General features: G+C 41.2%; 2 protein-coding genes across 2 annotated transcripts; both read left to right on the top strand.

The window, feature by feature from the left end:
- The first annotated feature begins 1,281 nt into the window (after positions 1-1,281).
- arglu1a (arginine and glutamate rich 1a) lies at positions 1,282-9,664 on the top strand. The gene is made up of 4 exons (XM_023298374.3): positions 1,282-1,835; positions 3,806-4,031; positions 7,286-7,369; positions 8,059-9,664. Exons 1-4 carry the CDS (start codon positions 1,504-1,506, stop codon positions 8,221-8,223), a joined length of 807 nt encoding a protein of 268 aa, XP_023154142.1. The 5' UTR covers positions 1,282-1,503; the 3' UTR covers positions 8,224-9,664.
- A 4,434-nt stretch (positions 9,665-14,098) lies between these two features.
- On the top strand, positions 14,099-39,635 carry efnb2a (ephrin-B2a). Its single transcript, XM_023298362.3, has 5 exons — positions 14,099-14,961; positions 23,549-23,832; positions 32,568-32,660; positions 33,754-33,864; positions 35,639-39,635. The coding sequence occupies exons 1-5, from the start codon at positions 14,849-14,851 to the stop codon at positions 36,046-36,048; spliced, it is 1,011 nt and encodes a 336-aa protein (XP_023154130.1). The 5' UTR covers positions 14,099-14,848; the 3' UTR covers positions 36,049-39,635.
- The last annotated feature ends 32,454 nt before the right edge of the window (positions 39,636-72,089 follow it).

Genomic DNA, 72,089 nt, shown 5'->3' with positions numbered 1-72,089 from the left:
TAGATACACTGATACACTACACACATGGACACATGAAGACACAAAGGGGCACTGGTTGCAGTAAAAAGCCCTCCTATCCTGAAACAAACTGCCCTGACTTAAACAGACACATACACTACTGTTCAAAAGTTTGGGATCACCCAAGTAATTTCATGTTTTCCATGAAAACTCATACTTTTATTCATGTGTTAACATAGTTGCACAAGGGTTTTATAATCATCAATTAGCCTTCCATCACAATTAGGTAGCACAATGTACCATTAGAACACAGGAGTGATGGTTGCTGGAAATGGGCCTCTATAACCCTATGTAGATATAATTAAAAATCAGCTGTTCGCAGCTAGAATAATCATCTACCACAAAAATGTCTAGACTATATTTCTACTGAATTTAATGTTAAAAAAACTGCCTTTCTTTCAAAAATAAGGTAATTTCTAAGTGACCCCGAAACAATAGTGCACATCGCAATTTGAGCCCTTTGGTGTTCCCTTTATTTCTTTGTAGTAGGTTTGGATCTGTCTTTACTCTTGTGATGAACCTTGGAGTGATCTCCAACATCTCCTTCAAACTTGACATATGGATCAGCTCTGAGGTCAAAATCAGCTTTTTTTCATTTAGGACTTGACACCATGTTGGAGACCAGTCTCTACCCCAAAGACTTTGATAGTTAGCCATGCCTTTATCTCCATTCAGTAGCTGTCTCTTCAGCAGCTGCAGCCAGTACAAAATGTAGCTGCTCATCTTCTAAGAGGATAAAGACAGAGGTGATCACATAACAGCTGTACTGGCCTCTATCCACCAGCTTCCTGTCCATTTCAGGCTTGATTTGAAAATGTTTTGTTTGTTTTAAGATTTTAAATGAGTGGACACCACCTTATTTAGCAGATCTCTTGCATCATCACCTCCCAGTTCACGCCCTGAGGCAAACCAACCTGACAAATGTTCTGGGATGTTCCAGATCGATATAAAGAGAGGTGATTGAGTCTTCACAGGGCCTGCTCATAATCTCCCAAACAGTTTACCTTTTTGTGTAAGAATTTTTATATCCCTGAAGTAAAGCTTGACATCCTGACTTCATCTTTCATTGTGTTGTAACGCTTTATTTGTATTATTTTGTTGTCTTCTTTTAGTCAGAGTATGCATTTTAGTCATTATGTCTTTTGGGACTACACATATAATTCATACAGCTTCTGCAACTGCCGTACAGGCACTTGATTGCGTAGGCAATCCCGAACACCGACGGAAAATGTCGAAAGCCGCGGTGCTTGTTGGGAAACTACAAACTCGACAAACCGCCATCTTTCCATATAGCGAGTTAGTTAGGCAAAATAACAAGCACTTTCGAATGATTTTTTTTTCTCCAAAACAGAACCGCTGAAGCAATTCCACTTGATCGGTTATTGTAAATAACAAGTTTAAAGAGGATCGGGCGCGGCGGAGTTCCTGATATCGTACACATATCAGCCATAAGACACAGCAGCTCGACTAGCGGAGGAGGTTACCATGGGCCGCTCTCGGAGCCGCAGCTCGTCCCGGTCTAAACACTCCAAAAGCAGCAAGCACAGTAAGAAACGGAGCCGGTCTCGATCACGGTCTAGAGACAGGGAGAGGTCCAAAAAACGGTCCAAGTCCAGAGAAGCGAAAAGAAGTCGGCGCCGAGATTCTCGCTCCCGGTCCCGGTCAACCACAGCCTCGTCCCGGAGAGACAGAGCAGCCTCGCCGCCGGAGCGTATCGACATCTTTGGCAGGACGCTGAGCAAGAGAAATGCCCTGGACGAGAAGCAAAGGAAGGAGGAGGAGGAAAGAAAGGCTGAGATGGAAAGACAAAGGAAAATGTGGGTATAATTAATGAAAGAGTGGACGCAAACAAAATTACATAACGTCGGCACTATTAAACTGCAAGATGTGCTAAGCTAAATGCTAGGCTAGCTGCGTTCAAACGCATAGAAAGCGTTAGCTCTTTGCACTAGCAGGCTAATGCTATGTAGCTACAAAGCATGCTAACGTCAGCTGGTTAGGCTGTACAGGCCCCTGACTGCACAGGAACGTTGTTGTCCTGTCAGGGATCAGCTCACCTTCTTAGCTGCGCTGCTCCTCAAGTTTAGCTTTCATTTAGAGGCAATTTGAGATTTAGGATAGAGAACATTTTACAAATTATAGAACTGGTCTAGTGTTTTCAACTTTAAAAGGGCATAGAAGCCATAAAAGAAACTGTTTTTCCTGCATTTTTATCCCATTATTCTAAACTCCATGCAATCTTTGTATTGTCAGCCAAACAGTGGTCAGTGTCAAGTCATTTATTGAGCACATGTACCACATATTTTTAAGTTACATGCATGGCAAACTTGCAAACTGTCATAACTTTAACTATTATATTTTTATCTGTCCATTTTGTTAAAGAAACAAATGTAAGTTTGTTCTTTAAAGTTATATAGGGAATATTATGGGCAATTTATTTGAAAAATAAAATCAGTCTATATGTAGTAAAGAAAATGGTAGTGGTCTGACATAAAGTAAAACACATTACATCTGTCAAAACCGTTAACCGCTTTGCATACTGTAAGGATGCAGTGGGGCATGATTGTAGTGTGAAAGTCGGTCAGTTAACCTTCTTGCTTTTTACCTGTCTGACATTCACAGATTCAAGCTCAATAGCTCTAACAACTAGTTGGATAACGGTGAAGTAGCTGTTTTAGGAGGTTCTGATAGAAGTAAAGCTCCATCACTACTGTGTGTTTGAAACACAGAAATGGTTTCTATACATAAAGACCGCAGCCCGTTTATTGTCTGCTGGCAGGTTCCATCTTTCAGACAAGGAAGCTGCTATTGTGTAAGTGTTCGTGACGGCTAGAGGCAAAGTGACACCTGAGATGTGAGCTGCTGGCCCACACCTGGTGCCCTGAGTGGCTTTTTAAAAAAATCTACTGCCTAATAGCCACAGGGCCACTTAAACAGGCACAGAAATGTAAATATTAAGACCTATAGACATTTTAGATGATGAACGACCTCTGCCCCAGCTCAGCAAAGTCTTTGGTTTCCCAGTGTGACACAATGAAACCAGATCTAGGGAGGGTAGAGTGTGTGTTTACAGTTGTGCCGGGAGCGATTTGACAACACATCTTCCAACTCTTTCTCAGTTCTTGTTCACAGTGCAGCTGGAGCAAAAAAGCATTTTGAACAGGTAAACAGGATGACAGGTGATCTCCATCTTCACTAACCCTTCAGGCTGCTGCTGGACCGGACGTGCTTATTCACTGCTGCTGTTGGAATACCCTGACAGCCTTAGGGAAAACATCAGTTGTTTGCCATTTATTATAGATATAATGCTTGGTAAAAGGTGCTGTGTACTTGTAACACGTTGGAGGTTAAAACTGTGCCTACTCTGTAATAAACAAGCCATCCTCTGCAGCTCTTCATCTCACCTGGTCAGTGCAGCTACATGAACTTTTAACACTGATTTTTTTTGACAAATTAGCTTTAAATACTGTCATAATGCCATATTTTATACTAAAATACCAAGAAACTGATTTCCATTGCATACTATTTTGCATTTATGAATAGTGAGCATAGTACAGGTTTTCTGTTGTTGTCTTGGCACGCACCAGTGTGTGCATCCCCTTCATTTCATAGGAGTTACACTATTTGCATTTGAGACTCTGCCTGAAATGGCTGATATAGAGTGACACGATGAACTTTTTGCAAATTGTTTTAATGATATATTTGTGTGTTTGGTGTATGCGCATACCGTCTTTTGGATAAATAAGCTCATATCTTATGATATTTTTTCTTCTGCCCCATCATTCAGCCGGCAGCAGGAAATCGAGGAGAAACTAATTGAAGAGGAGACAGCACGGCGAGTGGAGGAGCTAGTGGCCAAGCGGGTAGAAGAGGAGTTGGAGAAGCGAAAGGATGAGATCGAGCGGGAGGTGCTGCGGCGTGTCGAGGAGGCAAAGCGCATCATGGAGCGGCAGCTGCTGGAGGAGCTGGAGAGGCAGCGGCAGGCCGAGCTGGCAGCCCAGAAGGCCAGAGAGGTAACGCTCGGTCGTTTGGAACGCAGCCTCTCTATCCCCTCCACTCCTCTTACGCCCCCGTCCCCATTTCCCCCTAGTCACCCACTCTGACTGGTGCCTGTCTACGGGACATGTCGGGACAAGGGACAGAACCCCCCCCTTTTTTTTTCTTTTTCAGACAGTAACCCAGCCATGGCACAAGTTTCACTGGAGGGAGGGGAGATGCAGAGTCTGGAAGCGGCCGTCTTGCAGAGAAATAATGTGTTTAACCTCCTATGACCTGGCGTCCGCATATGTGGACGTCATTTTATTATCCAAAAGAGCGTATTGTTCATAATAATAATAGCAATCATAATAATATAAAATCAATATACTAATATAATAAATGTAACAATAATATATTAGATATTATCCGATTATGTTTGTTGGTTACTTCTTATCCCAAAAAACTACAATAAATCTAAAATGCAAGCCCAACCAAAGCTTGGGTCTTAGGAGGTTAAAAGTAGAGTTTTTTCTGAATTTGTCAACATATAAAACAAGGTAATGTGCAAGATGAACTATGCCAGTTTGAGAATATGTTAACTAATCAGTCAGTCTATATATGATCATAGTCTATCTCCTAAGCTGTTTCTGTACAAGCTCCAAATGTCCTTGCTAATTAAAAAATTTAACGGCAGTGTAGCTAATTTGCAATATTTGTGGTCATTTCTCACAATTGCAAATATGGGCAATTGGACTGATCAGACATTTAAGTTAAATCATGCAGTGGTCAACTTAACTGTGAATTAATCAGAATAATCTAGCACACATTTCCTGCTCATTAGATTGTGGTAGGAAAATATGTGTACCTTATTTTCTCACAGCCGCTTCCAGGTTTTGCACGGAGAAGCTACTATTTGTGATTATAACAGCAGCGTAATAGATGGAGCTAAAGTGACAATTAAGACTTTAAGCATGGCAATTAAAGGCGGTATACTGACTCTTTGAGGGGGGCTCCTAACTTGCCAGTGAGAGTTTTACCATGGCAGGGCTACCAAAATATATGGACTTAGAACTTTTTCATCGTTATTTTTTCTCTGGCTCGCTTTAATCTTTTAATTTCATGTTTGTAAGCATCTCTGTTGTTATGAAGATTTTTCATTTTTGAAGATGATGCTTCTGTTTTACAGTCACTGTCTTTGTCTGTCACCAGCCAGTTTATTTTTTTTTAGCTTTTATCAAATGCCAAAAGTTATTTTTGAAAATTTATATTTCATACTTTTTTATGCATCAGATTAGGCAGCTTTTAGATCAAGTTGTAAAGGAGCCAGATCTTTTTATGGCCTTTTATTATGCAGTTTTCAAATGAACCTTCCCAGGCTCCCCTGAACTTAGAACTCTGCTTTTTTCATTCTTTTTGGAGATTATAGTGGACAGCTGTCTGACAAACCTTGTTCCCTTCTCCCCAGGCATCATTAAGAAAAAGGGAGTTTGTGTATGCTACAGTAATAATGTATTGTGAATGAGGGGGGCAGGTAAAGCCTAGTGACCCTGACTTGTACTGGGAGCAGCCATTGGCTCGGTACTAATAGGTTGAGAAATGTAGTCTGAGCACGCCTCCTTTACGTAGTTGGATTTATTCAGCCGCTACTCCCCTGCCTTCTGCTCTGTCGCTACTACTCTGCTCTTTCTAGATCTCCCATTCTCAGTCTTAAACAGTGTTTACCCACAGGACTGGTAGAATTAGCAAGACTTTAAAGACCAAAAGGTCAAGGTCTGCCTTGACATGTTTAGCTGGATAAGGGTCAAGCCAAGACACCAGTACAAGCTTCACTCTTCACAGGAGTTTTTGAATCATGAGAGAAGATTTTCTGTCTGTTACTCTCAGACTTAAGTCACATTTGATGTGTAGAAATGTTAATCACATTTGTTTAATTCACAGACAGTCTGTCCTGTACAGGTTTTCTGTACCACCCCCTTACCTGCTCTTTTAACAGTCCTTGTTTTGAGAATCTTTTATTAGATGGCATCTGCTCTGGGATACATAATGATGGACTACTACGTTTCCTGTTTGACAAGGTTAACTACCTCTGGTCTAACCTGTATCTGTTTATCTTTTTTTCTAATATTCATAATTTAATACAATTGAACACCTTTTCTCCATAGACAAACAAATGTGCTGTGTTTTGTTCTCATGACTTGCTTCTTCTATAGGGCTGCTGCTGAGTTTGATATTGTTATTTGTATATACATTTGTGTTGTTTTTATTTTGGAAACACAACTCACCACCTTCCTAACTAGCACTTGACCTGAGCTGGCCTGCAGCCTTTCAGCTCACCCGTGACTTGTGTCCTGTACTGTAAGTGTACCGTGGTCCGGTCCTCCTCGAACACACACAGACACTACTTTGTACTGTACTCTCCTTCTCCCTGCTCAATGAGGACTGAACCTCTAAAGAAAAGGAAAACAAACAAAACAAATGAATGCGAGCTGCAGGCGCAGGCTAAGCAGTACAGAGATCAGAGTTATAAAGAGGAATGCCGTGGGTGTGTATGGCAGAATCCCCCATACCTACCTACCTACCCACCCACCCACCTACCTACCCCAGGAGCGCGTCTCTGTCTCTGCAGGGGCCACACAGTCCGGACGAGACAGTACATATTCAACCGTTAAATGCCGAATGCTTTCACCAGTTGTGTAGGTACACAGGCAAGGAAAATGCGTAGGTATACGTACATTGGTGAGCCAAAATTATTCCCTCATTTATTTGTATCCTTTTTTTTCTCTTGCTTATAATGATGTTAAAAGACTGCATTTCTTCTAGACTGTGTTGTCTGTCATTTATATCTGTCTTCTATTTATGAGTGTGATGAGTGGGTTTCTCATTTTTTGAATTTCTGTCTTAAAATTTTAATGTCAATCACAATAATCCAGTGAGTGCCCTAGGTGTGGCTTAGCTTTTATTTTTCGAGGTGGGTATTACTGATAGTAGAGGGAGGGGAAAAAACATAGCGGGTTCATTTTTCCCCCCTCTGTACCTTTATGCTTTTCGCCTCAGCTATGTTTTTTTAAAACAATTCAGACTGACTGCAAAGAATGCCACAGTGTGGTCATGTGCGAGAGGCTAGACAAACTTCTCTGTGGTGTAATGAGTTACTTGTGTGTGTTTGTGTATGCTTGCTGATGGTGACTGTGTGTCTGTGACAATTAGATGGCAAGTGTGTTGGTGTGTACAAATGCTCTGTGGCCATAGCCTGTGCATGCGCTAACATGCCACTGTGTCACCCATCTAGGAGGAAGAAAAATCTAAGCGGGAGGAGCTGGAAAAAATCCTGGAGGAGAATAACCGCAAGATTGCTGAGGCTCAGGCCAAGCTGGTACGCCCCACCCGAACAGCAGCAATACTGCTTTTTGCTTTTTCGCCTCTTATTAGATACATTTTTCCTATTTCTGTCAGATTTGCAACTCGGTTGAATGCACGCTGCCTTGATTACATACAAAATAACTAGCACTAAACATCCTTTTTTCCACACTACACCGTGATACTGTCAGAAACTTTGAAACCCAGAGATTTTTATACAGCACAGAAGTTGATTTGGACATTATTATTTGTATTCTACACTTTTATTGGAATGTCACTGTTGTGGCAATTTCTCCTCTGCACACATTGGCTCTATGTGCTCCTTTATGTCACTTTTGCATGAATGAAATATCTGTACTAAATAAGACCTTTAGGCTCCCATTACTAAACAACTTAATAGTCCTGTGGCAAGGGACTCTTTCCACTGAGTGGATCTGAATTGATGGTTATCAGCTGTGGTAACAAGCCAGTAGTTGTTTTATATCCTGTTGGCTACATAAGCTTAATTCTGAATAATTTGTATACCAGTATTTATTTGATTCAGGCTTGATTTGTACAAGCTGAGATTGTAGTAAAGAGCTGCACATAGACAAGAGGAGTAAAGCTGGATCAAAGATAAATGCCAGTACTTTGTAGGCTTTAAGGTTTGAAGTACATTGTTTTCTGTCCTTGTCTGACCTTCTTGTTTTTGCTGCTGCCCGGCAGGCCGAGGAGCAGTTGCGTATTGTGGAGGAGCAGAGAAAGATCCATGAGGAGCGCATGAAGCTGGAGCAGGACCGTCAGAGGCAGCAGAAGGAGGAGCAGAAAATGATCCTCGGCAAGGGCAAGTCCAGGCCCAAGCTCTCCTTCTCCCTCAAGGCCACCGAATGACACTGGTCCCTTTTCGTCCACATGTCACACCCTGCCTTCATCCCCATCCAGCTTCTCTTTATCATTCAGCCCCTATCATCCTCCTCTGTGGAATGCTCGCTTCGTTTTGGAAGTGCTGAAGGAAGGCCGAGAAAAGGGGCACAACCCAGTGTGTTAACTTGCTTGTTCCTGTGGAGGCCCATGTTGTCCCTCCCGGTCTTGAAGAGGAGGCAGCTCTTCACCCTCCTGGAACCTGACAGCTCTCTCCATCCTTTGTCATGCCCACTGCACAGATGACTCTTGTTTGTGCTTTATTTTTTGGATTTTATTTTAATTTTTAGGGAACTTGAACTTTTGATGTAGAATGCTCTAACATGTCCTTTGCCCCGTAAGTCTTAACTCTGGTGTAACGGTGAGCAGCTGTGCACCTGTGCTTTTCATATGCGTCTTCACAGCCAGCAAACTACAACAGAAAGCTAGTCCTGATAGAGAAGCATATGTGTGACTTTGTCTAGTTTAGCATAGTGTGAAAACTCATGTGCAGCTTGGGAGTTAGCCTGTGGTTTTCCTGTTATTTATTTTTTTTAAAATCAAGACTCCCAAAGAGGCTGATGCAGTGATAACAAATCACTGTGCAGCCTTTAAAAGCACAGTTAACTTCCCGTCCAGCTGACAACTTTGTGTCTTCCGTATTTCTTTTGCCTGTATGCTGTGTACACCACGTAAATCTACAGCTTCTTTTCTCTCTGCGTCAATTTTGTCTGCCACATGCATAGTTTCCTTTTTAAATGACATTACAGCATGTTGTCCTGAAAGGATACGTAAAGCTCTTGTTAGATTTGAAGTCACTGTAGCGCAGGTGAACTCAGCCCCGATTCCCAAGCTGCCCATGACTGAACCATAAACCTGCAACAGGATACGTGTCGTCTCTGATAAGGGGGCCTATGGGTAAAGGAGGAGAGAGGGCATTTCCTGTATGATGTAATGTTATTAGCCTTGCTGTGATGTGCTGACTTCCACTCTCCCTCCTCTCCCGAGTCAAAATTGTGTTATGACAATGATCTACGATTATAAAACAAAAAGTCACAGTAATAGCAAGCTTTGTTCTATCAGACTCTGTGACTTGTACAAAAACAGCTGATCTCCGGTCCACGTTCTGTCCCTCAGTTATGTCGATGTAAATTAACTGGGTAAGGCACCTCATTTGGCAAGTCTTGATTCGTAGAGGATGCACAAGTTCAGGTAAGACAAGGTTTGAGGTCAGTGTGTGTGTGAGAGAGAGTGTGTGTGTGTGTGTGTGTGTGTGTGTGTGTGTGTGTGTGTGTGTGTGTGTGTGTGTGGTGACTGACGGACTGACCTCAGGTAGGTATGACTTTTTGTTATGTTATGAGATCTTGAATTTGTCATGTAATTTCCCCCAATTGTCAAGGGACTGAACAGATTAATAAATCCATTGAATGCTGTCGTGTGATTCTCCTCATTTACTCACTGCAGTTATTCATCAGCCAGAAGTAATTAAGGATGAAGTGTAGAGTAAACCCACCTGAACTTGGTCTGTCTGGAGTTCACTTCCTGTTTGGCATGGCCTTAATCCAAACTGAAGACACCTCACACAGTCATCTTAAATAAGCAGTGTGACCTGATCAATGACAAATTTTAATGGCATTACTGGCACCGTCTTGAGGGTTGTCAGCAGGTTATTGCACACTGCAACCATTTTCTACCCTTGAGCTGTGCAGGACCAATACATCAATGTCAAGTTAACAAAATCCCTGTAATAACATCGCCTAATTAGTTGGCAGCTCCAGTTTGAGAATTCTGCTGCTGCTGGTTTGTTTCCAGCATGTAAGGCTGATGTGACAAAGACTGAGATCATTACAAACTGACTTGAGGTCAGCAGGCATGGCCTCAATCCAGATTCACCAGATTAAAGAGGATAATAAATCACGTTAAACTTACACCCAGAGTTCAGTACTGTTTGGAAACAGTTTAACAGGTAAAAACCTGACTAATAAATCCAATTTTGAATGTCAAGTACGCCCTACGCCCATGTGCAGGGGTGGAAATGAGACGATGGATGAAAATACTAACATCTGATTAATGTGTTGAATTATTAAACTCCTATCACCACTTTCTGGAACCTACAATAGAGAAACAACACTGGTTCTCTCACAGCCTTTATGTTCTACAAACCCAAATTGAGGTACCTAGGGATGAAAGATGAAACTCCATTCCTACTTTTTGACATGATACCCTACCATGTAAACAACAATGTGCCGTACAAATGTGTAGTTTTTCACATTTAAAATAGCCACTGAACCACAGGGCTTTCCAATAGAGAAATAAGACTGCCATTACAAATTACAAGTCTTGACATATTATGTATGTTTAACTGAGTGACTTAAATGTTTATACAAATACAAATTTATCTGACCAATTTTCAATACTAAGGATGACCCTCGAACATATAGAGCATGTACAACTTTACATTGATGTGTAGGTTAAAAACCTTCAATACTCTCACTAATTACCTGAGTAATTCTTAAATAGGTCAACAAAATTATGCATGGAAAACCAAAGACTCCCAAGATTCCTTATGAGAGGACAGCAGAGAAAAAGCAAACTCCAGCAGAGCCAGGCTGGGGTAGGGTGACCATCTGCCTTGACTGGTTAGAGTGAGGGTTCAGGTGTGAATAGACATTTAAATGACACCATATTTGAACAAAAACTGGAGCTGAACTTCAGCCAGTCACAGCTAGTTACTGTGACCCTTAGCCACAGCAAACATACCCAATGTTTCCTGTTTCTTGTATTTTAACAAATCTATGTTATTGCCCCAACATGGTATTAGCTGAGAATTTTTTTTAGATCACACAAGTAAGGTAGAAGTTAAATTTAAAAATACTGATAATTAGCTAAAACCTGACTAGCCGGCTGTTTTAGCTGCCTTTGCTGAGCTTAGGAGATGCACTTAAATTATACATTTTAATGTTTTTAAATCAGGATAAGTGTATTCAACTTTGGTTATTTTTTTAAATGCAAGACTGCAAGAAAAACATGTTTTATCCGCTTTAAAACTTTGTAAAACTTTAAAAAATATTAACTATTGAGTAAATCTGTTACAACATCTCTGTTGGAAACAAATCCCTGTAGCATTGCCCAGTTAGTTGGCGGTTTAATAATGATAATACATTTCCTACGACACACTGGAAATAGCGAGAATAAAATGAAAGCTATGTTAGAATTTGGCTCAGGCTCTTAAAATGTTTAGTTTCTTCTGGGAAGTCTTTTGAACTTTACAGGGCAGAAATGTATTACTCTAGCTTTTCTCTACAATAAATACTGACTCCACCATCCCCGTCCCCATCCTCTACGGCAGGAACACTGACCGCAGCCCCCGGTGCCCAGCGGCCCGCACCGCTGCGCTCCGCTCCGCTCCGCCCCGGCCTGCCTGCTGCTCTGCGCCGCTCTGACGGCCGCCGTGTCCGGCTCTGCGGGCAGCTGCGGCGCCGTTAGAACATGGAGGACTTCCAGGGAGGGAACCGGCCGACAAGTTCTTTTATGAAGTTGTTTTTTTAATTTTGTTTCTTTCAACGTAAAATAAATGTGGAAACTTGGATAAAAACAATATTCCACTTCTTGAAATTAAATATGGTGAAGGTATGCAAACCCGATGGTACCTATTGAGGCGAGCGGATGGCATGCAGGCGAGTCTCGATGTTTGCACCCTATCTATCCTTTTTAATAATATTGCTTTGAATTTGTCTTTAAGTGATGTTAAACATGAATCGCTCAAACTTTGCAAAGCATTTTGCATTTTCATTTAATCTACTTTATCTTCTGACACTGTAACAATAATTGAAGTCCTGCCCAGACTGTCTTTACAAGTGTGAGACTCACACATTTACAGGTTAAGTGTTTCTCATTTCAGGACGGCTTCAGGAGCTGCCGGAGCCACACAGCAGGACAAGGAATGGGCAGATTTAAAAAGAAAGACAATTTGTTTGCAAGTTTGTCACGCAAACAACATTCTAAATATAAGGACACAACTTAAGTTTAAATAAAATGTTATCTCAGACCCAAAGGATTAGGCTTTTTTTTTTAATAGTTCAGAAAAGACAATAAAAAATCAGTCACTTTCATGCTTTACGTTTTAACAGACCAACGTGAATATATGCGTGAAAATAACGAATGATCGATACAGAAATGGTTTTTTTTCTTTTCCCTAGACAATAAAAAAAATCCATTCAAGGTTTCATAGGGGCCCGAGGTGGCACAGGAAGCCCGTGTTCTTCTAACGCACTACTGGAGCTTTCTATAACACGTCTTCCAATTCAATTAACGGGACTTAACACACGCTGCAATAAACATCCAGCGAGTGGAGGAGCCTCTGTGTTTATTCCGCGCAGGACAGAGGAGCAGCGTCCGGGCTCCTCCGTGATGTGTCCGGGGTTAGACGGTCCATCGGCTCAGCACAGCAGCCTGGAGGGACAATCAGAGAGAGAGAAAACACAGACCTGATCGAATCAAGTCGTAAAACGTGTCAAAACTTCACACGTTACAACCGGAGAGCTGTGACCTACAGCTGTTAGTAAATTAGAGGCTGTACTAGAAGTTTACTTTACTGTGTGCAGAAGGTGTGAATGTGCCCCATTCCAGTTAACTCTCAGATGCGTAAGTGAGGTCGTTTTCTTGCAATATTTTTGTAATCAAAAGTTTTTATCGTGTCTATTCCACAAAAAAACATGTTTTTGATATGATTTCATGTGATTTTAGTTACCTTTTATACTTTTAAAGAAATTGTAACATTTGTATTACTACCTCAAGCTCTTTATCACTGATAATATACAAGAGGTGATGCAGTGCACAGACTTGGAGGGACAGAGCGGCAATAGCTGGAAGAAAAGAGTGGAAACATGTCAATAAAATGGATATTGGCATTCTTCTATTGCTGTTCTGTGTAATATTCTTCTTTTTCAGTTATCAAAATGTTCAAAATCTGTTCCAATGTGAAAAATATACATATTTCAAACATGAATAACACAAGTGATTATTCTTATCCAGAATGACAAAAAAACTGATTCTTCTTTCATTTTTGACCCACTTTTGGAAGAGTGTAGCATCCAATCACTGGAGCATGTAAAGGTTAAGAAAATATTACAGTGAATGAACAATAATCGTACGTTCATCGTTGTAGGGGGAAGAGTGCAGAGCCTTTTTTGAACTCCTGAAACGCGTACATGCCCCCCTGAGCTAGAATACAGTGTGTGTCAAATGTTACAAAGCCCTATTTTGTTTGTTGATCATTACTTCAAACTATTAAGTGACATTTTGAAGTATGATTTTGTGTTAAATAAAGCAGATTTCCTGCTGTTTTTCCGCTAGTGGGCGCTCTTGCCTTTCAGATAAACTTGAGTTGCTGCTGCTGCGCCTCTTCTCGCTGCTCCAGGAGTCTGTAGAAGCTCCTGTCCTCTCCTTGTTTTCATGATGGGACTTGGGCAATTAATGTGATGCTTGTCAATGAGGAATAAATAACTTTACAAGAAGTCTGATCTGCTCAGCTAAGCCTCTACCGACAGAGATTTTCTTTCAAACTGTATCTGGCCGTTCTCATTTTTTTCACTGCTGCATTAATATTGTTTATATAAAATGGTTTTTATTATGTCAAAAACATGACACGGATTGTGTCTGATTTATCCACCTGCCTGTCGATAAAAGTAGGATTCAGCCGTAGCCGTTCTTCCATTAGTCACCCCACTGAACCAGTTGCCCTCCTTGACTGACAGCAGAGCTCTTATTGACTTCCCCATCGGAGGACCAATCAGTGGCCGAGGGGGGCGGGGCCTGGGCAGAACCAGCTCTACCAAATATTCCCAGTCGCAGATCCTTGCAGTTACTTTCCATCCAGGTTTCTGTACAGACGTTGAGGCATCATCCTCCCTGCGTTTGTCTGCGGGCGTTTTTTGCGGGGGAACGGATCTGCAGGATTGAGCTGAGGCACTTGTTTTTGGGGGGAGGACCTCTAGTATGAGAACTTCCATTCCAGCTCTTTTGATTTATTTCATTCTCACATTTGATCATTTTCTTCATTTTGACCATCCGACCTCATTGTTTCGCCCTCATTTTTCTGCTGCTGTCACCCACAGTTTGTTGCTCACCACCACCAGCATCAGCTGAAAGGGGAATATCTCACCATTCCACCACCAGCCATCCTCGTACTTTTCTCTGCCGCTGCTCTGGATTTTGGCGTGCATTGCTGGACAATAACGCAGAGGGATTTATATTTGTATTGATTTCCATCTAAAGCCTGGCGCACAGCGGACACCACCACTTTTTCTCTCTGAGGGATGTATAACAGAGGGTTGAAACCTTGCGCCCTGAACAGGGGAGAATATTAACGCAGAGTGCGTTGAATGAACTACTGCCGTGCGCCTTTGGCTTTCGGAGCAGGTCTCTGACCTGGAGATGCTCTGATCGGGGTTTTTGGTTCGTGCGCATCCCCACTGGATCGGGATATAAGGTGAAGAAATTTCGGTCGGCTCTCTCTGGAGCGCTTGTCTTCTGATTTCTTTTTGAATGGACATACACAGTCGGGGTTTTTTTTGAGACGGATTGTGCACCCAACCCGGAGGCGCGCAGACTAACCATGGGGGACTCGATGTGGAGATATTATTTCGGAGTGTTGTTTATTGCCTTCAAAGTGGACTTGTGCCGGGCGCTCATCCTGGAGTCCATCTACTGGAACACAACAAACACCAAGTAAGTGCAGCGCAAGCCGCGCTCATTACTGACCCTTAGCGCCGCACAAGCTGCCCGTGTGGATTTAATGACAGAAAATCACGCAATTTAATGTTGGTTGCTCATTGTCCGCAGCATACACGCGTAAAATTAGTCGACTCAAAATTCCAACATAACCATTTAATTTAGAATATACACACGAGCAGAACAAAGAGCTCTCAGGGCAGATGTAGATGTAAATGTTTGAATTTATCCACGCACAGTCGTTTTTCCACGGCAATGCGATTGCGTCTGGAAAGTCGGGTTTTGTCCAACTAAAGACAGCCTGGTCCTCACGGTGCTCTCAGAGAAGCTAAATGATACGTGTAAATTCGGAATCAATCCCTGCCCGCTGTGCGGCTTATTTCGCACACTTTTTCCCAACTCAGTCTGTTTTTTTCTAGCTTAACTGACAAGAATCGAGTTTAACCAGGGAGGTCAGTGCGCCCTAGAATGCTAAAGCAATCTCCCCAAAATACAAGTGAAGACAAAGGAAGCTGTATTTAGCTGCTTCACAGATCCATCTATGTGTTGGTTGGTGCCTGGTCTGGTCGCCGTTGGGGAATAGGGAATACGCGCGGTGGTCGGCGGAGGCCCGGTCGGCCGTGCGTTACGGTGGCACTCAGCGTTCCATAAACCTGCCTCAGAGGGTATCAGCTCAGTTTGTTTTATACACATATTTAATGAGTATATTCCTGAGACGTGATGCTCATTATATTTTAGCTGTGGAGTGGGGAGAAAAAAACGAATTTAAAGACAATGTTACGCTTTGCTTGTTTAGGTCAACAATAAATTCGGCCTGTTATATTTATTACATAATTCAAATTCGTAATAGATTTGTAACAAATTAAAACAGTAGAGCTTAGAAGCTACACTCACCTCATGGTATTGCCTCTTTGTTCCCCCACAGTTGTGTTTCCACAAGATCATATATTTAGTGTAATTTTTTTGGTCACTGAGGATAATGATAATAATTCATGGTATAAACTGTAGAGAGATGAATCCTGTTTGTTCCCGACGAGGCGGAGGCTTCGTGGAGCTAGTGGGACGTTGTGCCGGGCCTCTAATGCTGGGTTGCAGTTTTTGTCAGGGTCAAATAATTCAGTGATCTGGATTTTAGAATTATATATACTGGAAACATGATTAGTGGTGTGGAAACTTTTAATATTCCGCCGTGCGCTTCCAAACTGCTGCTCTCCAACCGCGCACAGCCACTTCTGATACCTGGCAGAAGCCGTGTTCTAAAAGCCGTGGAAGTGGTTGCTATTGAATGTATGTTCCATACGACAGTGTGCGTTTTTAACCGTGATCTAGTGGCTGATCATTAATGCGAGCAAACAGGCCACAGAAGAGCATTCTAATGCCTTTTGTTTCCACACCCTCCAATCTAAGGTAATCAAGACCCTACTAAATATTCACCCAGGCCAAGAAAGGCGGTTAAATTCTTTTTTTCTGCTAATAGAAAAGGTGTCTTTCTCCTCCTCTACACCCCTGGTCTCGGCCCGGCGGGGGGCGCCCGTCTTTGTGGCCGTTTGGTCACGGCCAAACTCCCAACTCCTCTCTATCATTCAGATCCAGGCTCCAGTGCAGCCAAAAGGACTTCTCTGCTTCAGTGAAAAACTCACTGTGGGGAAGTTCTGATAGGCTAACAGGTGTCTATTGGAGCAGGCTTCCGTGCAGGCTGCTAACTGCCGGGAATAAAGGTTACCGGCGCAGCGATCGTCGGTCAGTCTGCCGCGTCTTTCAGGAGGATTTGCCGCGTTGTCTGCGGGAGTGTCTGCTTCTTGGCTTTCCAGCCTCTGGACTGCCACGGCTTTCTCTGTCCAGACGCGTTGGTATCCAGACAAAAGAGTTCAGTAGAATAAAGAAAGACAGTTTTAAAGCACATTAAACTTATTATAGCCCACCTATTTTCAGCCCACAGCGCAGCAGTTTGCTTCTCAGTAGAGCCGTGATGTTGTGAGTTTTGAGACTATATATGGTGCCATTTGATGACCACTTGCTTTTGAAGACTGTGTTGATAATAAAAGCCAACAAATTGCCAAGCAGGAGACATTTGCTTGAGTCTTACGCACAGAGAGAACCTAGATAGTTTTCATACAAGCACACACTCACGTTTTGTCTCTTCACTGCTCCCATATCTGTCTTTTTAAAAACACTGGAAAAACTGTAATGTAGTAGCCTAAGTCATTACACTCGGCGTATCACATCCAATTAAAAAAAAAAAGGAGCAAAAAGAATAAAAGTGCGTCCAGCCTTACAAGGATAGGCCTCAGGCTGCCATAAAAATACACCGGGCATTCCGGCGGAATTAGCGCGTGCATGTGTGCGCGTTTCTGCTTTGCTTTTTTGTCTGGGTGAGCAGTTCAGAGGTAGGAGGCCAGAGAGTGATATCATTGTGTGACAGGGCACCATTTTTTGGTGAGTTGTTGGAGAACAATATCTGGAGTTTCACCTAAGCATCACTTGCAACTAAAAATCTAAACAACCAAAAATCTGTTCTACAAGTTTACCTTTTTACAAAGGAAGATGTGGCCAGTTAGTAAAATGTGAACTACCTGTTATTTTCACACTCAGGCTGATAAGAGTATCGGCTGGATACCCAAACTTCAGCGATCCCCTTTTCGCAGCCTGTTCATAGTCCCCATGGCTGCTTCTCTGTAACAGAGAACTGCAGCCTGAATATCGTTATTCAGCAGGTCAGCAATATGTTCAGCAGACCCAGTTGTCTCTGTCGCTGTGTCTCTCTTTTAGTTTGTGTTAGTCCTTCTCTTTGACTATTCAAGGAAGGATGAATGTTGGAAACGTGGAGTCTCCGGGCCAGTTTAATGCCTTTGTGTGCCTGTGTGTATGTAGGCTGGGGGAGAGGATAAAGAAACAGCCAGCTCTCTCTCCCTCTCACTCTCTCAGTGTGTGTGCATCTATCAGTAAAAAAAAAGGATCCTTCAGAGGGCCCACGGCTGTGTCGATTAAACCTCTTTGTTGTTTGTGCTTTACTACTTTACTGCCCTTATGCGTGAACCTTCTAAGAAAAAACAAAAAAGCAAAAGAATGACCCCACCACCTCCTCCTCCTCCTCCCTACCCTGGTCTCCCCCCCCCCACCACACATTGACACATCACATAGCACCACACACACCTCCTTCATCTGGTAATCCATTTTGTAGTTGGGAGGGAGAAACAAAAAAAGAGGCCTGCTTTACATGGTTTATGTAAAAAGAGAGCTCCCTTTCCTCCACTGCAGTTCATTAAGAGATTACACAGAAGCCCCAAAGGCCCTTTGTGACCGGGCAGTCACGGGGGCACCTCTGTGGGTCCTTTTGTGAATGTGGAAGGATGGAGGGAGGGAGTGTGGGAGTGAGGGAGGGAGGTGGCATAGAGATGCAGGTCTGTCATGAATGACTGACGAGGTCTTGTGCTGAATGTCGAAGCGGCGCCCTTCCCCCTTTCCAGAACCTCCACCCTCGCAATTTAACTTTAATTCTCCGATTTTCTTGCGAGAGAGAGAAGGATCCGTCGCTTAAATCCAAAAAAAACATGAAGGAGAGAAGGAAATCCTGCTGCGATTGTGGTCACACTGCTGGTGTTGTGGAGGCTGACGTTTTTATCGTTACTGCCAAGAGAAAAGTTGCTGATTAAGATTGTAATAAAATAACAGAGCGAGAAGAAAAAAGAAAGAAATGGAACGAGCAGGAGTGAAGAAGGGAACAAAGCATCAGGGCCCCAGGGGGCAGGGAGGGTAATTATGTCTAGGCCTGCACGGATCCCATAGGCCTGGATTACTGGATGAAAGGTAGAGGCTGAAGGTACAGAGCGTAGGCAGAACCAGAGAGGACGAAGCAAACCAAACCAAGGGGGTAGGGTGACACTCTGCGTGAAGACCTCTGTCCTCTCGGCCGACAGAGGGCGAAAGTTTGGATGCTGCAGAGAAACGCGGGTGGATTAAACCTTGCTACAGCCCTGGCCTGGCCTCTTTATCTGCCACCTTAATGAATTCACGCTCAGCAGCTGGGATTCAGATACACAAACAGTTGCCCTTGATCTGCAGTAAATATCCACGCTGCCCTTGTTTCGCTTTTTCTCTTTTCCTATAACTCACTCTGTTTGGTCACACACAAATCCAACAATCCAGTGGTTTCCACAGTGGATGAAGGGGGTTAATGAGAGGGAATGCGGGGAGAAACAGAAAACGTCTTACATTTTTACTGCGGCAGATGCACTGTAGAAAGTGAGTCTACAAACCTCCCTGTTTTAAAATATTGAGGAGAGCTGGGAGACAGAATGGGTGAAGTAAAGCATGAAGCGGAGGGTGGGGGTCAAATGCATTTACAATCATGAGATGGCAGCAAAAGCTTTTATTTGTTTTGCCTCCCCCTGTCCCTTTATTCATCCCTTCTATACACAGCAGTTCTGTGGGCCTCCTCAGCCTGTCTCAGTGACCTTGCCTACCTGCTGTCTGTTCTGATGGCTGCCATTAGGCCAGGTGTCCGGTATCCAGCATCTCCCATCAAATCAGCAGACTGTCTAACCTGTCTTCACCCAATCCCTCGCCATATTTCCTGAGACAGTCCAGTGTGTGTTGTGTGTGTGCGTGTGTGTGTGTTTTAGTCGCACAATCCAGAGTAGTTCATATTTACCCTTAATCAACCTCTTGGCAGCTTATCTTTAAACCCACATTCAAACAGTTTTTCTTCTTCTGTGTCTGCATTTATTGAATGCTCTCATTGTACTCACTTTCTTGTAAAACAGCTGGCTAAAATACAACAGTGTAATAGAGAGGATGGTGTGTGTATTTGCCCCTGGCTAAGGCAGATCTCAACTTTGAATTGTAAAGACAGTGAAAGAGCAGAATAGAGCCATTCTGATACCGTATCTGATTTTCTGTCTGGAAGAACGCACAGGAAGCCCACCTAGTGAAAGAGATGAGGACATGCCTGGACGACATTTTCTTTTGCATTTGCTCTGTGTAGGCCTAGTTATGTTTGATTTTGTGATAGTTGTCCAGCTCCCACTAAAGATAGCATTTATGCAGCAGAGTAGGAGCTCCAGGGTCCTGGTTGATAGTATTGTCAGAGAGGTGTTGTTCAAATTTGTCATCAGAAAAGACTAGATATTATTCACCTGATTGCCTTTTATGTACTGAATATGTAGGTGTGGGTCTGTGTGTGAGTGAGGTGACTAAGTGAAATAGACATTTAAACTAAATGCATTAAGGGGGGAAGCCAAGGAGTGGTGACAACCACATATTAAAGCCTGCCCGTCGCACAAAACCAATAGTGAAGCCTGTTTCACTGTTATTGTTTCTCACCATAGAACTGGAGATACATCCAGTAACTACTATTTTTCTGGCACAACGTTTTTGAGAGCCAATTCTATACAGCAGTCGTTCCCATTCTCCCATTTCAATAGCACAACCCCCCTCAAGGACACTGTTGCTTTAAGGACCTTTACTTATGGGCTTTATGAACAATTAAAAAAGCAAAAAAACATTATGAGACCATTTTTTATTGTCACATCTAACAGCTACTGTCATGATCAATTAATCTGCATATTATTTTCATATTGATTTTATTTGTCTAGAAAACTTCAGAAGTATGAGAAATATCTGTTATAAGTGCATGTATGAAAGAGGAAAGCATCAAGTCCTGACATTTGAATTACTATGGTTTTCCTTAAAGAAAATAACATAAAATGGTAAATCATTCGCCAGAATAGCTGTCAAATTGCTGCTGCTCAGTTTTCCTTTAAATGTCACATTTCATCCTAAAGTGCAGACTCTGCATTCCAGAGGACAGAAGATTCAGAAAACATGTTGTCATCAGTGTTGCATGGGTCCAGATGAACGAAACGTGATACAAAATGGACGTGTGGAATACTAATCTGTCATCCACCTCTTTGTAGTTTTGGTACGGAAGCAGAATAGTGATGCTCCTATATATCAACCTCTGTAGATAAGGCATGAGCTGCAATATGCACACCACAACGTTTACAATCAGCACATACATGCATGCTTTCGCCCCTGTGTAAACACACACGCCCGCTTGCACGCATGACTGAATATCTCCAACCATGCTCCTACACACACACACACACACACACACACACACACACACACACACACACACAGGGTTAATGCATACACATACAGCTCCACGACATTTGTGTAGATGTGAAACACCTAAGGCTTTTCTAAGGACCTTGCCTTTCTCTAACTCTCTCTCGCTCAGTGCTCCACTTCTCTCCCTTCACTCTCCCCCTCCTCAAACACATGTAGGGAAGATGATGCTAGATGGCGCTGCAATGCATAGACATACATAGCCTCTCTCTCTCTCTCTCTCTCTCTCTCTCTCTCTCTCTCTCTCTCTCTCTCTCTCTCTCTCTCTCCCTATGTCCGTCACTGGACACACTGCACCACCACCGAGTATGTCCTGAGGGGGTGTAGGGCATAAAAAATATTCACTTGGCCTAGTTAACTGCTGCTGTAGTGTGTGTGTGTGTGTGTGTGTGTGTGTGTGTGTGTGTGTGTGTGTGTGTGTGTGTGTGTGTGTGCGCGCTCCTGCCAGAAGCCAAGAAGATGATGCATGCTGTTGGTTAGACAAGAAGAAATAATGTATGTGTCTACATTTGTACGTTGAAAGACAAAGTGTGTGTGTGACATGGGTCGGCAGAAGAAGTACTGTAAGAAAAAAAATGGCTTCGTGAGACTTCACAGTCCCTGTGTGTGTCATGAAGATTAACTCTCAATATTTTATGATGGAATGGCTAAATCACAAGCATCTTTGTCACAAAAAAGCAGTCTTTTTTTTCCTCAATTTATTATAGGTCTACTGGAATTTAGACAAAATCTGCTGCGTCAAAAATATACATACAGCCATGCTATTATTTGACTCTCATCTCAAGTATTTACCTTTTTGCCACTGCTACTGACAGAGTTGATGCAATTCAACTACAATTGAGCAATTTTCTCTTCGCGACATTTTCTTCCTGCTTATGGCAGTGACACGACTGTACTGTGCACTTAATACTTACAAACAATTGCACAGTTGATTTTGAGATCTGAAATATTTTTGAAATGGCTCCAAGTGACTTTCCTGACTTGTTCAATCAGTGATTTGGTACTTCAGATCTGTACTCAGCTCCTTAGACTTTCTCATTGTAGCATTTATGGCAGAGTCTTGTAAGTGAACCAATTTAAATAAGGACCAGTTGATACAGAGGAGTCAGCAACTGTAGTCAATCATAATTACACACAAGAAGAGGCCATAAGAGGCCATGTCAGTAAGACAATTTTACACAACTTTATATATCAGCATAATTGATCATTTAAGTTGCTGTATGTTTGTAGTGGATCCAGCATATTTTTCCTTATTCCCAAAAGATCTATAATAAATCTTTGAAAGAACCAAAATGCGTGATTTTTTTTTTTTTTTGGTGACAAGGATGCATGTGTTGCAATTGTTCCACCCATAGCATAAATGGTTTTGCAAAATGCAAGTACGCTTCTCAAGTTATTAGTTGATAATTAGAAAGCTCTTTGACATTTCTCGTCATTTGTTAGTAATTTAAGTCATTTATTTGGCCAAACTTTTAATAACTTGCAGGTTCCATCCTTAAAATGTTAGGAATGGTTGCTCTTTTCCTTTATACAATTCCAATACAATCCTTTATATAATTGTATTATATAAATTTACATTTTTATTTCTCAAAAAGGTAATTTTTCTCATCCTTCCTTCCTGGAAAACCAGTACCACAAGTGCTGGTTTTCTAAATGGTCCCCACTAGATGTTCATGTTGTTCATTTACATCTAACAGTATTCACAGCATGCTTTAAAAAGCCTCCTGGGCATGCATAGTTAAATTTCCAAACTGTATTCAAGCATGGGGCAAATTTGTTTGGCACATAAATACAAGGTTTCACCTCTAACTCAAGCTCAAACTGTGAATGTGTATGAGTGTGCAATCACAGGAATGCTGCAGGGGCTCTCTGTACTTGGAGACAAAATGGCAACATTATTTTACTTTGGGGAAGAATTTAGGGAAATTTAACTACACTCCCAGACAAAACCCCTCCCGGCTCTCTGTCTTTTGTGTGTGTTTCCACTGCCATTACTGTTGTTGTAGATTTGCCTCGCCTTACTGGCTTTTTATTGTTTTTTCATTTCTATTTTGTATGCCAATGTTGTTCCATCATTTCCCTCACATCCGGCATGTGCGCTGCCTTCTCCCCGTTTATCCTGTTAATTATTCTCTCTTCCATCGCTGCCACAATGCAGGAGAAAAGCTCAGTGATTTTATCTTCTAACGTGGGGGTCACTTTGGACTACGCGTGTAGGCACATGCACATCTCGCATTCCACCATTATTCTTCATCATTTAAAATTAATGGACACAATCACTAATTACCACATCAATAATTAAGCCGTCTTCTCTGTTTTGCAAGTATGGAGAGGCTCAATGGCAAACACTCCAATCCATGACGCATAATGAATGACTTCTCATTCAGTTTTGCTGCCTAACTAATATCCATCTCTCTCTCTCTCTCTCTGTCCTCGTTCTCCGCCTCCCTTTCAGATTCGTGCCAGGCCAAGGTGTGGTATTGTACCCCCAGATTGGGGATAAATTGGACATTGTGTGCCCTCGTGTGGATGGTGGGATCAGCGATGGTGTGGAGTATTACAAGGTGTACATGGTGCCCAGGGAGCAGCTGGAGAGCTGCACCATCACCAAGGCTGACACACCACTCCTCAACTGCGTTAAGCCTGACCAGGATGTCAAGTTCACCCTCAAGTTTCAGGAGTTCAGCCCCAATCTGTGGGGACTGGAGTTCTTTAGAGGGAAAGACTACTACATCATCTGTAAGTATTTGTTCATCCCTCACCATACTGTGGCATTAGCTAGTTGGTTGCACTTTGCAATTAGTGTTGTCTTGACCAACACAAATAACTTAATGCTGAAAACAACTTCATACTGCTTCCCAACATGTTGATTGACATTCTAAGAAATTCCAGAAAGAAACCGAAGGAGATGAGGCTGAGGCTGAGGAAAGCTGTGAAAATTCACTGAACATCACAGATTGAGATTATCTGAAAGAGGATTTTTCATGGAGTTCTGCCCATATAAGCATGAAGTAAACACTTTTGACTGAGGAATCTGCAGTGTGGGACTTGTTTCTCATCTGAACCAAACTGCTAGCAAGATTCAACATGAGAATTTCCACGCCGAACCAAACCATTGTGAAACAGTGTCTTCCAGTCCCATGGTGCAGGTGTGGCCATTCTACCTTGCTTATTGCCTCTGATGTACTAACGCCATCCTGGGAGGAAGCTCTGATGTGGTTTAGTGACGGCCCCCTGGTTTGAAACATGGGAGGTGGACTATACCATCTGTGTGCCACTGATGGGGGTGTGTGTGTGTATGTGTGTGGGGTGGGTGGTGGGTGTGGTGGAGGGGAGGTTCGCTGCAGATAGGACCATCTGCGAGGCTCTGCCATAGCCATCTGTGAGCTGTCACAGTGGGGAAGGCCATGTTTCTGACTGAGTAGAAGGAAGGGGAAGAAAGGAGAGTGAGGAGAGGATGAAAGACGAGCAGGAAATACTGCTTCTTATCCAAATAGTCTGTTGTAGTAGAGGAAGCTGAATTTTGCAAAACAAATGTGCAGGAGAAAATTGTTTTGTGTTGTACTGTAACCCTGCTTTGAACTGAATGCAGTAGCCTGTGTTTGTCAGAGAAACCGGTTCACAGGCACAATATGTTCATTTGCTTCAAACAAAGTATGTTTAAAACCGCAACAGTGGCTGCTCTGTCGCTAATGGGTCATAGCTGCAGGTTGTTTGCATGGCAGGGCATGTCTTGAGTGTTTAAGTCTAACAGGTATGTCTGTGGCCTTTCTGGTTAGGTGTGTTTTCAGTAAATATGTTGGAGCAAGGAAAGCAGTTCAAAATGCATGAGAATGGTTCTCTCTTTCTCTTGTATTAGCTTTTACATATTCAGCTTGGTGGCAAAAAGGCTGGCACTATCTGGATGACGAAGAAATGATCATCAACACCCAGAGAAAATGATCAGACCATTACATTACATTTGTGGGCTGTGTGTGTCTGTGTGTGTGCTCAGGGAGTACAAAGACGATCACCCTCCTCTCGTCTCCTCCTCGTCTCCCTCCACCCCAAACGCTGCGCTTAATTATTGATGAGCCAGTGCTGATGTTTGCTTAGCTCTGTTCTCCTGGTGTTCTGCCTCAGCTCCTGCAGCTGAATGCTACCACTTTGTGGTGGATCAGAACCTAGAAGACGGGGTAACGTTCAGGTTAATGAGGAACATGATGGGGAAGTGCGGTGTGGGTGCATAAGGATTGGAGAAGCAGACAGATACAAGTGCATGCGAGCATATATGCACACACACACACACACACACACACACACACACACACACACACACACACACACACACACACACACACACACACACACACACACACACGCTGTTCTGTTCCTCAGTAGCCTGGAGTTTCAGCCTGAAGCTGATCCTCTGTGCACACATTTGTTGCTTTACGTAGGACCTATGACAACAACATCCTGCCTCACTCTATTTATCCATGTATCTCCTGAGATTATTGTATTTCCCACCGCCTCAAGCTTAAAAAAACACCCTTCCTCTTCATCAGCCTGTCAAATCGACAAGTTGGAACAGAAAGAAAGTGGGAAAGTTCAATTTGAATCTTGAAAAAGGGGGTTGGGAAATCCAATTTTGCAGTTCGTGCAAATTCCCTCTACCAACATCCCTATTTCTTCACCCGCCTCCTCTTGTAGCCACCATCCCACCTCTCTTCCCAGCTACCCAAAATGCTAATGTGTAGCCTAAAGAGGGGAGAGGGTGAGCTGTTTCTCCACTGAAGAGTGTGACTTTTTGCTGTTAATTGCTTCTCCTTGACTTCTGCAGCCTTGACAGCCCCCTGCATTTTCATCGTGGTGTTGTGTTGTGTACTTTGCTTGGGTCTTGGAGTACAGACCAAGTAAACACTAAAAAACAGCAAAAAAGCAAAACAAAAAAGGGACGAAGAGTGACAGAAATGTGCAGATGTTGAATTTTGTTGCATTGCATTACTTTGCATTGTTCATATCCAGCCAGTTTGTGAGTCTTTGCATGTAGGCCTGATTGCTTTTACACGTATGTGGTGAATGAAAGTGGTTTGGGCTTAATAGGTACTTGTACTCTCCCTGTGTACTTCTATGTAAAAGTATTTTCACCCCCCCCCTTACTCCAGCCTCGCTGTCCAAGATCCATGTGAGTGTGACACCGCCATAGAAAAGTTCACTGCGAGGATTTCATCAGTCTTTTGGAGTGAGCACTTGATACGTAATTAATTAACCAGCGTTTAATCCTCCGTTTCTTCTCACAATTGCCAAGGCCCTCACATCAATGCTACGGATCTGAGTCCAATTGGATTAGCACTGCCTTGTGTTGAGTATTTTGCCAAGGCTAGACGTAGATTAGACGGGTATGTTAAACCCCCCTACACACACCTTTACATTCATATAACTGACATGAGGTTTCAGCATTGCACGCCTCAACCATGCGGTCAGATATGTTTCTGGACAATGACAAAAAGGGTATTTGTGTAAGTTCTTATCATATGTGTGAGTGCAGCTGTGAATTTATCAACTTTGTCTCCTGTGTTTGCTTGCATGCCTAGAAGGGCTTCTGTGTACATGCAGATTTACCACGCTTTCATATGTGCACATTTCTATATCTATGCATGCACGTGTGTGTTAGTGTGCCTTTTTAACGTGGCCGCGCACAATGCTGCTCCACTTGAGAGCAGATGAGTTTGATGTGATTGTTTGCGGCAGCATGGCCTGCAGCAGAGAACCTAGTGAGCTAGATGATCACATGAGCTAAAGAGGAGGGGGAGAGAGATGAAGAAGGAGGGAAAGGGGGCAGAACGAGTGACGAAAATGAAAGAGAGCTAATGAGGGAGAGAGGGGAGGACGGGAGTAAGAGAGGGAAAAGGAAAGAGAGCTAAAGAGAGAAGGAGGGAGTAGAGAGCTGAAGGGAATGGGGGCACTGCAATAGACGCAATGAGAGAGATGAGCTAAAAAGGGCAGAAGAAGGACAAGACTGCATTTACAGCCCATGCAGAAATGCAGAAAAAGGAAATTTCATCAAGGCTTTAATCACCTTTTGCTTTAGTCACAACAGAAAATCACGTCACCTCCTTGCTACTCTGATTGTCGTGAACTCGAACACAAGCTCTGAGGGAGAACATTCCACTCTTTAAATTTGACATGAATTTAAAATACACTTTAGCATTTTCATCTGATTTGTGTGATTGGAACCATCAGTTCTTTATTCACCGCAGTTCAGCAAGCTGCAGAGAATTAGATTGGCGGTGGCATTATTATCACATTATGAAAATGGGTGGCAGAATTAATCAGCTGTAGTCACTGCTACTTCTGTGTCTGTGTGAGAAATACCTAAGTGGAGAGAGAGGCTCCAAATAAATGGATTTTTACTGCAGCTCTCAGCTGAACTGTGCTTTTTGCACCTGACATTGTAATTAAACCATTGCTTACTGCTGTGCTAATTGAATGTTAAATACATAACCTAAACTCAAGTGGATTTAAATAATGTATTTCAAATGTTTGTGTGTTTTTGGGAGTGCAAAGAGGATAGCAAGGGGTGGTTGTCAGTCAGCTTTGATATTTATGGTGACCCATCTTTGCCCTAGGCTTATTTCTGAGGGTCACTGGGGTCCCTACAGGGGCAAGGCATCCCCTGTCGTGGGCGATTAGGGCAGGTGGCTGTGACGGGCATTAACCAGCCTGTAACAAGTGCACTGTCATGATGTGTTCACGCTCCACAGCAACCAGACGGATGGCAATGACACTCACTGTTTAGATTGTAGCTTCATTTGTCTCTTTTGTTCTTCCTCTGTCTGTCTTTTCCCTCACCCTCAATCTGTCCATACGTCCATTCTCTGTCTCTGCAATACACTTCCTCTCTCTTCCTATCCATCTGACCGAGAGGCCTCTTCAGTCTGTTGTTGCCATGCCTTTGCTCTGTTCCACTATTTATGAGCGGCCCAGCATTGTCTTTCGGCAGTGCATTGTGTATTAATTGTACCCAGAGAATTTGGCAGTGTTAGTGAAGCAGCTTTCAAAGTATCATTTTCAAGCTTCATAAAAGCTCTCCATACCGCACCACAAATAGTTGTGCTTTCACTAAGAGCTAAAATATCTGGAATAGCGGTGAAATCTAAAAATCTCGAAAGTCATAAAAATTTTCATGAAGTTCTCCTTCGTGATAAATTAAGAAATTGCAATTTCTGGAGCAAATTGCCAAACTTGATCTTATTTTGCTTCATCAGATGTGATCATTTGCTGTATTTCTCAGGTTTGTCTTTTAGTTTTAAACTGGTAATCTAACCTGGAAATTAGTTTGAGGGTAACTTTGGGGCCTGGAAACTTCTGATTTCATTTTAGACTAAATAATTTGTTATTAATTGGTAAAATAAATGCATTAACACCGGATCTCTGATTTCACAGTGCAGAATTTAAAGCTGTGAGGAACAGACGACTCAAAGCAACTTAGTTTTCTGTCTGTTTCAGCTGAATGTTGAGCTTAATTTGATTTGAAGGGTTTCAGACTGTATTACTGCAACATGAGACTATTTTTGTTGTTGGTTTTTTATGTTTATGTTTGTTTTTAAAGCCTCGTAGTTACAGAAATCTTCATTCCAGCTGAAACCTGGCACTTTTTTTGAGAAGAAGAAGGTTCAGTTTAATGGACAGTTAATACACTTTTAGCTTATAGCTAATCATTGCCACAAAAATTAACCAGTAATTTACCACATAATTCTTAACCTGCAAAAAAAAAAATCTCATTGATTTAACTATTGAATTAATTGACAGCTATTATAGCAACTGATCAGTTGGTTTGAGAGCAAAAAAAGTCTAAATTCTCTGATTCTAGCTTAACTTTGAAGGTTTGCTGGTACAGGAGAGTGAACTCACCATTAGAGTAATGGCTACTTTCAGCTCTACATGCTATTCTCAAAAGTACAGAGGGGAAAGCTGGGTGACCCATCTTTGCTCTGGCCGGCTCAGAAATATGTAGAACTAGAGTTTTTTTTTTCTTCCACATAACAACACGAGAAAGGAGAGAAAGTAATTTGGAGCTCATTATCTTTATCTGGATTGCAGCTCACAACTGGTGATTTTCCACTCTCTTGATTTGATCAACAGGAGAAAATGAAGTTAAGGAGATTGAGGATGGCTGCAGGTGGAGGGTGACTTGTGGTGCGTTTACGATGAGGAGGTGGGATTGCTGCTAGAGTGCTTGTGTGCTTGTTGCATGCTAGCGATAATTTTACAGGTGCCTCTAACACACGCAGGCCGACACTCAAAGTGAGGAGACTTCCTTGACACACTTCTACTATTTGTTTGAGACTCCATGTGACTTGTGTGTGGTTGAAGGTGTGTGTGTGTGTGTGTGTGTGTGTGTGTGTGTGTGTGTGTGCTGGCACATTTTATACAGACCCACTCAAGCTGTCACTTTGGTCTCAAACGGTACTTTGTCACAGCCAGTGAGTGATTTTTCCCTGTTGTGGCCACTGTTTTGTGTGTGTGTGTGTGGGAATGCCTGTGTTTGAGAGCATAGTCTTTTCAAACCACAACAACAACTTAACCACAATGGTAAATGAAAAATATTAAAAATAGACTCAGCCATGATGAAGCAAGTGCTGAGGGAAAATGAGATGTAGTTTTTGTTTCCTTGTCCTTCCTCCGTCTTGTTTCTCTCTCCATGTGCTTCCAGAAGGTCACACAGTAGCTGGAGCAGTGGGTTAATCTTTTTGTTTTTTCTCCTGTTTTTTCTTATTGCACTCCCCCACCTCTCTTCTTTTCATTTAGTTGGTGACTAAATCCATTAGTGAGGGTCTTGTATGGGGGTCCATCCCAACCCCTTGCTCTCCTTCCCCTCAGCATAACCGATTAGCTGGTTAGTTCTAGCTAGTTAGTCTGTCAGCCAGTCCGGTCTGGCTTCTCTGACTGGGCTGAGGAGGCCCAAGTCATTCAGCCAGCCTTAGCCCATTCAACAATCACATTCTGTTTAAATCCAAGTCAGGCTTGCCTGGACTGCAGCCTTGGCACTGAGAGTGTGTGTTTTACTCAGCATTTAAAGGGGAAGAACAATTTAAACTTTAAAATGAGACAGATTGAAGGATCCCCCTCCTAATATATCTTAAATGTCAAGGATTTATTGCAGCCAAGTTTGAAAAGATTTGCTTTTGCAGGTTTGACAAGGAAGAAGCTTCTGTTCTGTCCTTCCTCGTAGAGGGGTGCTGATGTGTTAAATGCTTATATAGGGCAAAGGGAAGGAGAGAGCACATGGGAAACAGGTGACACAAGTGCCTATATGTGCAGCAGATGAGATCTAAATGCACCTTCTGGCAGCTCATCGCATTTCTCACCCTGTGAACTCAGACCCGTCAGGAACAAGTGGTTTTGTGCATGCATTCACCTCAACACCACCTGCCCCAAACACAACACACCCTCACTGGGCCCGTTGCTCAGCAAAGTAAATAGCGTTAGGGTGGTTAATGGCATTCTGCAGGATTGTAAAATTCATGTGTGTTGTGCTAACAGGTTTATGAAATGAACACATGCACACACACACACACACACACATGCGCGTACACATACACAATCGGAGTAACAAGAGCACAAGCCTTTAAGGAGCTTTGTTGGTAATGTGCTTTTCGGTCTCCACTGAAGCCATAGGTCAGCTAGAGAAGGAGACAGGGGCAGAGAGGGGAGGCGAGATGCAGGGCAGGAGGGAGGGAGTCCTTGTTAACATGCTCTTTGTGTCCACTCCCATCACCATCTTATTGAAGCAGGGGGATTCGGATCAAAATGATTGGTTGCTGGCAGAGAGGAAAAGGAAGGGAAAAAGAGAAAAGGGACAACAGTGAGGAGGAAGAGAAAGCAGACGACTGTGCAGACCTTAATTTTTCAAAGCTATTTAACTCAGGATGTTGCTGAAGCACCTGTCTTTCAGTTCCCTCATAGCCGACGGAGAAGCTGCAGGAATGGGAGGGAGACATGTTGAAGTGGCGATAAGGGGAGGGGTAAAAATGGTTAAAATGGGGTGCAAGGGGATAAGGTGACGGCTGCAAGGCGGCTGCCCTAGAGAGGAGGAACTTGTGGATGATGGGGTGTTGTTCAAGTGAGGGGAGAGAGGAGGAGAAAAAGAGATGCAGGAGAGGAAGCGGAGGGGAGTCGTGGGGGGGCGGTCGTAGTGAATGCGGGCCACTGAGCACTGGCGGGAAGCCAAGCCGCTAAGCCCTGGCAGCTCGTTAGCCTCTGTGTTACTGACCTGATAGACCACAAGCCCTACTACCCCCACCTCGCCTTTCCCTCCGTCCCTCCCTCCCTCCCTCCCTGCTTGCTGTTCCCTGGCCCACTCATGATGCATGCTCGCTGCATTTCTACCCAGCAGCCTCTAGAGGCAGCACCAGATAAAAGTATAAGAGCAGAGTAGCGGAGCAGCAGCTAATAGGCTCCCAGCTGACTGGACTTTGTCAGAGCAGTTTGCTCAGACTTTTGCATTTTGTTTTTGTGTGTGTCTATGTGGGCCACATCTGTACAAGACCGACACAAGTATTTATTTATTTTATTGTCATTTAAGAAAATGCAATGTTCACTTGTAAAAGGCCCAAATAGCATTTGCCTCCCCGACTCATTTTGTTCTTCCTGTCACATGTGGGACGTCTTGCTCCGCCCCTCCAGATTTCTCGCCCAGCATCCGCTGCTATCTTCAACAGAGTGTTTAGCAGTGCACTTCTGTTTTCTCCCGTGTTTAAATGTTTTTCAGATCATTTAAGCTCTTTTCATCTGAGAGCCATTGAGGTATTTATTACCTCCCTCTGTTCCCTTAATTTTACTGCCTCTCCTGGAGAAGTGCCTATTTAAAAAAAAAAAAAAAAAAAAAAAAACGTTTCTCATCCCCTCCTGTTTACGTTCCTGCATATTTTTTCTTTTTCATGTTGTCAGCACATCTCTCCTTCTTCTTTGAGCCTGGCAGCAAGTTTGATTTTCAAATCACAGCATTTGAGAGCTTTTAAAATCCAAAAGTGTGTTCTTTAATAACTGGCTACCGCTCTCTGGGGTGTCGTTTACACTAATGCACGATAAGCCGCTGAATTTCCCGCAGCTTGCCAAGATGGCCAGTGTCATCTCAGTCCTCTCTCAGTCCTTTTCCCACCTCCTTTAACTGCCTCCTTCACGAAGCCCATCAGCACAGTTAGAGATATTACAGTCACAATTACTCAAGCTAATTGACTTTGGGGATGTGAAAAATACCGCTTGAGAGGAGCGACTGAGGTGATGAACGGGGAAATGGTGATTTTATTAAAGGGAGTATGAGTCATATCCTTCCGCAGCAGTGCTTCTGTTGTCTTTGGGAACTGGCTGTTTTTGTGAGATAGGCTTAAGGCATATATGGCAACACAATTTCCACAACACATATTTCTCCTACCAGATTCTTGCCGTGACAGCTAATTCTAACCTTGACTTCTCTCTCATGTCTGCTTTAGCAACATCTAATGGCACCATGGAGGGCATCGACAACCAGGAAGGGGGAGTGTGCAAGACCAAGTCCATGAAGATAATCATGAAAGTGGGACAAAGTGAGTGTTGTATCGTTGACTTACAGCCGTGAGTTCCTGCAAACATGAGCAGGCAGTCACAATGCAGCATGTACGTAGCACAAAATTGTGTGCGACTCTGAAAATGCCCTAATGAGGTCATGGGAGGTTGTGCAGCACACAGCTCCATCGTCTCCGTGACACCTGGGGCTGCGACGGGGCAGGAAATGTAATCTAGCGGAAGCCTAATGTGCTCAAGTGCACACACATAGACACACGCACACACAGACACACACAATTGTGTCTTTAACAAGTCTTTCAAACAGGAGGCCTTCTATACAAACAAATCTAGTTCATATGCACACAATTGTCATGTCTGAAACATGCACAGCAAGCCCTGCATCCAGCCACACTGGACATATCAGAACCTGTCCGTAATTGTGGCAATAATTATTTATAACTCCGTTGTCAGGCTGCCACCTGGAATGGTTATTTCCAAGGGTCAGCCCTCTCATCAACACCAGCTTCAGCGCTATTGAGAATCGCTGCATTTTGGGTATTAATCAAAGCTGCTGCACACCGAGGAAGAAAAGAACAGGTGCTGAATAGGCCTGAAAATCGGTTGTCTCTCCTTCTAGTACTGAAAATCAGCTCCAGTGTTGAGAAGAGCTGCTTACAAATCAGCAGATTTATTAAAAGAGTTGTGTGGTTCAGTCGCAGAGTTCAGCCAGGGAGTTCGAGTGATTATAACAGCAGATGCTCAGAGAATTACTCCACCATTTAGCATGACTGTTTTGGAGTCTGCTCAGCATCAGACATACTCTGATAGACATTTTATCAGCATTTAAAACCACATTGGTCTATAGCAGAACCAAAAACACAAGCATTAATTACTTTTCATAGTTCAGTCCATTCATATCTGGGAGATGAAGAGCCTTGGTTGTAGAAGCAACTTGCTTTAATGTGGAACCAGTTGAAGGGGTGGGTGGCAAACCAGCAGTTAAACTACCCAGGACAATCAGAATAAAGATATCCACCTTGTCAATTTAATGAAATCTGAAACTGTCCTTTAATATGAGTGAAACAACATTGACATTCACTGTTAATTCCTGTGCATATTATATTCATTTTTCAGATCCCTCTGACCCTATTTCACCCAAAGACAACCCTACCAGAGTACCGTACCCTCCCAAGCACTCAGATGGCAAGGAGATTTACAACCCTAATGACGTTCTGGAGAAACCAGGTGAGATCACCTTTTTATGGCTTAAATCCTGGGAAAGTAGTAATTGAGTGGAGAATTTATTGAAACTATTTGGCATTTGGGAGCACAATTGTTCAGACAGCGAAGCGCAGATAGCACTAGGTAAGTGTGTGTGTGGCCAGAGGCATGGCTGTATGTGTGAAGGAAAGAAAGGTCAGCGATTCATCGGCCAGTAATTGAATGTTGCCCATAAAACTGATAGGCATCTCTGGCCCCTCAAGGACTTATAAGGTATCTCCATGCTGGCCTCATTCCAGCCCTAACCCACTGCTTAAGTGACATTTTCAGGAAAACGATCTGATCACTGTCTGCCATCTTTTTAACAACCTGTTCTGAGTACAGTTACACACTTGTTTCTGCACCAAATCACAACTTAGACAGACGTGCAGCGATGTGCTGACTGCTCATATCTCTGCTATTATATTGCAGTTAAAAATCTCATTTACAGCGAGCTGTGTACAGAACAGGAAGGGCCAAGAACAAAAACAAGCTGACCTACATAAACAGTCCTCCAGTCCTTCCCCTCACGTCCCGGTTCACTGAGGGCGTGGCCTTGTCTAAGACTGTCTGTTTTCACTCCAAAATCCATTCGACGTCAAGCACACAAACATGCAATCTTCCCATTAAATCCACACTGGCAGACATGAACATCTTTCTCTCTGCATTTCTTGTCCTTGCTCATGCTTTTTTATGTCTTGTCCCTCCATCCTGGCCGATAGCAGAGCACATGGGCGTCAAAATGGAATGGGCAGAGTGTCTGAGGCAGCATAATCCCCTTGTATAACAACGACAGGGTCCTTGCTTTGGGCTGCCTGCCATCCTATATCCACTCCCCACTACCACAGCTAAAGCACTTTTAGGCCCTTGGGAGAGCCGCATCAGACAGGGGGACACAGTAATCCTACCGATTCAGGGAACACGGTCTCATCCTAGGGAGAACAGAACACACTCGCCCTTGAGTTTTGGATCTGAACTAGAGTGTCCATTGCTGGGAGTCAGAGCACAGCTTGACTTTCATAATTGATGTCCACTGATGACATCAAATATTCCTTTCTTATTGTCTTCCCTCTGGGGCTGTTAGTTAGAAAATGAAGTTACTTTTTATGTCTTTCAAAATGCAATTTATCTGAGTGCCATTTGTCTGTATCTCCCCAGTCAGTGTATCTCTTGTCAGGCTGTGCTTGCCCTAGTTTCAAGGTTACAGTCTTCACTGGCTGAATTTGAATAGCCACCGATCGAATGTGACCTTTATACAAAAGCTTTCTATAGACGGGCTTCACTCTCAGATGGGCTGCTAGTCTGTTCTCCCTGCCTTTCCGAAGAAATAATTAAAAGATGGTAAAGAAAATGAAAGCCAAAGGCAGGGAAAACCTGAGAAAGGGAACATTGCTTTTGCTTACCTTCTTAAAGCAGCACCTAAGATCCCCCTGCCCCCATAGCTTTACAAGATCACAACTGAGGGGCTGCTTTTCTGGCAATATGATCAGCACACTCACTGTTTACACAGTGACTGGTCAGGTGTGACAATTGGCAGGATGTAAAATTCTCTCAAGGGCTCATTTTCATTATGTGCACCACCAGATGTGCCTTTGACAAGAGACTGTCTGTCATCCCTATTTGTACTGTAATGTTTTGCCCCTCAGTGTGACAGCTGTAAACACTTGCCCCCTGCCCCTGGAGCTTTTGCTTGACATGTACATGAAGAAAGGCTTGCACACAGCATTTTACTAACTTTTGCTTTATTTTGTTCCTCTAGATGTAGCGTCCAGAGAAAGCAACGATAACAACGGAAACGGTGGAAAGTCCTCCAGTGTAATCGACTCTGAGGTAGCCATCTTTATTGGCATTGCCTCAGGTAGCGTCATCTTTATCATCATCATCATCATGCTGGTCTTGCTGCTGCTCAAGTACCGGCGGCGGCACCGCAAACACTCCCCGCAGCATGCGGCCACATTGTCTCTAAGTACCCTGGCCACACCTAAACGGAGTGGAGGTGGTGGAAACAATAACGGCTCAGAACCCAGCGACATCATCATTCCGCTCAGGACTGCTGACAGCGTCTTCTGCCCGCACTATGAGAAGGTCAGCGGCGACTATGGACACCCAGTATACATAGTTCAGGAGATGCCGCCTCAGAGCCCGGCCAATATCTATTATAAAGTCTGAGGTGAAACTTTTAAAAGCGGGAACTGGAACAATCCACGGGCAGAGCGGGTTTTTGGTTTCGGCAGGCACCGCTGGCACACCCGCCAACGAACACTCTCGCTCTTTGTCTCTCTGTCTCTCTCACTCTGGCAACTCCTACCCCTCTTCTCTCATGTTTTGTCACTATTTTTTTCCCTCAAAGTTTTGCTCGTACCCTGTCACTGGTTCAGTCACAATCGGTGTGGACAGGATGAGTGGAGGGCAGGAGAGAAGGCTGCTGTTGCCACTGCTGCTGTTCTCTGAGACTTTTGGGATATAGAGAGGATGATCTCTTCTTTCCCCACTGGGGCACCATTTTTTATTTTTTTATTTTTGTGCACTGCAGCCCACATTCTGGAGGAGTTTTTGTGGGATCAGGAAGTTAGACAGATGCACAGCGTGTTTTTTTTTTTTTTTTTTTTTTTAGCCTTTGGGACAGATAGGCATATATATATGGAAAAGAGACAAAAAATGAGGAGGAGAGTTAATGGAGGGTGTGGGCTGAGCAAGAACTCACAAAATGGCTGCCTTCCCTGAAAGCCAGAGAGACTGTGTGAATTTATCAGCTGGACCAGGAAGAGGGAGAGAGATTCTTACATGGACTTCTCTGGAGAGACTTACAGCGATCACCCATTCACTCTACCACCCACATGCTCACCCTCACAAACACACACATTCACCCACATGCACAGACACACTGTCTCACTGGTCAATGTGAACTGTTTGGGTTTAAGTGTGGATCACACCACTCATACTCATTCCCAGATATGTTTTTAAATCACACCTCTCAGATGTTACTTGAAGGTTTTAGGGGGAAAAAAAAACAGATTCCCCTTTGTTGTAAACATTTATTGGTCTTGTTTTTGGTCATATCTGGTTTTATTCTCCTGGTATAGTCCTGATAGAGGTTTTATATTCATTTAGAGACATTGTCATACGTGGTGTTCAAATACAAGTGACTCCACAGTGGCTAGGAGAGGCAAGAGCATGAAAAACACTATCTCTTTGTGAGAGGGTTCAAAAATGACGTCAGGTCTGCCCAGTTGGATTCTGGGAAGAGTGGAGGACTTTCATATTACATAGTGCAGCACTTTTAACTCCCCTTTTATTCTTTGGTACCTCCACTTTCCACAGCGGTCCACTGAGAGACACAGTTATATGTAGAGATTGGAGAGCAGCTGTATCCCGACAGATTTAGTAGCGAGGGCTCGCCTCTAGAACCTGGGCTTTCCACATAGGAAAGCTTTAGGGGCAATAAGAAATCCAGTTCGCCTTACTGCCATTTTTTGCGCATCAGGTGAAATAGAGGCCTGAGATCTAGTTGAGGTTAGCATAGCTGGCTGAAATGGTTCTAGGTACTGTAACGCTCACCCATAGGGGTCCAGTGATGATGAAGGTTGCCCTAGGGGCCCAAACTCAGCGTGACCGGTGCTCTCCTATTCTTGTTATTAAATAAAGCACAGGGACATCTACTTACATTGTGACTGCTTCTCAGTCTCCATTAGCATTTCCATGTTGTAAGTTTTTGATTTACTTCTTTCTTTTCTTTTTTCCTTTTACTAAATAGATGTACATTTAAAAAAAATGACATTAAAAGATGAAAAATTAAAAAAAAACAAAAGCAGAATTTATTTATGATAGACACACAGAGCACAGGTGTAGTCAGGCGGCATGGAGAAGAAGAAGAAGAAGAAGTAATGTTAATATATTATGGTATAAGTGCACATTATGCAATTTAGGTTTTTGATTATTTCATAACTCTTGACCCACTGAGTCCTGTATTTTCATGAGCTCGGTCCTGAGGAGGACGACCGGGAAGGCAGTGAGGGGAGTAGAGTTATCAGACCCAAAATAGCTCACATTGGTGTACACAAGGGCAGAGTAGCTGTGTCTCACACACACTCAGTGTAGCATCTCCCAAAGGATAACTCCCATGAACACCCAGTGCGCCCAATTCTCCTCATACATAACCTTCATATTCCCTGTGCACGTTTGTGTGTATGTATGTATGTGTTTGTGTGTGTGTTTGTGTGTGTGTGTGTGTGTGTGCGTGTCTGTGTGTGTGTGTGTGCATTTCAGTGACTTCATCTTCATTTATATCTTTGGCTTAGGATCCTTATTGTGATTTAGGCCTTTCCCCAAGCATATATCAGCCCATCGTAAACATCCTCATTTGTTCATGAAGAACATCAAATTTCACCGAAAAGCCAAGCCTTGTATGATCTGAGGTTTGTGCCTCTGCGAGGCTACAAGATCTGCAAATATGCAATTCTTATTTATTTTTTTAATCAATTCTGAGAAAAAAAAAACACCTATGGAAAGTGTTCTTAACCACTGAAAGATGTAACAACAAACCAACAACACAAATCTAGCAAAATTCGTTACACAAGCCTGCTGTTAGATTTTATTTTCTGCATTTTTTTGTAGTATTATTTTAACCTTTTCTGTTTTGACTATGTGCCGTAGTACAAGGTAAACTGTGAAAAGTCAAACCATTGAAAAGCATATGTAACACACCTAAACAGGTATGAAGAAAAGGTAAAAAGAAAAAAAAATCACACAGAGATACAACAGAGAAAATGGCTGTTTAGTTGCTGTCGGTGGCAGAATATGACAATCTTATTAGTTTTTTTGAATCTGATGTCCTTTTCTTAGCTGCCACTTGACTAATGCTCTCCCAACATTGACCGGGTTTGTTATGACCTGTTCGGAAATGTGGTAGCGATGCTGTGAGAGCCTTAGCACACGGGCTAGGAGAAGCACCTCAGGCTACTGTAAAATGCCTTGCTCGTATGGTCAGCCCTTGGTCACTTGACTCAGTAATTTTGCACCGTACTTCTGTAGGTAAGAAACTGTAAATACATTAATGTTTGTATTGTATATGGATCCTGGGTTGTTACAATAGCCTTATTCACCTTTTTAGGAAAGTAAATGGGGAAAAAAGAACAGAAAAAATGGAATACACTTCAGTAAAACAGAGCATACTACTTTTTGGTAAATAGCTTATGTAAATATTGACCAGAACCCAATAAAACATTTTTTATAAACTCTTAAAGTAAGATGTTTTGTATAAAATTTGAATTTTTTGCTATGTATTTTAGCTAGCGCTCGATGGAAAGCCTGTGTCCTCCCCACTCCCTCCCCTTTTGCACTGTTTCCATGGTAATTTGGTTTAAAAAAAGAGAAAAGTTGCCAAACCGACTGCTGCATATTTGTGCCATAACTGTGTACCATAAATATTTATTGAATTAGTTTCTTTTTCTTTTTTCTTTTTTTTCGTTCTGTGTTCAGTTGTCCTTGATTTTATTTCAGCCCAGTTTGTGAGTAACGCAGTATTATATTTGCATTATTTGTTTGTCTAGCCTTGGTTTTCTTTAGTTATGTCATGGTTACTGGATGGCTGTAGCCCACTTCTCCCCTTTCCTTGCAGTATGAGATGGCCAGGCTGTGAAAAAATGGTTTTAACATTCAAAAATTTAAAACAAGTTCAAAGTGAGGATAAATGACACACATTCCACCAGTCTGTTACCAACTGAAAATGTTTTTCAATAAAATGTTTTTCCTATGGACGCATTGTCTGCCTGTGCTGCTTTGCATTTCTGCTGTCCTATTGCATGAATAAGTAATGTTCACTCTCACACACCATCACGGCGTCTTACAGGTCATGGATGTTATTTTTCAGTATACAATAGAAACATATAGATAAAAATGCACAGTGGGAAAACAAAATTCCAGAAATTCCAACTGCTGAAGATGTAATTCCATCTGTTTAGAAGATGTTGCAGGGATTTGGTCTTATTCAGCCACAAGAACACAAGTCAGGGCTAACACTGGCATTGGGTAATAGATAAGGTCTGCCTTTAAAAAAAACAACTTACCTCTTTCTATGTGTAAGCCACTGGCAAGCACAGTGTAGGTCACTGAAAAGGAATCTTATAAATTTATAAAAATTTCTTCCAGGCTTGAGTTTTTCAGAAGCTTTGTTTGCAGTGTTGACATGTAGACGGGAAAAATGGAGGCTTTGGAAACAATGACACAGACACTTCTTGAGGTTAGCTTCTGAATTGGATCTCATCAATGAGTATGTCGTCGTCCTCGAGTCGTCATGCCCCTATCACACAACTTTACAATGAAACATTCAACTCTGTGCTTCCTTTTACACAACTACATGCATGTCCAGTGTACATGAATGGCCATGGGGTTCTAAAATGCTTGTCAAGACATTTTAAAAATAGAATGTACTACTGTGGCAGGTCACCCAAAAGGAGTTGAAGGGTTGAGATCCGAGTTCTCTATAGGCCAGTTAACCTTTTGATGTGCAGCATGGGTCAGGAGATACACGTTTTCCATTGGATTTGGGTCACTTTTGCCCCATGTGCATTAAAGGGTTAGGTTCTTGAAAACAAAACTGAGAAAACCATTTTTTGTAGACTTGACTTTGAGCATTATGTTGAAACAGTGAAGGATTTTTACCAAGCTGCTGTCTGAACTAGTCATGTCTAAAATATCATTGTATATGGTACTATTAACTCCATACACTTGTCAGTAATAACTTCACAACTGTGAGGTCAAAATGGCCTCTAGACTCTATAGATCAGAGACACCTTTGAAAATTGTCAAATACAACAATGTAAGTCTATATTAAGAAATAACAACAATAAATCTCCTTGTCCTCTATTTTAACTATAGTAGCAGCCTCTTAATTAAATGTGCTATGCTCAACCGCCTTCGAAAAATGGCAGCAGGTTGCTATTCGGGAACAAATACAGGCTAGTAATGGTACAGCAACTTCTAAGTCAGGGATAATTAAGTGAAGACTGCAGCAAATTCAAAGAGTTGTAGGATTTAGTCCTGCTACCTGATTCAATTCTATTTGGTCCTGACAAATACAACCTGTAACTTTCAGCAAATTATTTCCTACTCATTTTACACTGATTGTGATTACATGCCGTGCATGAGCAAAAGGATTGTAGCACTGTTAGACTCACGAATCCAACAGAAATTTGTAAATCACAGTCATATATCAAATAGGACAATGCCATCATCTGTGATTTGGGACTAAGAAATGCTGACAAACTCGTTTTGCAAAATGGTCCCCATGCGCAAGTACACCTGGGGCCTTTGTCATTTTAGATGTGTAGTGTCCAACCCTTTAATGTCCATTTCATTTCACTCCCTCCCCAAAAATAGCCCAAGTCCAAAAGAAGGGTCAACATATTTCTGGCCAAATAGTACAACACAAGAGATTAATGTGATGTCACAACACTGTTGTGCGCCCACAGTGAAGGTGTGTCTATGTATAGCGTGGTCCACTCTCTGTTGATGTAATGTGAACACAGTGATTAAGGGATCCTGTTTCCTATCAGTGGGATGATGGTTACTCTCTGAAACAGAACCAGCACAGGGCCAAATTGTCACTAAGCCTGTGAGTCAGTCTTGTTTTGTCGGCCAATATTTCCAGGCAACTAGCCTGTATAACCAGTCATGCTGCCAGTGAGTCAAGAGGAGACCTGCCAAAACGTAGTCAGGCAGAGACATAGCCATAGCAAGCCAGGCATCCCGTCCACTATAGCTGGCTAGCACCACCCAGCCAGCCACCAAATCAGCTCATAAAGCCCATCAGCTTGCCATCATAGCTCTCTGTGAGTCTGTGAGCCAGGGGTATCGAGGAACAGCAAGATTATAGCTTTGACAGCCAAGCATCTAGCTAGCCAGCATTCTTGGCAATGTCTACATTAGAACCGTCAGATTCTTGGCTTTTGTTTAGTATCAACACTAGGTCATTGAGTCTGTATTTTCTTTTTGATAAAGGTTGAACCACTGAATTTGAGATTAAAACCTTGCAACACGGTCAGAGGTATCAAGCAAACCAAAGATCATTTGTGGAAGAAAGAGCAATTTTGGTTTGAAATGTGGCCCTTAGGCCATACCTTTCTTCTGGCTGCTGCTCATATAGCTGTAACCAACCACTGATAATGAGAATGAGACCATCATAATTTCCATGATTTTAGGAGGCAGTAAATGATAGAAATATCTGACTGAACAATACAGTCCCAACAATGGCCCTCCCATACACAGAAACGTGTAAATCCCAGTGGTGGCAAGCAACTCAGTACAATTCCCAGTCAAATATTTTTTTATTTTTAACTCTGCTACATTTATTTGACAATTTAGTGACTTTGTAGGTTCAAATTAATAATACTAAATATAATCAAAAAATTCATTACCATATATGATTGTAGATGAAGGTAAGGCATGACTGTGGAAATGTACAAGCTATCCAGCAGTATATAAAGTAACTGAAATTAAAATCAACAAATTCTGTAAATATATATTGGTACTGATCTTTAAAACCCATTGTGTAGGTTCCCTTTATAATATCAGGCACTAAAATGTTATCAGTAGATCTTTTAAAGGTCCAATATGGTAAAAATCCATTTTTGTGTTTGTTTGTTTTCTAAACTTGAAGCTGTAAAACAGGAGCTGTACAATAAAAAGACATGGCCTACTGTTCCGCCCCATCAAAATGATATTCAGTCTCCAACAAGGAACCACAAAGCCAATATTTATCCAGCTAAAAAGCTAAAAATTGTGCCTTCTTCCTGAAGGGGGTGGGGACAGTAGCAGTTCACTGACTGTCATATCTATAGAGACTGAAACAGCCTATTGAGAACAGGACTAAAAGCAACAGTTACAGAGTCACAGTAAAATTAAGCTTCCTTCCAGTGATTTGACCTGAAAAATTAAAAGACACACAGTGGGAACATTCCATTCATTTGCTGAAAATGGGCAAAATATGTGCTCTCCAAGTCCTTGAAGGTGGGACAATAATGGATGGGAATTTTTCTGACAGCGCATCCCACAGCTGCTCAATCGGTTTAGGATTTTGGAGATTTAGAGTCCAAGACATCACCTTCAAGTCTTTCTCAAACCAATCCTGAACAAGACTGAAGTGTAGCAGTAGGCATTATCCTGTTGGATATACTCCTGCTATGTACATGGGGTGTACATGGTCTGCCACAACATTTAGGTGGTTTGTGTCAAAGTAAGGTCCACATGGAGGACCCAGTGTCTCCCATTGGAACATTGTCCAGAGCATCACACTGTCTATACCATTTTGCCTTCTTCCTATAGTGCATCCTGCTGCCATATCTTGTGAGATACACTATGTCAAATAGAGAGGGACTCTTTTAGAAAATCAGAAAAATGAAAGAGAAGGGTTAATGGTCTAGTGTGTTGGCTCACTCATAGTGTTATGTATCAGTACCTTGTAACTTATGTGATAAATTGCAGTTGTGAGCAAAAGTTTCATACACTTGTGAAGACCATGTATATCATGGCATTCTTGAGTTTTCACTGTTACCCTTAAAAATCAATAAAGTAGTAGATAGAAATAGAAAACCCCTGTTCAGGTTGTGCAGAGAATGTGGCAGAATAAGGCTGTGTTGACTCATGCCATTTAATCAGTCTGTAGGTGATGATGAGGACAGTGCAAAGAGGCAGAAACATCACAAAGGAGTGAGAATGCTGCCTTGTGCCTACATGTTCTACGCTGTGAACTTCCTAAATGAACTAACTAAATGTTACTTGCCTTCTGTACAGACATCACAATGACAACCTTGGATCTTTTTACATTTTAGCCTAATGCAAACAATAAAATGAACAGACTGTACTTGTGTGTTTTTTAAATTGATCGACTAACATATTATTTCAGTTTGAATCTGATGTATCATGTTGTGGCTGCTTGACAGCAAATTTCAGAACTGCTTTTTGCTGCCAGTCTACCTCTGAGCTTGTTAGTCCTGAATGAAGTACTCTGGTTCAAATCTGTGAAATAAAAAACACCCCAAAACTAAAGGAGCACATAACCTCAGAGCTGAAAAGTACTCACCATGTTTTTTCTTCTTTTTCATCGTTATCCAATACACCCCTCTATTCCGTGCCACATTGGCAGTGAGCATTAAAGATATTAAAGCCACTGGCTATATATTCATCATTTCTAACCACATTGTTTTCAAAATCCTCTGTTTATGAGGCTGCAGAAAAATGAAAATATCTTCACGGTGGTGGAGCTCAACTCCAGAACTACCTGAGAAGCCAAGATGAAAAAAATAGCAGGAAACAAAAAGGCAAAACAAACTGTGAGCCTCAGAATACTCCACTCTGTCACTGTGGTCCCTCATCTTCTTACATCTCTCTCAGAATGGGAGAGGGGAGGGGAGGTGGTGGTTGATCCCATTTCATCTCCTTGGCTTTTCTGCTTTGGACTGCAGAGTGCTGGTGAGAGGTGACGAGGTGTTGCATGTGTTTGATGGATTTTTCATTTGGAAGAACCTTAGAGTTTATCATTGGGGTGTCATCAGGTTTCCAGGCCTTTAACCTCTCTCCACATGCCTGTCATTTACCGATGTTCAGAAGCTACTGTTTTAATGACCTCAATGCTCCTGTGTCAATTCCGATAATTTGTTTTGATAGGGAGTTGTTTGGGTAGGCTGGAGTCATCCTGGTGGCTGCTTTGTCTGCAGACCTGTATGTGATGGCACTGTCCATATCTTGATTTTGGGATATGAAAAAAAGAAGCTACTGAGAACGCTGTACTCATTTTGCATACTAATATAACAACTTAAAAATTCTATGTTCTGATGTGGACCACTGAAGAAAATTCCTGTGTGATCCGAGATGCCTGCTGCGTTTGATGTTCAATGTTTTCCTCCACAGCGTTTGTAGGCAGGCAGAGGCTGAAGAAAGGCTTCACTGGAAAGATAATTACTCAGTGATGCCTATGATTGTGTCATGTGAGCGTTGAAATCCATCTGAGTCACTGATATGTAGAGGGCGTAAACAAGTAAGTCATCATGGTGCATCAGCATGTTACTGCTCAAAGAAGATAATCCACACTGAAACTCTTGATTTCTGCATTGTGATTCATCCAGGAATATGGATTCCAGTCATGGGCGAGAGCACATGGGAGGCATTTATCATATCAATAAGATGTCACATGAAGAAGGAGACTGCCTGTGATCCCCAGGCTGCTCAAACTACACAAAAATGTATCCATCGGAAAAGCACAGTTCAAACACAGGTCACAGTCAAAAACCAGAATTAATTTAGCAAAGCTTTAAATGAAGTGAGAGATTTTAACAGGTTTATTACTCATTCAGTTTTTTTTGGACCAGATACTGACGCAGTTTTTCACTGTAGGAACTTAAGACAAGTGTGAGGTGGCACGGATATTTACACCATCTACTCCTGAATTGGTCCTTTCAAAATTTCTGTTTCTGTTACAGTGTAAGATCTAGCAGCTTTGACCACAATGCACCAAGAAAAGCACTCAGAGAGCACTGTACTCCGCCAAGGCTGCTCAGTCATATGATTTCCGACAGATGAAATTTAAAAAAAAAAAATCTGTGGCCTGCAGTGGTTGATTTGTAGTAGGATTGCAATTATGTGATTGTCAGCAGGCAACTGACGTAGTGTTCACTTGTAGTCATAGTTACAGTGATGCTGTGCCGCTATCTCACAATGATACAGAAATCTTTCTCAAATCCATTGATCCAGACTATAAGCCACATTTGGTCTTTGTGTCATTTCTGACCTTCCCTGAAAATTTCGTCCAAATCCGTTTGTCTATTTTTGAGTAATGTTGCAAACGGACAAACGGACAAACCAACCCTGGTCGTCACATTACTCTGCCGCGTTCTTTGGGGGAGTAATTACAGGACTAATCTGTGTGTAGGAAAAATAGAACATTGGGGCTTTGTTTCACCTATATGGTGAATTTTGCATTGTGACATTAGAAATGGGAAGACTGCTACCTGATGAGGACATCGAGATGCTCGAAAAATTCTACACTGCTCAATCCTCATTAGGGTCACGCAGGGAGGAGGCGGGGGAAGCTGACTTGGGGCGAAGGCAGGGGACACCCAGGACAGGTTGCCAGTCTGTCGCAGGGCTACATATACAGACAAACAAACACACTCGCAGTCACACTTATGGAGCAATTTAGAATAATCAATTAACCTCAGCAGAACCAGGGATCTTCTAGCTGCAAGGCGAAAGTGTTAACCACCAAGCCACTGTGCAGCCCCTGGACCGGGTATGTTTTTTATTTTTTTCATTTGTTTTTTTAATAGAGACAGGCACAAAGGTTTTTTCCAGTGGAAGACAGCTTAATTTGAATGCTCAGTTGTAAGTAAGTCCCATAGGGTTTGCGGGGAAGGATGTAGGAGCATGAGATTCAAATACAAAGATTTGTTTAAAAAAATGTACAGTAGTTTCCTGAAGCTGCTGAGCACTGTAGTTTTGAAGGAAGGAAATTTTGCATTCTTTCAGCTGTGGATTAGCCTTTTCGGCGAAGAGGACACTGTATGTGCAATTGAGCCATGTAAATACCCATGTCCCTTGTAATATAGAATGCTTTGTTTTTGATGTGCAGCAATGAAGCAGAATAAAGGATGTGAAAAGAATAGAATATATCAAGCTTTAGACACACTGTGTTTTTTAGTCGTAGAAATTTATGGTTGGTGTTGATCTTTTCATGGGATTTGCTATGAAGTAAAACTAATCAGGAAAATACAGAGTGTCTTAAGAGGAACATTCCAGACCTTTTTAAATAAAAGAATGATGCATGCATATGAGCCCCTGTAACTCATAGATAACCACAGAGTTTCAGTTTCAGTCATAGGTGCGGGACCAAAATAAACCCGACAGCTATTACTCATGAACTTTTTGGGTGTTAACACTGTTGACATGCCGCACAGGTATGTAAACACAGCCAACACCTTCAGCTCACTGGAGAGCAGCCTGACCGCACATGTACACGCACTTGTTAAACATGTGTTTCCCTTCCCTGCATGGGAAGCCTCCCTCACCTGTTGGTCTGCTCTGGTGTTGTACAGGCATCCAGCTCCACCCCTCTCCTTTGTGTGGGTGAATGGAAGGTGTTAGCATCTGCGGCACTCACAGTAGAAAAAGGAACAAAAGAAGAAACTTTCAAATCATTTAATCCCTTCACCATGTTTTTCTTCAGCTGGTTTTCCCCCTTTTCTGCATGTGCTTTAATTTCCACCTTCAATCCACCATGTTTCCACCATTTCAGCAACACACTCCAACCAAATCACCATCCCTCTTTCATTTCTTTTTCTGCTTGGAGACATACCAAATACTGTGTCACATGGGTCTAATACAGTGAAACTTTATGGAACACTCCCAGATGTTCTGAGTGATTCAGGCGGTTGCTATGTTTGTTCCTGGTAACAACTTTGTTAAAATTCCTGTTATACATTGATGCTTTAAGTGTGATCATTTCTTGTAGTGACTAACTTTACTCATGTTTTTGCTGGTTTTCTCATATACATTTTTTTGTTTCACTTAAATTTTCAATTCATGAACTTGTAAATGAATTCACATGGAAATAAAATTTTTTGATATTAACCAGGACCCCAAACGCTGGACAGGAAAAGTAATAGAATCATACTTTTAGGATATGTTGAAAGTTTTTTTGTGTTTTATTCTTATCCACGATGCATTATCAGGGAGGGCCTTGATTGGTTCTAAATTGATTCTGTGTCCCAGTCAGCCTGGCATTACATGGAGACACTGAGACAAGGAACTGTTCTCACTAATAACAAACTACCCTTGAAGTACCAAACACTGATCCTGTTTTTAAGGAAAAGTCTGCTCATACCAAATATTAATTTTATTTTGTCTTGCAAATAATTTTTGTGTGATGTTAACTATTAAACAAAACACTATTCATGGATTTTTTTTTTTGCTTCATTTGCCTTTCTATAACAATGACAAACCAGTCGTCTTATCTGTCACCTGTATGATGAATGTTTACCTAGGCTTAAGCAGCATGACATGCTGTTTGTCCTGCAGATGTGCTGTATATGGTAGCTATAGCCTACATGTTTTCAGTAAAATTGTTTGTTACAAAGCTCCTTCAGGAGAATTTGATAAAGATAATGGCGATAGTTTAAGGAAAGCTATATACATATCGTACAATGGTCTACGTCACAAGTTTTGTTGACTTAACCATTGCCTCCTTTGTCTTTCATAATACCGCTTGCTATTACAATGATAAATCTGTTTATCATTACAGACCAGCAATAATATATAAAACTGCAGTTCAATCACCATGCATTTTTATCTTCATTACATAGGCACAGCAGAGACAAACATGAGAAATAGGCAAAGAGAGCAATAGAATCCATGCAGTTAAGGTCTGGCCAGCCAGTAATTGAACTAGGGACTCACAGTCGATGGCATTCGTGCCATACTATCAGGCTGTCCAAAATTTGCGTAGTTAACGCAAAACACAAGAATGGCCTCAAAATTTTTCACAGTAGCAAAAATTTAAAAAATCATTCACCCTTTTCACCTATAGAAGGGAATGCTGAAATACATAGGCAGGTAAAACAAATGTTCTAATTCTGATTCCAACACATTGTGCAGAATCAGTGTGTGCGCATGAATGTGAATTATCAGCTGGTCCAACAAACTGATGTTGGCACCTTAAAATGAGCAGCACTGAAGCCACGTCACCATCACTTGTCAATCAAGCTCACTGACAGGATACAGGAATCCCTTGCTCCCGCTGTCCATGGCAACCCAGGAGCTGTCACTCATCCTGTTGTCTTGGGACTATCCTTCCCTTGAACTGCTCTACCCCCTGTGTTGCCAGAGTCATACCAGCATCATTAGAGCTACATCAGACACCCCCCTGTCCCCTTTCTGTTCAGGAGTGAGGGCTTCACTCCTGTTCAGAAAGGCCTACGATCTACCCATTTAAACCAGTTTCTTAAAATTGCTTTGCATTTCCTTTAAATTGCTTGTCATTGTGAAAGCTGGATTAATCTGCTCAGGAGACCTTGTACAGGATTTGTTTCAGTGCCCCAATGTCCCTCTCTATATATGGCCGCTATATTATTATTTCCCCAGGCACACCAAAACCAATCAGTCCTGTTACAGCCGAATTACACTACATGGCTATGAGTTTTTTGAATGTCAATTGCTTTGAAATGATTTGATAAAACAATATTTATTTAGATTTCACGACAGCATAGCAAAAACAATGTTAATAAAGGCCTTAAAGAGATGTTATTTATTTTTGGAAATATTTGATCTGAATCAGATGAAAAACACAAAATCAATCACATCTGTCTGTTAGATACAAGACTTGAGCAATGAGACACTTAGCTTAGCCTAAAGACTGGAAGCAAGAGGCAGAACCATTCGACTGGCCGGAACTTATAAAATCACCTTGGTCATGTTGTCTCTGTGTCACTGCCAAAAGCTAATTGTCTTCTTGTTCCATCCTTAAATTTAAAGCTGGGATGGACAAAGTTTTTGGCATCACCGAGCAAAAGCTGAAAAAAAATCATTAAACGAAATAATTTAATAATGCAGTTTCCCTTTAACTAACATTAACAGGAGGAAAAAGTGCATTTCTAGGGGATTATTTACAGTGACAGATTCATCCGCATTGGTGCATTTAATGGTTAGAGCTTTAATGGTATCATTAAAACATCTGTGTTGCATGTCAGGGAGTGGAAAGACTGAAAAGTACTGGCAGTGTGTCTGTAAGCTGGTGTTTTCAAAATTGAATGTGACCACTGAGTTGCAGTTTTGTAGTGGAAAAAAATTGGATTGCAGCATAAAGTGACTGAATCACCATTCCAAAATTAATCTCCATCACCCTGGAGAGGAGTGGAGAGGATCATCTCACAGCATGGAGAAAGAGGGAATGCTTTTCAAGCTGCAGCCCCACTACTTAGCTTTCACTTCCCTGCTTCCCCCGGCCTCTTCTCCCCCTCATTTCCAAAAGTGGATTGACCTTCTTACTCTCGTCAGCACCGCAGTCACCATCCATTCTTCCATCTAAGGCTGGAAACTCATCTCCTCAAAAAGTACCTCATGCTACGCTTTCCACACATGATCATATCCCTTCACCTACATCTTCTTCTTCTGCTACCTCTAATGTGATTGTGACAGAAGAGGTCACTGCCCCCCTCCTCTCCCAACACTTACTTTTTCCCTTCCTACCACCAACTTCTTACAATTCTTTTCTCATCACCTGCCACTGAAAACATCATCTGTGGGTGACAGTTTGATATTATTCTGAAAACTCCATTCCTGTGTATTAGCTGCTTGTCATGCTGCACTAAACTGAAGCCTACTATGATGTTGTCCTCAGTCAGAAAATAATTTTCTTCACACTGATGTCGAAAAGCTAAAATGAAAGCCAAAATTGAATGTCATTCAAACTTTTGAAGATGTGGCCTTAAAAAAAAAAACAGTATTTTTTAGAAGAACTTGAGGACAGCAATACCACTTTATATTCACAACTGGAAACAAAATACACATGTCCCCGAACTGCACAGCCTATCCACAGGGGTTCCTCAAGGGTCAGTGCTAGGTCCCCCTCCTCTTCTCAATATACACAACCTTACTTGATGCAATAATCCACTCCCATGGTTTCTCATACCATTGCTATTCTGATGATATCCAGCTCTTCCTGTAGTTCCCCCTGGATGACCACACTGTCTCTGCCTGGATCTCATCATGCCTTGCAGATATCTTGGCATGGATGAAAAAATGGCATCTTCAACTCAACCTCTTCAAGATGGAGCTTCTTGCCATCCCAGCCAGTCCCTCTATACAACAAGAAATCAGCATCCAGCTTGAATTAACCCAACTCAAACCCACAAAGTCTGCCACAAACTTGAGTGTCATGGTCAATTAACAACTAACCTTCAAGGTTCATGTGGCCTCTGTTGCTTGGTCATGTTGATTTGCCCAGTACATCATCAGGAAGATTAAACCCTTCCTGTCTGAACATGCAGAAAATTTCTGGTACAGGGTCTCGCATTATCATGGATTGAATACTGCAACTCCTTACTGGCAGTCCTCCCTGGATGCACGGTCAAACCTCTGCAGATGACCCAGAATGCAGCAGCACATCTGGTTTTCAAACAGCCAAAAACAGCAGATCACCCTGCTGTTCAGATCACTTCACTTGCTTCCAGTTGCTGCCCACATAAAATTCAGAACTTTCTCATCCAGGTCTACACTCCCTCTCACTCAGTCAACAAAAGACTCCTGACATCCACAAAAAGGCGGGTCGATAGCTAGACTCTTCTTCTCTGTGATTCCCCAGTGGTGGAACAAGTTACCAAACTCTGTTCGATCAGCAGAATCCCTTCAAATCTTTAAGAAAAGACTAAAAACCCAGCTCTTCACTCAACACCTTTGCAGTTGACAGACCGCAAAAAAATAAATCCTATTACGTCTGCACTGTCTGTAGACATCTTACTTTGATTATCACACTTGAACTTGCTTTATGGCTCTTATCCAGGTTTTCTCCTGACTAGATCCTTGCTTGTGTTAAATCTACTCTCAGATGTATGCTGCTTTGGATACATTTTTTGCATCTGCTAAATGAAATTGTGCAATTGTAAATTGTAGATGTACAGATATACTGATGCATAAAAGTATAAAAAGAAAAAAATACTTTTGCAGAAGCATTCTGCAGACTGTTGAATAACACGCTGTTATATATTATATTAAAGTACATGAATCAACTCTTAACATTTGGATCCAAGTACTTCATTGTTACCTATTGCAGACTGTTCACTGGATCCAACATAAGGGTCTGCCCCCCTCCACTGGGTCATTGCATAAATCTAAGGGATTGTAAGATGAATAATTGAAAAGAAGACTTTTTCTTTTTTAAAATAAATGTATTTTAAAACTGTCCCTAGGTTCGGATTATGAGACTATGAACGCAGTTTGAAGTTGTATCTACTTGTAATGTCAGCATAGTGTAGCCTGCTTCTTACTGGTTTTCACATTATGGTGCATAAAAGTGTGTCATTAGTGTATCATTACTGATATTCTGCTATGTACACATTATGATCTATGTGCCCCTCTTCTACAGAATGGGATGGGTACAGCTAGTAAGGCATCATTTAAAAAAAAATGCTAGCCTTCTATGATGAACAACATGCCAGGCAGTGGGCCTACAGCATTTTTACTAATTACCCAATGACCCAAGGAACCATAAAAGCAACCCTGTCTCACAAAAACTGTGTTCCCACACAGATAAACTGCATTCTCTTTACAGTTGGAAAGAAAGAATAATTCTGTTTAGACACAAACGTATCTCCACACCTGCAATGTAGTATGCTTCCAGTTCGAAAGAGCCAGCTTTACCAGCTATTTGCTTAGGTTAGACACCAAAACAACATGGTTAGGTTGAAGAAAATAGCACAATTTGTGTTAAAATAGCATGTCTAAGGCTTTTTCATATCAAGGGTCATCTCATATTCAATGTGTTCTTCATAAGTACTTCCCAGTACCTTCTTATCCAAGATGATATAGTAGATGTTGATTACTTACAAGAGAATCAACAAGGACACACTGTATTACTGAATTATGAATTAGAGATTACTGCACAATAATACAGAAATCCTTCTGTATCATTATTTGGTCAAAAAGAATAACTAAGGGTGAAGTTATCCATGATAAATGAATAGTTGCAGTTCATGCTGCTTAAAACAGTCTGGAGTGTGATCGACAGGTAAAAAGCCATAAATGAACACTTTTAATAAACTGGTCAGTCTAAATTGCAGATTTTCGTGTCATACTGTCAGATCTGTGATTCTGGTTCTTTAAAGTACCTGAAAAACATTTTGTTGGTAAATTCAAGTTCAGTCTCACCTTATCTCTGGGCCCACCTGTTTGCACTGATTTCTCTGTCTCTAATGCTGAGATTATGAACTGCTTTTGCAACTCTTATCAGCTCACAATGATTTTGTTTTAAAATGTTCAGTGTCCCATGACAACAGCACAGAGGTGCAGATCCACATCTATTTGAGGCGTTTGGGTGATGTAGGAAATAAACCAAATTAACAATGCAACTCATTTTCATTTGCATTATTTTAATGGCAGAATGGAAGAGGTTTTGCATTCATAAATATAAATGGATGAATTAGCTCTTTTGACTGAAAGACTGAACAGGTTTGGTACATTGTGGTGGAGATAAAGAGGGAAAGGAGGAGCGAATGCAGAAACAATAGCTCGCTTTTCATTCCTCACGCTCCAGTCGGATCATCAGTACTGATCCGTATGATTGGCTGATGATGAGGTGCTGGGACGCGGCGCTAATCGCAAGCACGGTGACAGACGATTGGATATTATGGTGGAATAATGAGGGGACACATGACGGACAAGTAAAAAGGGACAAGGTAGATATGAGAAAGAAATCATAAGCAATCAGAGATTGAGGACAGGAATTTTGAAAAAAGAAACTACCTCCATCTAGTTACCCTCCTCTGACCCTTTGTGTTTTGTGTATTTTAAAAAAAGCAAACATTTTTTTCGCTCATTTAATGAGGCAATGCACAAAATCATCCTACAAGCTGAATCTAACAACAATGTTGTAAAGTTAGCAAGACTATTCATAAACATGCAGAGCAATAACGACAAGAATATCAGTACAAAAACATCATCACTGGTATGCTACACTTACAGATACAAGTTAAAGTATGTAGCGAAAAAGAACATTGATCTTTTTATTGGACATGCTAAGCAGTATTCATCTGCTCAGTGGTCAATATTAGAAGCCTTTTCAATTGTGAGGACTGGTCACACTAGAAAGTGTGAGTATTTGTAAAATAAACCATGACAGAGGTTGTCACATTATCACCAGGATTGCTGTTAACAGACTTCAAGTGGCCCTCAGGAAGTTCGAGAATTTTCTTGGTGAGCAGGTCTTGTTAAGGCTGGTATTTCTTCCCTAATGCCAGTGTTGATAGCATGTATACCTACACCGATCAACAACAACATTATGACCACTGACAGGTGAAGTGAAAAACATCGATCATCTTGTTATAATGCAACGTTCTGCTGGGAAACTTGAGTCCTGACATTCAAGTGTATGTTTGACATGCACCACTCACCTAAACATTGCAGATCAAGCAGCTCCCCACCCCTGATGGTAACAGCAGTTCTTGATGCCAGTTGCCACCCTCAGGAGGATAATGTGCCCCGACACACCACAAAAACTGCTCAGGAGTGGCCTGGGGAGCACGACAAAGCTAAGGTGTACACCTGGGTTCCACACTCCCCAGATCTAAATCTTATTGAACATCTGTGGGATGTGCCAGGATAAGCCTGATCTAGGTAGGTCCCACCCTGCAACCCACAGGACCCACAGAATTCATTGCCACCATTCCAGTGCCACAGGACATGCCCCACTGGATCAGAGAAGTTTTAGCAGCATATAGGAGACCAACATAATATTAGGCAGGTGGTCATAATGTTATGCCTGATCAGTGCCTGATTAAGAGTTCCAGCTCTGGGTTTTGGGCAGGAGGAGAGGGGGGGAGGTGGTATAATGGAGGCTACAGCTCTGGGGAAAAAGTTGTTCCTCAGCCTGCTAGTCCCTGTTTTGATGACGTGATACCTCCTCCCCAACAACAGTGGGACAAACAGGGAGTGTCCTGGGTGGCTGATGTCCATGTAGATGGTCTGTGCTCTTCTCTGCATGTGCTTAGAGTACACAGAGTTGAAGTCCTGGAGCTCAGCTTCCACAGTTCTCTGTGCCACCTTTACCACCCAGGACAAATCTTCTCTGTCTTTTGCTGTGCAAACACTGTACCACACTGTGCAGTCCTTCTGTACAAGTTTCTAAGCAGTTGTGCTGCCAGACCAGCCTGCTTCAACTTCCTCAGGAAGAACATCCTCTGCTGGGCTTTTTTTCACCAGAAATCCACTAAGAGTCAAGATTACTTCAGTAATTCATTTTATCGTGGACTTGCTGTTAACGAAGACACAGACTGATGAACACAACTTTTTATGTTGTGCCAGGGTAAGATGACAAAATATCAGCCCAATTATACACTGAACCAACATATGTAGGGCATGGTAAGCTGCTGTTGCTTCATATGACAGCTTTCTGTAAGTGTTTTACTCACTAACAGGAAAACAGAGCAATCAACTGTATGCAGTGATAAACTTGGCAAAGTGAAAAATAGAGAGCCATTGTTTTTTTACGCTCTTGTTTCAACTTCAACATGTAGGTCATGAAAGACAGCAACCCGGGTGACCATATTTATTTTTTATTATGAAGTTAAATCACTCAACTGTATGATCCAGCACTCACCTCAGCTGATACTGAACTTCAGCGAAGCAAAGTGCAATTAGTCCATGCACAACAAATTTCTACAGGTGAAGGTGAGGCTTCCCCAGTCCCTGCAGTTGTCTTTCCACAGTCTGTATTCCTGACATGACAGAAAGAAAGAAGATATTCAGAAATCCATCAAGCATAACACATCATGAACATGACATTAAGCTAGAAGAAAAATAAAAGACAAAGAACTCAAGGAGGATTGTGAAGAAGTAAAAGACGGGATTCATGTCTTTATCTCCTTGCTTACATTCATTATATATGAATAACTTTCCATACAGCTTAGTGCCCCTCGCTGGAGGCCATATCATTTCCAATGACACTGTGAAAAAGGTACAGCCATGAAATTACATGGTCTTATCCATGTGTAAATCACTGTATATCATTCTCAGTGTTGTGTGGCCTATATTAAAAAAAATAAATAAAATCACTTCCCTCTGGCTGTGCTGCATTAAAGTCAAAATAATCCAGGCTAAACTGAGTTTGCATACATTACTATGTTGAGCTCAGTCTTTTTTATTAACTGCACAAATAACTCTTTCCTCTCTCAAGCTGCAGCCTACAAGACCAAAAGTTCATTTGTGATGCTTCCCATGAGATAAAAAATGGAGCTGGTCCTCTAAGGATCACTGGGGACAGGTGGAGGAGTTATGGCTGCAAATGTGGGTTTCAGACATCGTCCAGAAAAACTGTGAGAGTTCCATCCCAACCAGTGAGGAGAAACAATGCCAGACGAATAAGAGCTGATGCGTAAAAGGAGACAGATGAGGATGGGATGTGAGGTTACCAAATTTCTCTCAAATGAACAAACTGTGCAACTCAGACCCTGTATTGTGTTTGTAAACTCTGATTTTCAAATCTGAGCACAGTTGTCCTTTGATCAGATCTAATCAATTCTTGAGATAAACTGTGTCTAGATCGAGAGCTCTCTGGGCAGAAACCACAAAACCTTATTGACTGTGAGTGGAGCAGTTTAAGAATTTACTCTGTGATGGCACCTGCCAGAAACATTATGTTTCTGCAAAATACTGCCAGTTATGATAATTTCACCTCATTAAAGGCATTGCTGAGATGTGTTAATTCAGCAACATTGCTTAAAATATGTTTGATTGGGCAACTAACATGTCACTAAAACAATCAGAGAATTGCTAAAACACATTTGGACTGAGATGTGATCCTGTTCTTCAGTAATATTGATAGGATTAAACTTTACAGAAGAAAACCAAGAAGGTTTTTCTGTAACCTGTGACATGTTTTAACTATTGATCCCTAGTCTTTGCTTTCTCTTCCAAATAAATTTGCCCAGCTTGTTTGTTTACAACATGTCTGATCATTGAAATGCTCAAGTGACTTTTCCCACTGGACTTTTCAGTGATGTTGATGCATTCCAGGATCTCACCACTTAATAAGGAACGTGGTGGAGTTATGTGACGATCAGCATTGGTTTGTCTGTTTGCCTGTCTGTTAGCAACATTACCAGTGGCTTATCCCCTGGTAATGTGTGTATATATATATATATATATATATATATATATATATGTGGTCTTTCAAGTGCTATTCTGAAAAACAACGTGCTGCTAATACCAATATACTGTCAATATGAATCCTATTCCCTGATGCTTAACTGTACAATGAAAAAGGTACTCTTCCAGTGGGAATCCTGACAATGTGTTCTTTACATACATTTTATCCAGCTTAAATCAGGAACAGCAGAGATTAACAATATACCTTGTGTCAATGTTATGGGCACACAATCACACAAATGAAATTATACATCATCCATCCTGATGTTCATAACATTATGTGTATTTAGCATTAGACACACAGCATGTAGTCCCGTCTACCTCAGGTGTCACTGTTGTGTATTTCTTTTCCGTTGCAAGGCAACAAAACATCTAATTTCTTTCATCTGTTACCTTGCAACCACACACTGTCAGTTTGAGCCTAGTTTACTCTTAGTTTAATTGCACAGTGGAACAAAAAGTTCCGAAATGACAACATAATAAGGATAAAATACACTGATGAAAATACAGTGGGAAAAGGAGAGAAAAGACTAACTTGCTCAGGTGACAGTAAATGATCCCAGGAGATAATGGAGACACAAAACAAACTGCACAGCAGAACAAGAACAAACACAAAAATGAAGGTGGCAAATATAGACACAAGACAGCCTGTTGTTAAAAAATCAAAGGCTTCTTATTTCAGCAGCTCTCAGAAGTTCTCAAGTTCATGCTTCAAAAACAGAACTGTAAGCTAAATGGTGCCCGATGATGACAGAAAGTAAGTGCACAGTGGAGCTTTCCACACTTACCCTTAGACCAACCTATCCATTCAGTGTGTGAGAGGGTGTTGAGCTCCACCACTGAGCCTCTCTGTACTCCTGACCAGATGCTGGACATACACACATTCCAAGTGAATCCACGTCATGAACTGGACAAATAAATGATATGCCAGTGTACTCCTCTGTGTGTATGTGTGAAAGAGGCAGTGCAATGGTGAGCGAGCCGTCTATCTGAACTCACAGACCGCTCAGCATGATTACAGGATCTCCTCACCTCTAATGACTTCACTTTCACTTTTCCTGTCATGCCATTATATCAGACACCTGCCAGTCACCCGGCAGGAGCCCAGTGTTCCTGTTGTCAACTTGCTTGCAGCCAAGAAAACAACAAGAAAGGCAAAGTGTATTGATTCCTGAAAAATGCGTTTTGTGCTCAGTGCATTTAAATGGCAGAAAGCTACAACAGAAAGGAATATAGTTGTTTCTTCTTCACAGGTTTTCTATAACCAGCTTGCTTAATTGGTTAAAAACATTACCAACAAGCCTGGATTGGATGTGTGGCATTGTTTCCCAAAAACAGCATTTTAGAAACTGACTAGACTAATGAAGATGTAGTCTTAGGGATGCTCAGAATGTGTTTATTGTTTTGGCATGATCCCTTTACTACCACCAAATCAGTGCTCAAAGCACAGCTTTGTTTAACCCTTTCCTATGGATTTCCAAGATCAACCAGTCACGCATCTTGTCTTGTATGATGTCACTCTACCAGACAATTTCTGATCATTTGGCTTCATTTTTTATGTCTTACCCACATCTGAAGCATGACTCTAGATCCTAGTTTGGTCATGAGTGCAGAGCACTTTGGTTGGTTGAGCAGCTAAATTGACCTTACCTTTATACCCCAGTTATAATCAGAGAACTATGGAATCACAAGGACTGAAATCAAGGAGCTCAGTTTCTTGACTGTCTTCACAGTGGCTTTATTTGTGGTACTTAAAATGGTGCTTTTCCATGACAAGTTTCAATAGCTTTTAAGTCCATGAGGACTGATGACCAGGAATTTCCCTAGATGAAAAAGTTACTTCACCAGATTGTTGTTTGTGTTTCAGAATAGTGAAAGACAAAGATTAAGTAAATTAGTTTACTGCCATATCAAAACTGTAACAATCTCAAATCTCCTCTGAATGCCATCCTCTGCAAAGATGAACAATAAAGCCTGGCCTACATTGTGGTTCCATAAATGAACAACCTCTAGTGCTGCTCCATTCTTATTATTGATGGCCACAAACTACAAGCAGAACAGTTTATTTAAAATCATGAATTTTTGAAAAGAAATGGCATGTGTAGAATAATATTAGAAAAGTACACTTGACAGATCTTTGATGTTCAACGCTACAAGTTCCTCCCTCATTGTTCTTGAATGTTCAGAAAAATCCTACACCCAATACAGCGACTTTTGAAGATAAACCTTTCTCCCCAAAACCTAATTTAGACCCTGGCTGTTCTAGTTGGTAGGGGAGATATGATGTTACGAATGATATTTTTTGTTCCTTTTTGTTTACTGTTGTGTGACTCTTACATTTGCATAAATGTCACAAATGGATACAGAGGAGGGATTCAGAGGTGAAAAGGACAGACTGATACCAAAGAGATGATTGTTACCAAAGTCTAGCTGCATTTGAAGAACTAGTTGATCTGCTCCACCTAATAGTTCAAAAGAGCAGAGATATTTTGGGGCTTTTTGTAGCAAAAGGATTTCCTCTTCTCTTCCTATTGCACTATATTATCCACCATTTCATTTGATTATATGACCCTTCAGTACAACATTTATTATGTAGTGCTCAGAACAGTTCTGCTTTGGAATTAGACAAATAGTGTCTGTGGTCTGTACACTGTTTTCTCGCTAATCAGGATATGTGTTGCTTCTCCTATGATAGATTTAATTATTATAAGCACGTAATTCTATGTGTGTGTAATTCCAAAGTAGGTCGTGACAATACAAAGAGCTTTAGTAGAAAGTAACTGGATTCCCCTTTTTGATTCTTGAAGACATTTCACCTCCCTCTCATCCAAGAAGTCTCTTCAGCTTTCACTGACTGATGTGGAGTCCTAAAAAAACAAAACAATTATGATGCAGTTTTAATGCAATCTTGAGGTCTGTCTCCAGTGACTTTCATAGTTTCAATATCAACACATTCAGTCATCCCTGACCTGGCAGTTTCATAAACATTGAAGCATCGGAGCCTTGGGTTGTTAAAGGACTATTAGTTAACTAGCCAGAAAGATATTTGGGCACAGAATACAAGTATGTTGCTATTGTGTGTGGTATGTGGACCTTTGACTAATTAAACGGATCCCACTGTCTTGAGTGCGAAACCAACCTTCTGCCGGTTCAAAGATCATGATGACTAATGTAAGTAATTTTATCAAATATATATAAACTACCGTTCAAAAGTTTGGGGTCACTTAGAAATGTCCTTTTTTTGTGAAAGAAAAGCATTAAATGAATCAGAAATACAGTCTAGACATTGTTAATGTGGTAAATGACTATTCTAGCTGGAAACAGCTGATTTTTAATGGAATATCTACATAGAGGTACAGAGGAACATTTCCAGCAACCATCACTCCTGTGTTCTAATGGTACATTGTGTTAGCTAATGGTGCTGGAAGGCTTATTATGATAATTAGAAAACCCTTATGCAATTATGCTAGCACATGAATAAAAGTGTGCGTTTTCATGGGAAAATGGAATTGCCTGGGTGGCTGGGAAATTTCAAACTTTGTCATGTTCTAATTTTTTTGAGATGTTTTAGTATATTGATGATTTGGCATTAAACTCAGAGTTTTAAATTCCAGTTCAGATGTGGTCCCAGTGGAGAGGTTATTGATCATTCCATGAGCTGTAATGCAGTTGAGCATTAACATCTGCGCTATGTTAATACTTGCAAGCAGAAAGGGAACATTCCTGGGCTAGTTTGGATATACACATGAGCATAACATGCTGCTGAAAACAAATCCCAGAACAAAATCTTTCATTGTTTTTTTTCTTTTCTTTTCATAGATGTGAGATCTAATGAATACGATAGTTTCTCATAGTGACAGTTCTTGCAGATATTAACCCAGTATAACCCACTTTAAATATGAATTTGAATAGTCTCTCTGAGGTACAGTGTGCCCTGGTTGTGTACACTCATAAATATATATATATAATATGCATCAAAGGAGGTGGCAGTGAGAAACTGGGATAAAGTGAGAGAGACAGTTATCTTAATGTTGCAAGGTTAATTCCTTACAATAGCTTCTTGAAAGCCAGAGCTTTCTGCTTGATAGTAACATAGGCAGAATGCTGGGGGAACAGTGTACCAAATACATTGGATGATTTGTGTATTGACCACTCTCACAAAATTTTACTTAAAGAAATCCGCTGCTGATTTTATCTGTCAGATTAATTAATTAATTAATTTGCAAGTCTCAGGAATACCACTCCTAGACTGAGAAAACATAAGTAAAATGCATCATGGTTAACTCACTCAAACCACCAAATTTATAACAGGAAGTATGCTTTCCTAACTAGGATCTCTCAGTTTGAATACTCTAGATGTTTACTAGAAAGAGTAAATGTACAATCCAATGTTTTTGACAATCAATAGAGTCCTTCCTTAGTTATACTTTAAGTATTTTACAATGTGTCCCCTTATTCACACACACACACACCAATGGCAGCAGAACTGCCAGGCAAAGGTTCTTGCCTGTCATCAGGGCAACAGAAGGTTCAGTGTTTTGCCCAAGGATGTTGACATATGTAGCAGTCAGGGACAGAACTTCCAACCTTGCAAATGGTGGCCAGTCTGATCTACCACCTGAGCCCCAGCTCCACTGTGAAGATGTTCCTTTCTGATCTGCTTCCATTTGGACCCTGCCAAGTTCACTCATGTGTAGTGCTAATCTGATGGCTTTGCACCATGTTAAAGCATAATTCCAGTTTATTTGCTGGTGTGACCCATAGAGACACAATAAATGCAGGCTGAAATAAACCAGAATCATTCTATAAAGGTAACATGCTCCAAATCCAGTTATATTATATAATTCTCATCAAGAATGTGCTACTCGAAAAGAGATCATTCAAAGACTGTGACTATGTCACTTTAGTTCAGTAATAAGTTATTTTCAGGTGAGAAAAGCTTGGATCATGAGATGATTTGCTGGTTAAGATCCATCCTTTTCCCAGGGATGAAAGGCTTATTCTGGCTTTTCTAATGGCACTGATATCAGTATTGTTTCAATATGATGTAAATCCTATTAACCCGTTTAATCCCACTGACAACAATTGTTGCCGCTCATTTTTCTTTTAATTTTTATTCTCTAAAAGTGTTGTTTTGGCTTTGGACAGCTAATGCAAGTTTTAAAGTCAAAGAATAGGTTGTGTCCTTTAAATTGCATTAATGTCATGTAACTAGTGTGAATGGTCACATGACTAGGCCTCTTTACTTCCTGCCTGCACCGACGGAAGGAGATGTCTGCCTCAAACTTGTACAAGAATAATTTATTTAAATACCTTAATTAACAGATATCACTGAGATATTTTGTACATACATTTTTAAAAGGGTCTACTACTGATATATAATGAGAATTTTATGCCTGCATGCATCTTTTGATCATAAGAAGAGTAAACGTAAGCATGGCAACTTTTGTTGCCGCTAGCATAATACATAGTCCAATACATAGTCAATACATAGCCCATCCAATAAACCCGATTTTGTGACCTATGGAGGAACTGCAGCAGACAGCATGAAACAAACTAAAGCAGACCCTGTTGATTTGTTCCTGCTGATGTATTCTCTAAGTCTAAGGGTGCTCACAAGATGATTCCATACACAAAACAGCTATCAACTGCATGAAAGCTTTATGTACACTCATTGCCTGGCCATGATGTTAGTGGTCAGTAAATGGTCAATCTAAGCTACTGCCACAATGTCAATTTATTTTATTTTTGTAAACTATGGTGAGTTCTTATTTTGTAAGATCAAACACTCTTAGCTCTATGGTTATTTAACTGTTTTATGAGACTGAAATGCAGTAATTGCAATGTTATTAACTTTAGTTCTCTTCAGTGTGCATTGCCATAGTATCTTTATGTATCTTATAAAGTTGTGAACACATTTATAACCATGCCTAGTTCTAATATATTACACTTATTAGTGTTTTTCTTCCTTTAAAAAAAAAAATGTGTAAATAGGTCAAACTGAAGAATTTGTGTAAATTTAGACTATGCAGTTTCCCACTGGCAACTATTGTTGCCGAGTATAAAACCTATATTTGCACTAACAAAACCAACATGAAATGAAAAAATTTATACATATTATGTGTCAGGGAAGTCTAAGGAGTAAAATACATGTGCTTATTTTGCAGGGAAAAAAATTGGGATTAAACGGGTTAACAAAATATATTTTTTTCTGCAGAATTTTTTTGTGCTTGTTGTATCTATTTGTAAATGTTTTTGTTTTAAATATATGTTGCACTTCTGGATTTGGAGTGCTTCCCTTAACATCTGTCCTCTGTCCTGCCCACCAGTAGAACCTTTGTCTCAGCAGTTCTTTGATAACCATATTTCATCATAGAGCAAACACTGGAGAAAACCAATTTGAGCATTTTTCAAGTAAGACACCACTGCAGTAAAGATGGCTTGCTACTGCATCAGTATACTGAGATGATGGTAAATACAACAGAGTGAGTTATGAAGGAAAGATTCTTCCAAGTGAAGGAGACTTGCATTGTATTTTTGTAGCACATCTTTACGTTCAGGCAAATATCAACAAATAATCACATAATTCATCATGTAGAAGCAACACTTTGTACGGATAAGCGGAAGACAATGGATGGATGGATGGATGGATGGATGGATGGATGGATCTTTATCATCAGAAAGTTCAATCAGTGGTTTCTACGTTTTTGAAATTTTCTTTTTAAATATATCTCACACTGCTGTATATTAAAGATATTTCCTATTTACTTATGGGATGTGCATACCTGCCATGTTTGGAGAACTTTATTTGGACTCGGAGCGTTGGCTCTTTTAGTGCAGTTACTTTAACCCAGTGAGACACTAATATTTAAATCCAAATGGATTCAAATAACTGAAAACTTCTCTTTTGAGGAATATGTGGTACAGTTTGTTAAAAGTAACAATAAAGGGCAAAAGTTCATGTGAGGTGTCCCTCCGGGGCCCTGATAGAAATTGCCTTGACTTCTCAATAAATATCCATAACGAACTCTGAGTGCTTGGTGGGTAAGGTAAGCATGCAATCTGCTCGACTCTTTTAAAAAAGACCCCTTTGTAAATATCTTTTATATTCTCTTACTTCCCCAGAGAATTTGTGAAAACTGCTGCTTTTCTCTCTCTTGATTTACACGTCTCATTATTCCATGTATCACAAATTCCACGAGCAACGGGAAACCTTGTGAGTGAGCACAGCCAAAGCAGAGGAGAGAGGAGGCGGAAGAAGACAAAGCCAGGCCTGTGCAGCTAGCAGTGATAGCATCGCCGCTGCAGTCAAAGACCCCGTCTGTCTCCTTCAACTCTCAGAAGCCCGGCCAGAGAGAGTGAAAGTGGGAGAGAGTGAGTGTAACAGAACAGAGACAGAGAGATGAGACAGAGGGAGTCCAGATTCTGTGCACTGACATGGCAGTGATGACATGCAGACCTCATTATTTATCATTTTATTTGAATGTGATCTCAGCGGCTCCAAACTTGAGGAGTTGCCTTCTCTTCATCTCTGCTATGGAGAATGCAGCAGCTACTTGGCTTTAACAAGTAACATCAATTGTAGCAAACATGGCTAGAAGTGCAGGCAAATCTAAATAGCCTAGCAATATCATAACGCTTCTTTTCAAGTCCCTCATTCAAAACTGAAAATGTATTGTTTGCAAAGTACATGGAGAAGTGTGTTCATTAATATTTTGACAACTTTTTGTAATCACCAGGTTCGTGTGAATGAACACATTAGCCAAAATACATACCTGTATCAGTGCACGTTTAACTTCCTTTTCCGCTGCTGCATGGTACTTTTGTTTGCTGCTACATGCTGTCTACGGTTCCCTTAGCTGAAATATGTAACATGCACCAAGTTTTAAGTGTCAGGTTGTTTGTTTTACACAGTGCATTAAATCTGTAATTATATCTGTGGCTGATAGGTTTGTGTGCTGACTGCTGCTTGTGTGCGCGTTGGAATGGCTGGCCGTGCTACTCAGTATGAATATCTGCTGGTCCCAGGTCATATTTCAGACAAAATACCTTCTTTTTGCGTATTAATATTGGTTGATTTAATTCATACATAATGCATCTGTGAAGCACCAAGGGATTTGCACTCTGACTTTTGATGTGTGTTTTGGCATGCAGTGACAACAAAAAGACTTTCTGATTCTGATCTCTTGGTGTCACTACAAAGATTGCCACTGCTGCTTTGCCTAGTTTTAGCTTTTTGAACTTTAATGATTGTGTTTCATGGCGTGGATACTGCCTGTTTTATGTATTTAAATTGCCAGTTGATCATTTACTTCCATTCATTGATGGAATTCAATGGCATATTTTTCTCTGGCAGGAATATACAGCAGGTATATTGACTTAAATAGTGAAACTCTGCTACAGAGGTGACCACAGCTATTTTGCTACTAGGGTACAGTACAATAAGTGGCCTTTATGTGTTCACCTTTTCATGCTTTAGTTTGTAAGGTGCTTTTTGTGTAATTAAGCCTTATAGTATTTTTCACTGTGTGTGATTGTTACTTTGGAAAAGTTCCTCCCACTTCTAAAATTAGCAGGGCTTTCTCTTTAGCTGTGTTAATAATGCCTCCTTTTGAAAAGATTTTGGTTTGCTATTTATTGTTGCTGTAGTCAGTTATTTATGGTAATTTTGTATTCTTGGCAGTGGTGTTTTGCTTGAGCATTTTATTGTAATTTATAAGTCAAATCACGTATCTTTGCTATATTTTCTTAATTTTGAAATTACTTCTGATTGAATAAGTTGAAGGTACTTGTTTCTGATGGGACTTGTATACTTGTGTTTGGGGGAATATAGTTTTAAGAAAGTACAAATTAACACGAGGTTAAAGTAATGCAGATGGGTGTATTCTTTGGTTGAAAGTCTCAAAGTGGCATTTTAAGTATAACAACATTGAGCTGGGTCATGTTCTTGCTCAGTTACATTTTGGCAGCAAACCAGGCTAAAAACCCCACAGACATATTCTTACCTTAGAAACTTCTTGAGCCTTTGCTGCTAAATGCTCCACAAGTTCTCCAGATTGTCACTAACTGTGATTTTACTGTTATACATTTAGCCATTTTAAGAATTTATACACATATGCCTTAATTAATGGGTCAAGCTGAAAAAGAGCATTAACATATTACTGTATGAGTTTTGCAATAAATCATTTGTGTCTACAGAGCTATATTTGCATTTACTTGAAGTTGTGTTACCTCATTAATTTAGCCTCTACTAGCTTCTGATTGAAAAAGAAAATGTAACCAACTTATCTGTCTCTTCAGCTGCTAAGTATCTGCTTTGGTTGCTGACTTTGCTTTTTGGTGCTGACCAAAAAGCAAAGTCAGCTGTTGTATTATGAACTTTTCCACTGAAAATAAAATTGAAGGGAATTGTAAAACTAAGTTTATTACCACAACCAACTCTTTGTACATGACACCATCACATAAAATTCTCTGTTATTACAAAATATTAATTCTTGGAGCTTTGATTCTAATATTTCACTTCACCTGTACAAATGTTAAGGCTGATATGACTTTGAGTCACTTTGACCATTGACCATTTCATCATTGGCAGATGCTGTCTCAGACATATTTGCTGTAGGTTTAACAAAATTGGAAAACAATCTGATTTCTGAAAAACAATGGAAATTGCGAGGATTTACAGAATTGATTTTTAGCTAGGACAAGCTATAATTGCAGTTCAGTGATATATAGATTTTTTTTTTTAGCTTTCTGAGTTACGCCCCTATATTTGGACAGAATAGTTTTCCTATATTACAATAAAAAAGTTGACTGTTTACTTAATTGATTTAGTACATTTGGTTCCAGGTTCATTTTTTGTCTTTTCTTTTTGTAGTATGGATTCATATAAATTCCTTAGTTGAGAAGTCTTTATCTTTTAGCTAACACCAAACTAAGACCATTCATTTTGTCCATATCTCAAGTCTAAGGCCAGGTACTCTCCGAAATCTCACTAAGCTGTTAAGAAAATTCTGCGAGTGTTTTCTCTCCTCCTGGAGACAGACCAGTCTTTTTTGAAGCAGAAATTAGCCATCGGTATCTTGATTGTTTTGCCTCAGCTTGAGTCACTGTGCAGCCGAACAAATGGAGCTCCATTTGACTATCTCTGCTCTATCATCTTTGACGCCGGCAGACAAAGAAATCTGTTTATCCCTGTCAAAATGTGTGCTCTCTGCAAAACCAATTAAATGCCTATTTACTCAATTGGTGCAACAATGTACACCCACACATAATGCACGCACAAATGGGACAATTTGCTTAAATACCCTACAGCAAATGATAGCCATTTCCTCTCTACAGTCATGCTGGAGAAGCATTTATTAATTTCTGCTTACAATAGAGAATCCTATTCCATACCGTTTGCTTCCATCCACTCTCAATGTTTGAAATTCAATTATTTACTTCTACATCTTGTCCAAGATTGGGAATGAAGTGAAAATAAATATTTAGGTACTCCAGAAAATGCCAAATAATTTACTGAATAACTTACCAATTGGTAAAGCATAAAGACTGGGCATCCTCGCTGAACCAAATAAAATATCTGTCTAAAGGTCTGTGGTGGACCACTGCCAGCCAGTGCATCATGATAGGCACTTAACAAAAAGTGGTGATAATCATAACTATCTTTTGGCCAGTCGTTGCAGTAGGAATTGGCTCCAGTTTGTTCTGGCCTGACTTTGCCACTGTACATGCACATTACTGGCAAAAATGTGCTGTTAGTCTACACAAAAGCTAGCAGTACAGTAAATATCTGGCAAGAAGTTTCATGACATCATTGAAAGGAAAGAATATCAAACTGGCTTGGACACACTCAACAATAACTAAGGCTAAAAATAAAAAAAAAAAGACCCCAAAACTGAAAAAAAAACCCACAACTAATCCTGATGTCAGAGAACATATATATTTATATGTGTCAGTCAGAATATTTGATTTACAAGGTCCAAATCAAGTCAAGAACAGAGAGATTCTGGAGTAGGATTTGCCATCAGGAAAAGTATAGCTGACGAAATTGAGGAGGAACTATTGAGACTGCCATTGCAGAACAAGGTGCATGCTGACAGTATCAGTTTATATGCTCCAACCGTGACCAATCTAGATGAAGTGAAAGAGAAGTTCTACAGTAAGCTCAGAAACACAATCAAAAAGGTACATGCTGGAGACAAGCTTATTCTTGTTGTTCAGTACAAGAGTTAGAGCTGACACTGACAAATGGTCAGGGGTGATCAGAGGCCACGGAATTGGGAAGTGCAACTCAAATGGGGAACTCTTGCTTCCATGCTGTTCGGAGAACAAACTTGTGATTACCAACACCATCTTTAACCACAAGGACACACACAAGGCCATATGGCTACACCCAAGATCTAAACATTGGCACTTGCTAGACTATGTCATTGTCAATCAGAGAGATAGGAAGGATCTGATGGACATCAGAGCCATGAGAGGAGCTGACTGTGGCACAAATCGACTCATGATGAGAGCTAAGGCCAGGCTTACAACCAGGAAAAGATGCAGCAAGGCAGGAGCAAAACAACCAAAGATGTTAGCCACAAGAGCTTTAGTAACAAGACCAGGGAAACACTGACTGAGGAAATTAGTAAGGACTTTGAAGACTGGAGTAACCTGAATTAGCAGAAAGGAGTAGTAGAGAAATGGACATCCTTGAAGTCAACACTCTATAATACAGCACATAAAGTACTTGGAAAACCAAGGTGGAAGCACCAAGACTGGTTTGAGTAACATGACAAGCACCTGGAGGCATTGATAGCAAACAGAAACATTGCTAGAGAGTGGAAACTTTAGGTGAACATACAGTCTAAAAAAGCAGAGTATACACAAGCTCAACGGGAGCTACAGATCTGTCTTAGGAAGATGAAATCTTATTGGTGGGAGAGAGAAGCTCTTGAGCTCCAGGAGGTTGCTGACAAGAAGGACATGGAAACATTTTATGCTGGACTACTGGAAGTCTATGGTCCAAAGCCAAGGAGAACCTTGCAGCTTAGAGCCTCAGATGGTGAGACAATCTGAGAGGATAAAGAAAAGATACTGATCAGATTTACTGATCACTTCAATCTGCTACTAAATACCAAATGTTCTAGGAGACTTAACTGAAGAAGCACATGATGTATTAACAGCGATCATTCATTACATCACTTGACGAACAACAAAGTATTGATGACTTGCTAATAGCTACAGTACAGAGACCACTCAAGAAGGGAAAGCTCTTGGAAGAAATTCCAGCAAAGGTGTGGAAACATGGAGGGAACAAACTGACAAGCTGCCGATACAAATTGATACGTAAAATCTGGGACATGGAGCAAGTACCTCAACAATGAAAAGATGCCAGCATTGTACTCATTTATAAGAAAGACAACAGGAAAGCCTGTGGTAACTATCGTGACATCTCAATCCTCGCCATCATTGGAAAGATTTTGTCTTGTATTTTTTTGAATAGGCATAATGACCATATCTCTCAGCATGTGCTGCCAGAAACACAGTGAGGCTTCAGGAGCGGAGGGAGTATGACGGACATGATATTCTGCCTATGCCAAGTGCAAGAAAAGTGTATCAGACAGAATTATGCAAGTCTACATAGTCTTCGTTGACTTCAGCAAAGTCCATACTGTCTCCTGTCAGGGACTGTGGCAAGTATTCAAAAAGTAGGGCTGCCCTGAGAAGTTCATCAATCTGGTAAAGGCATTTCATACTGTAATGCAGGCTAATGTCTTGATGTTCAACACACAGTCTAAAGGCTTTGGGGTGGCAAACAGAGTCAGGCAGGGATGTGTGTTGGCACCTACACTTTTTTATAATTTGCAGCAATGCTTGAGGTAGCTTTCAAAGAAAAAACTAAAGGGGTTTCCATCCATACTAGAAAGGAAGCTGATCTATTCAATGTCCCGTTTCAAAGCAAAATCGAAAAACCATCATTAAAGTTGTGAGAAAAGTACTCTTTGCTGAAGTCAGTGTCATTGTTTCATACAGTGTAGAGGATGTGTAGACATTGGTTGACAAGTTTGTAAAAGCTACTGCCCAATTTAGCCTGATTATTAACATTAAGAAGATTGAATGCCTCTACCAACCACCAAAATTCCTGATTACATCTTCCCTGCCCTCAGAAATCAAGATCAATGATGAATCGCTCACCATGTGCAAGAGCTTCAGATATGTAGGCACTGTGCTCAGAATGCAAGAGTGGATGAGAAAATTGTACTCAGAATGAGAAGAGTGAGTGCAGCCTTAGGTAAGCTCCAAGTCAGACAATCGGCATTTTACAATCAGAATAAAATGTAAAGTCTACAGAGCAGTAGTACTGTCTACATTATTAAACAGTGCAGAAACATGGACCATCTACAGATGGCAAGTCAAGAAACTTCATGCTTATATGATGAGACACCTCAGACAAATTCTGAATATTTCATGGAAAGATAGGATAACTAACAAAGAAATTGTGGATGAGGCCAGTTTGTCATCTATGGCACATTTGCTCATATAGATGAATTGATGTTGGTTGGGACACATTGAGAGAATGGACAAAAACGTTGCCCTCAGCAACTACTCTATTCTGAGCTCTGTGAAGGGAAGAGACACCAGGGAAGGCCTCCTCAACTGAGATCCAAATATATATTTAATACAGAATCATGAAATGGAAGGACATAGATAGAAACAAATGGCAACTATATGCAAAGGATAGGCCAAAATGGAGGAGTATGACACGCCCCCTTGAGGCTTCATGACAAACAGTCAATGACAATGACTGACAAACAGTCACTGTCAGTTCGACAAACTGCTATGATGATGAGACTCATGATAAAACAAGTTTTTTTGAGACAAGTTACACAGTGTTTAAACACTTGTGCGACCTTTTTTGTGGATGTATTGTTTATTTGTTATCTTTCTGCCCACTGGGGCCTCTGGCCAGGTCATCATTGTAAATGAGAAATTGTTCTCAACTGGTCTTACCTGGTTAAATAAAGAATGAATCAAAATGAATAAGTAAATAAATAAAAATCTTCCTCCAGCAATCTGTATGTATATAAGAAATATTTTGATAATCATGGTAGAGGATTAGGGAAAGCTCATTTCTCCAGCGAGATTTCTCTGGAAGAAAGCCGATTTCTTGGTCATGTATAACAAAGCATGATTTCTACTTCCATTTTTTCATGAACACAGGTCTTCAGACAGAAACAGTCTGGGACAGCAATGTGCTGTGATGAAACATAACCGACATGACAAGACTGAGCCAAAACATTCTGAACACTCACAGGTGAGGCAAATATTGCTTATTATCTCACAACAATGGCAGATGCCAAGGTCTGGGTAATGAATGTCAGTGAACTGACTGTCTGCGATCACTCAGCACCAGTTCCTTGACCTTCTGGATGTTGTTGAGGGACGTCCTGGTTTGGGGTCATCCTCCACATCACCTTGCCACAATCTGAACCTCTTGGTCTCATAGAGACCTGTACAGGGCATTTTTTGCTCCCTGTACACATCCTTCAGCATGGCAAGGGTTTCTGCTGGACTTTTTATAACAGACAATAAGTCAGTCGAAATGTTGCTTTTCTCATACAGTGTTGAGATGTTGGGCAACACGATGATGTACTTTATTATTGTGTGGCTGCTGAATCGTGTGATCAGAAACCAGTGTCATGTTCCCTTTTTGTCACACCTCATGTGAGCATGGAGAGCAGGAGAGAAGTAAACAGATGTAAACACTGGCTGAATTAGGCTGCACTGAAGAACAACAGTCAACATTAAAGCACAAAAACTCACCCAGTTCTTCTTTATTGGTTTCAAATTTGTCTCAGTGTTTCTGCCATTTCTGAAAATCCTCAGTTTCATTTTCTTCAGATCTCTGACCTGTGGGCATATTGCCAAACCTAATGGTCAGCCAAGTAATGTGCTGACAATCAACATGTTGTTGTTTTGGAGACATTGCTTAAAAAAACAAAGGGAATCCACTGGGTGTTCCATTTGTCAGATGCTGGGAGAACATGAAGACGCTTGGGTTCACTCTTACAATCAACCCCCAGAACATTTGATGTGCTTTACTTGTGGCTCAGACATTTTAGAGTTAGCAAAAGCAACTCTAGAAAGTATATAAACCTGGTGGACTGTGAGGCAGCTACTCATTCTGAATGGCTCACCTGGAAGCATTTTGCAGTGAGGGAGTAGTAATATGCAAAATTTTAGTTAAGATGACTATTGGTTCCTCAGTTCCTTCTTTTCAAACTCCTCGTAAAGGTGGATGGCCATCTATAAAACAACAT

Source organism: Amphiprion ocellaris, chromosome 11 (assembly GCF_022539595.1).
Source record: "Amphiprion ocellaris isolate individual 3 ecotype Okinawa chromosome 11, ASM2253959v1, whole genome shotgun sequence".
Taxonomy (NCBI): Eukaryota; Metazoa; Chordata; class Actinopteri; family Pomacentridae; genus Amphiprion; species Amphiprion ocellaris.
This window is presented reverse-complemented; position numbering and strand designations above follow the sequence as displayed.

Excerpts from the sequence above, each read along its gene's own strand:
- arglu1a (XM_023298374.3), top strand. The coding sequence starts at position 1,504 with ATGGGCCGCTCTCGGAGCCGCAGCTCGTCCCGGTCTAAACACTCCAAA. Across the intron at positions 4,032-7,285 it reads CAGCCCAGAAGGCCAGAGAG|GAGGAAGAAAAATCTAAGCG; the intron begins GTAACGCTCGGT and ends TCACCCATCTAG. Across the intron at positions 7,370-8,058 it reads CTGAGGCTCAGGCCAAGCTG|GCCGAGGAGCAGTTGCGTAT; the intron begins GTACGCCCCACC and ends GCTGCCCGGCAG.
- efnb2a (XM_023298362.3), top strand. The coding sequence starts at position 14,849 with ATGGGGGACTCGATGTGGAGATATTATTTCGGAGTGTTGTTTATTGCC. Across the intron at positions 14,962-23,548 it reads TGGAACACAACAAACACCAA|ATTCGTGCCAGGCCAAGGTG; the intron begins GTAAGTGCAGCG and ends CCTCCCTTTCAG. Across the intron at positions 23,833-32,567 it reads GAAAGACTACTACATCATCT|CAACATCTAATGGCACCATG; the intron begins GTAAGTATTTGT and ends TGTCTGCTTTAG.